Raw genomic sequence first — 72,089 nt, forward strand, 5'->3', positions numbered from 1 at the left:
ACCTCACCCTCCCAACACTTTCTCACTCCATTACCACCTTCCTCCATTTTCTCTCTCCTCCCCTCTCATTTTCTCTCTCCTCCGAGCGACGACTTTTTCATCGGAGATGGCCAAGGAAGCGGAGACTACTGGCGGCGAGATCATGCTTTTCGGTGTTCGTGTTGTTGTTGATTCCTTGAGGAAGAGTGTTTCGTTGAATAATCTCTCTCAATATGAACATCGCCTTGATTCTTCTTCCTCAAACGATGTCGTTATTCCTCCTGCTACTGCTGCTGGTTATGCTTCTGCTGATGATGCAGCCGTTGTGAATAACGCTTCTGCTGTTGGTGGTGGTGTTAGCCGTGAACGGAAACGAGGTATGAGAGAGAAAATTGAAGAATGAATTGAAGTTGTTTTTGTTTTTGTTTGATTGATTTTTTTAGGTTGTTGTTGATTGAAGAATCGATTGATTTTGATTGATTAGGTGTACCATGGACGGAAGATGAACACAAGCTGTTTTTGCTTGGATTGAATAAGGTAGGTAAAGGTGATTGGCGAGGAATTTCTAGAAACTTCGTCAAAACTCGAACTCCTACGCAAGTTGCCAGTCATGCTCAGAAATACTTTCTCCGACGGAATAATCTCAATCGCCGCCGTCGTAGATCTAGCCTCTTCGATATCACCACCGATTCGGTATTATTTTTTGATTCCTTCAAAAAAAAATCATCAAAATCACTGTTGATTGTTTCGATTGAGATTTCTGATTTTGATTTTGAAATTTCTGGATTAAACTAGGTCACTGTAAATCAATCAAACGATAAACAAATCAAGGAAAACAACAACAATGGCGGTTCACCATCTCCACTACCATCACCACAACAGCAACAATCATCGACTTCAGAGATCTCGACTGTGAGATTTTCATCTCCAGGAGCTCCGATCTATCCATTAACGACGTCGTTTAGTCATCTACCACCTCCTCCTCCTCCTACTCAAGTAATTGATCATGAAATGAAGGTTGTTATGTCAACGAACAGCAGCACTACAAGCAGCAAATCAATGGTGGATTTCGATCTGAACCAGAACGATTCATCATCATTATCACTGTCACTTTCTCTCTCCATGACTTCATCGGATCTCGCGAATTCGAGGTACCCTGCGTTTCAAGTTATGCAAGGGTTCAAAAATGGCGATAGTAGTATCAGGGTGGCTTAAATGGGGATTATTGGATTTGATTATCATTAATTAATCAATGTAATAATCTGAAAAATATTTTCAGTTTCAAAAAAATTGATGAAAAAAAAAAGGTATTATTAGGATTTTGGATGGATAAGTTTTATATTGTTATTATCATAATGATGATGAGTAATTAATTATGATTAAGCTAATTAAGGGGATGTAGTTCTAATTCTGATATTGAAACTCACTTTATATTTTTAATTTTTATATTTGTATTTATATTTTTGTTTCGTTATTTTTTTGTTATTTTGTTGTCTTTGGTGGTTAATGTACAGACTGTAAGGATGTGATGTGCCTTGGTTTTTTGACAAATCTTTTTTGTTTTGTTTGCTGGCAAATGGATGGATGGATTTTTTTTTTTTTTTTTTCAAGGATAAATACACTAACTATTTGGAACTATTCTTATATTGCTATAATGTTATCTATCATCTCGTATTATTATTAATTATCTGATTCATTTTCAAAATAATATTGACAAAATTATTTATGGAGTATTATTATTAGGAATCTTGAAAGAGATCCAATTCCATTGCAAATGGAATCTAATACTTTAACATTGAATATAAACTCATAAATATTAAAAGTAATCATGTGGAATTTGATTTATCTTGGTTTTAAATTTCTTTATGATATTATAATATAAAAGTATATGTGTTTGCGATGTACAAGATTTCAATTATCATGATACTTTTGGATATCTTGTGATCAATCATTTCAAAGAATTTCTTGAAGTAATTATTTCTTCTAATTTAAGACACACCTTAAGATCGAGGAGTATAATGCAGGGTGAATTATGATACTGAACTAAACTAAAATTAAGCTGAATTGAATAGGCTTTAACTATAATTACAAATATATGAAGTACATTATGTTGATAAGCTATCAATATATAAACTTTTACAACTTGTCTTAAGACTTATTTGCGTTCATTAGATGATAAATTCATACAAAGTTTTATTTGAATTAGAGTATGTTCTCTTACGTTGAAATTCAGTTCAGTTCAGCTCAATTCAGTTCAGTTCAGTTCAGCTGAGTTCAGTCAATGAAAACAGACCCTTAGTTATGATAATTAATTATTGATGAGGTTTATATGAAGTACCGTTTAACCATAAAATTTATTTTCCTATATTCTACAAATTTTATTCTTGTCATTTTTAATTGTGAGTATAATATTTATAATGAAAAATATGAGTTTTATAGTCAATAATTACCTACAAATTGTACTTATCACAAATTTACCGAAAATATAGAGCAATTGAATTCTGACATAGAGATAGTATTAGAGTATGAAACCAACAAATAAAGTAGGTCCACATGTTATCCAATGCATCTTGGTTGGGGCCTATCCAAAGCATTGATTGGATATGAAAATAATGTTGGCCTATTTCTATTGCAACTACATTTATAGGTCAATGCCTGTGAATATAGTGGAGTTTTTTCTAGCCTTGAACCACTCACTAATAACTTCAGCTGCTCCATGGTTGAATTTTTTAAATAAATTTATTTTATGTACTTATGTTAGAATAAAGTTTGTCATTTTAAAGTGATTTTCCAAAGTATTACCATAATCTAGCTTAATATTGCTCCTTGGTTGAATATAAGATGCACATATGAACGTATGTAGAATTGTCGAGTAGTTGTTAGTTAATTTAATTCCTATTAAATTTTACTTAATAATCATGTAATAATACCGAGCACAATATCTGCTTTGTTATATTTGATAGTTTAATTTGTTATTATCAAACTTCACAAATTAACCTACGAATACTCGATAATTAATAGACGGATGACACCCTTGTTGATTATATGAAGGCATGAAGCCATCTTGCCAATCTAGCTATATACCATTCTAAACTCTTATTTCTCATTTTATTGTATGAACACGTACATTATTGACACTTGGGAAAAAGCACATTATTGTTCCACTATAATCTGATCTTGTGTATGAAGTTGATTGCTCAAGTCTTAGACTCCATAAATCAATCGCTTCTCCACTAAGTAATATCATGATAGCTCGCCCACCACATTTTATTTCTATATACATATAATAATGTAATTAAAAAGGCTCTTTCCAATCTTTAATTTGCTAGAAGACTTTTTCTGTCTTTAATAATTTATTTTCATTGGTGGAAATATCAAATGTATATACATAGTTCAATCTCATTGGCATTCTCCTACTGAATATAATGATAAATGATGTTAGCATCTTTTCTGCATCAAAATAATTATTGTGTGTATATATATATTGTCCATTCAAATGTGGTAGCTTAAAGGATTTATTTAATATTTTTATTAAAATAGTTTATCTTATAATGTGTGTCAATTATTTTGTTTCGAGAAAAGGAATGAAAGAAGCACCAAAGTTAAGAGTAGTTTTTTCTCAAACAAAACAAGAAACTTTTCGATCTATTTAGTAAAAAGATCGAGTTTGCTTTTGGTACATTTGAGCGTAATGGGCTACAGCTACAACATAGCATGTTACACGATATTTTACAGTGTAATACATATATATGTATTTTTACACGATATTTTATAGTATAATACACATACATGTATTTTTTATACTGACATTATACAAGTTTGAATAAATCATATTTTGCCATACTTTGTGCCTAAAAAAGAAAAGAAAAACGGAAAAATTGCCAAACTGAGCGTTTTTGGAAAACAATTTCCCAAACAAGACGCATGGCAAAACTATTTACCAAACTAAGCTTTCAGGGTAAAACGCCAACCAGGGTGGCGTTTTACCCTGGGCAATTTTTTTTTTTTAATTTTTAGTCAAAGGTATAACGCCATCAAGGGTGGCGTTTTACTGTTGGGCAAATTTTTTTAAAAAAAACATTTACACAAAAACGCTAACGCCGTTGGCGTTTTACTTTTAACACAAAAGCGCTAACGTCGTTGGCGTTTTAGAGTCGGGTATTTCTAACAGCATATATCGCTGTTCTTCATTAATCAACCAAACCCCCAAATTGCAAACCCTAACCCCGCGCATACCAACTTCCAATTCTCCATATTTGAAGCAATTTCATCACATTCCGTAGCTTAGTTTTGCATCATAGTCAATAAAAATTAATCCTCCTTCTTTGTTCAACACTGTTACGCCCTACTTTCATCGAAATTGAGGTATGTCTTGAATTTAACTATTTTACTTGTGTATGATGTTTTTTTTGGGAATTTATGTTTGTAATTTACAATGTATGTACTATAGTGTTGTTCAAGTATGCGAAATATGTATAACTACATAATACATTGTTGTTTAATTATTGAAATTAAGTATAGTTATATGTATGTTGTATAATTTCGTATAATTTATATGAAGCATTTAGTTGTTGAACTACATATATGAAGCATTTAGGGAATTACGAACTACATTGTTGAGTTAAGTACATTTAAATGTATCTTACATTGTTAGAGTAAGTTAGTATGTTGTTGAACACTGCGTTGTATGTACGCTTTGCTTGGGGATTTATTGGAATCATTGTGGTTTTAGTTGTGCATATGTGTCACCTAATATGTGGTCTGATGTTATGTAGAACATGGCTTCACAATTGATTGTTCTGTTATGCCGTTGGGGGGGTGAAATTTTGTGTGTCGGACCCAATGTCGAGTATAGAGGAGGAAAAATGGAACCGCTAGCATTGAAACCTTGTATGACTTACAATGATTTGTTGAAGAAAGTTTATACTATAATTGGTTCAAAGCCAACAAGTGTTGAAGTGAACATCAAAATGAGGTTTGAAAGTGTTAGCGGGATTCAAATCTTACCTGTTTTGAATGACGACCATTTGGAGGTTTTGAGGGGTGTCGTTGCAATGAGGTCTCTTCCTACTGATTTATATGTGGAAACGGTGCCTGTATGTACTCAACAACCAACATTTCTTCCATCATACAATGCAAGCTCTCTACAAATGCCCGCATATAACATTCCATCATCTGAATATGGAATGGGTTCTTTCAGTAGAATGTTACACGACGATCAATTTGACATTCCATTCAGTTCACAATTTACGGCGTCGGGGTCAATGCAGCAACCTGGTCCATCTACCTCAAACAATGACATTTCATCATCGATGCAGTTGCAAAGTTACTCTCCCACGCAAGAACATATTGAAACACCACCGTTTCAGACTTTGGTGAATGCTGAACTTGTTGTAAACAACGAGTTGTCTGTTCTTGATATGTATAATGACACAAACGACGAGGGTGAAGACGGAGATGAAGAAGATGTTATAAACAGCGATTTGTCTGTGGATGTTGTTGTTGCTAGAACTCCATTACCTTGGTTCAGTCAAATAAACGAGAACTATGAGGTGGACATACATTGGGGTGATTCGGGGAGCCAGTGTTCGTTTCGTGTCGGGGGAGAATTTGAGAAGGGCATGATTTTCGACAATAAGAAAGCGCTACAGGAAATGGTGAAATTGTATTCCATAGAGCGAAATCATTTCTACTCCACAGTGACGTCGAATGAGAATGTCCTTCATTTAAAGTGCAAGAGGGGGTGTGGTTGGTCGCTACGTGGTACAAAAACAAATCTAACCACACGTGCCTTTAAGATCGTATCTTACAAGGGCCCACATCACGACAATTGTGTTAATGAAGTTCCGCCCAGAGATCATCGACACTTGGACTCCTCTGTTATCTGCGACTATGTGAAGTCGTTTGTGCAGAAAGATCCATGTTTGAGAGTTGAGTTCATACAACATATCATCTCCAACAAATTTCAATTCGATGTTCCATATCGAAGAGCGTGGTATGCCAAACAGAAAGCGATTGCGGAAATTTTTGGGGATTGGGAGAGTTCATACAACAGACTTCCTTCATTCATGCAAGCCCTCCAGGAGTTGAACCCAGTCACTGTAGTTCTGTGGAAATACAAAGCTATTGCTGAAGGCGTTTATTACAGCAACATGGAGGTATTTGAACGAGTGTTTTGGGCCTTTAAGCCTTCCATCGATGGGTTCAAACACTGCATGCCTCTGTAATCTATTGATGGGACACACTTGTATGGGAAATATAAAGGCACACTTTTGGTTGCTACAAGTGTTGATGCTAATTTTCAGGTATTTCCTTTAGCATTTGCAATAGTTGAAGGGGAAAACACCTCGAGTTGGTCCTGGTTTCTAAGCTGCATTCGGGTTCATGTTACTGATCGAGAGGGCCTATGTGTTATATCTGACCGACATGCGGGGATTATTGCTGCGATGACTAACCCGGATGTTGGATTTCATGAGCCACGGGCCTTTCACAGGTTTTGCGTTCGACACATGGCCTCTAACTTGAGGACCCATGTGAAAAATAACGACATGAGAGACAGGTTCAAGGCTGCTGCATACCAACGCCAAGAAAAAAAATTGGTTGAAGATATGCGTTCTATCGGCGAAGCTTGTGTTAAGTCCCTAGAGTACATCACGGATGTGCCGTTTCACAGATGGTCCTTGTTTCATGACGCTGGTCGGAGGCATGGTATATGTACTACAAATTTCTCAGAAACTTTTAACAATGTGTTGAAGGGAGCTCGTTTTCTGCCAATCATGTCCCTTGTCGAGTTAACTTTCCACAGAGTTAACAAGTACTTTAACAGAAGCAGAGATAGTTCACTTGCTAGGCGTGCTCACGGATATGCATACTCACCTAAGGTCACCGCCATTTTGGAGAAGAATAATAGAAAGGCAAAATACCATACAGTGGATGTTTATAGCCGTCAGCTTGGTATATACCAAGTAAAAACACACCGAGGAGAAAGGATAGGGAGAAAAGGGGGTCATAAGAATACCGTTAACTTTAATTTAAGAACATGTACATGCAACAAACCGATGATATTTCACCTACCATGTTCTCATGTTCTAGCCGTGTGTCTTAAGTATTCAGTTTCTGAGGAACCGTGGGTGGACAGTTTCCTACGATCAGAGGCGTATGTAAATACTTATGCCCCACAATTCTGGCCTATTCCTTGTGAGGCGACGTGGAGGTCATACAGAGGGCCTAAAATCATTCCTGATGAGATCATGGTCCGAGGACACGGTCGCCCACCGTCGAAGCGTATACGAAATGAAATGGATGAGACAAACCGTCCACCAAGCAAATGTAGTCGTTGCCGTCAGGAAGGACACAATAAGAGATCTTGCCCTTTTCGAACGGACGGTGACCGGTAGTGGTGTTAGTTTTTGTATTATTTTTATACCATGTTGTGTGTATGTGTTCAAGTAGGATGTTGCTGACTTTTTGTTTTACATTGTACGCTGAACAGAGATCATGGAGGGACAGGATCAGGGGCAGACACGACATGACCCTGGACCAGCTGACCCTTCAGTGCTGACACTTCAGGATACCCATCGGAGCCGTGACATATGGGAGCAGATAGTAAGTTTTCATCTACCAAATATTTATTGTGTTTGGCATTTATTTGGTTCACTGATCAAACAATTTATTTTTTGTTCTTGTACAGGGTGATCCAGCACGTTGCTTGGTTTGCAGGCACCACGTTGCCACCACGGTGGTAGATTGGGTGGTCGACCCCCGTGTGCTACAGTACATCGATTTTGTGGGTTTCGGCGGATTTCATAGGATGGCCTTCACACCGATCGATCGAGCGCTTATTACTGCGCTCGTTGAGAGATGGAGACAGGAGACTCACTCCTTCCATTTACTAGTTGGGGAGGCCACCGTCACGCTCCGAGATGTGGCGATACTTACACGGCTCCTAGTGCATGGTAGGGCAGTTACAGGACCGATTATACAGGACCCTCGTGGCCTTGTTGAGAGGGTGTTAGGGGTGAGGCCTGAGGCGACCGATGTTAGAGGCACAGGGTTAAGACACATATGGTTACGAGAGACATTTGGGGTGTTGCCTTCTGATGCTGATGATGGGGTCGTCCAAAGATACGCTCGAGCGTACCTGTTCATGTTGATAGGATCATTATTCAGTAACAAGAGTGGTAGTCACATATAGTTGATCTACCTACAGCTGTTAGAGAACAACTGGGAGGGTATACGTGACTACATCTGGGGTAGTGCGTGTCTGGCAACCTTATATCGACATCTTTGCAGAGCATCCCAGCGTAGTAGATGGGAGATCAGCGGTCCCTTGATTATGCTTCAGGTAGTCTTGTACTTTCATACCATTTTCTACCTATTACGTACTAAACATTGGCTAGACTAAACTTTTGTTTTTTTTTATTACAGTTATGGGCTTGGGAGCACATCCACGTTGGTAGGCCAGCTATGCCTGCTAGGCGTCGACGCGAGGAGGAGGAGGAAGACGATCAGGAGCATGCATATGAGGCGCCGCCACACCCACCACCGGACTTAGCATACGGTTGCCGGTATGTATGACTTATTGTTAAGTTATCCACATATGGTTTTAATTTTCTATTAATTTTGTCATGAACACTGTTATTATACATGTAATCAGGTGGCTAGGGCGGAGACTTACTCGTGTGCATGCAGCAAGGGGTCTGCCGTATTATAGAGATGCATTCGACAGACTGAGCGAGTCTCAGGTTATAGTTCACTTTAAAAACTAATTTAACACCGTGTTCATTATTTAATAAGTTAATTATGATGTTAACGACTGCTTGTTAATGCAGATGACGTGGGATCCGTACGTCCCTCACTTAGTCGATGCCATGCCCCAATATCTTCTTAATCACCAGATGGAGTGGCGTGCCATGACAGTGCTCATCTGTTTTGAGTTGGTGGAGGCTCACCTCCTCGACAGAGTCATGCGACGGTTCGGCCTTTGTCAAGCCATCCCCGCCCCGTGTGACACGAGTGTCCAGTTGCACAGGACAGACCGACGAGGAAAGGGGGAGGTTAACTAGGCAGTTCAGCATGCCCCTTACATTGACATGTGGGACCAGCGGCTGCAGCACGTCGCGGATGGTGCGCCTGTCCAAGGCCTGATGGAGTATCACGATCCATACATGGTATGGTACAGGAGCATTACCCGACGCTTCATCAACCCTAACTACACCCACCCTCAACGCATTACCACCCAGCTTTTGGAGACATCAGTGGATATGTGAGTTTTTTGTCATTTTTTCTTTTCCTCCAATTTATAGTTTCTTTAATTATTAAAATGGCTGATTGTTGACTAATGCAGGCGTCTGATATGCTTGCTATACATGATGCACTAGAAGTCTTGAGCATATCATATCCCACCATACCGCAGTTGGATGACATTCACGCAATGACTGTGAGTAGCTTACAGAGACATGGTCATGGCCATCTTATCCCCCAGGGCCGGGACCAATCACACCGCCGTTCACACCGTGAGGTAGGCAGCAGTAGTAGGGGACAGACTCACACGTCCCCTACAGGGTCCCCCCTGTTTTTTGATGATCAGGAAGATATCGCCATCCACATGTCTGCGCCATACTCATCTCAGGAAGGACCATCTTCCAGCCAACAGACTCCTCCCCAGACCTCTGCCCCAGATCCTTTCACAACGGTATCTCAGTACTACCGTCGTAGAAGACCGCGATTGGATAGACAACACTTACATACAATAGATGAATCGGGATCTTAGAACTTCTTTTGTTAGTTGTAATCAGATTCTATAGTACATTGTATCCAAATAAATATTATCAATTTTACTAACCTTTTTAGTTCATTTTCTGTACATTATAAACTTCACCATACGCATTCATTCTTTTCATTGTATTGGTTGCTGGTGTTGTTGTTGTTGTTGTTGCTGGTGTTGTTAATGTTGCTGATGTTGTTGCAGTTATTGTTGTGGTTCCTGTTGTTAAGGTTGTAGTAGTTGTTGTGATTGTTGTTGATGCTCTTGTTGGGGTTGTCGCTGTTGCTGTTGTTGTAGTTGTTGTGGTTGTTGCTGCTGTTGTTGTTGCAGCTCCTATGGTTGTTGCTGTTGTTGTTGCAGCTCCTGTGGTTGTTGCTGCTGTTGCTGTGTAGCTGTGTTTGTGTGCAGAGATAAAACGCCAACCATGGTGGCGCTTTAGGGGGGTAAATTATTTTCAAAAAAATCACTCAGGGTAAAACGCCAACGGCGTTAGCGTTTTTGTGTAAATGTGTTTTTTTAAATAAATTTGCCCAGCAGTAAAACGCCACCCTTGATGGCGTTTTATCCTTGACTAAAAATTAAAAAAAAAAAATGCCCAGGGTAAAACGCCATCCTGGTTGGCGTTTTACTCTGGAAGCTTAGTTTGGTAAATAGTTTTGCCACGCGTCTTGTTTGGAAAATTGTTTCCCAAAAACGCTTAGTTTGACAATTTTTCCTCAAAGAAAAACATATCATCATCTTTTATGCTCACTTTAACGAAACATTTTTTATTAATAAAAAGTGATCCTCCATTCCTATTCCTATCTAAACACAACCATTGTTGGAACAAAGCATCCGCATTATATTGTTGGGATACATGTGGTAGTATGGTACTATACTACTATACTTGCATCGACAATGCCCAATCACTGTTCCAACTTTTGATGTACAATATTATTTACAACAAAACATTACTATCCCAACTAGAAATAACACCTTTTAATTCTCCTCTTATAAATTATCTTCCTTATTCTGTGACGACTAACATTATTTTTTGGCCAGAGGCTATATATTATATGAGAGAGTATTGTGTGAGTTCGGATTTATAATATGACGGATTTTAGTTATTGTATATTTTATACAAAGTATAAGTTTTTAAACATCTTAAATTTTGAGATTTTATAATTCATCTGTACACTTTTTTAGTTGACATGTTTTGACACTATTATTAATCATTGAAATAGCTACGTTGGCAAACATCGAAAATGAAATATGTTAGCCACAAAAATTGAGGAAGTACAAATTTTTAAACATATTAGTTTTTGAATTTTTAGTATTAAGTCGTGGATGGACCTACGGTGAAATAGACTCATCTAATACCCTTTTAAAATTATATTTAACTTGATGTTGGTAAGCCGTTAAGTAATTTCTTAAGAACAGGAGTTTTTGAATAGAGAGTCATCTTGGAAGACTAATGAATTGGTTTTGTTCCATCCAAATACTCTGTATATACGAGGAAATGAAGTTTAGAAAAATTACCTTAACGTTTATTTATGCATGCATACCTTAAAAATAGTTGACTTAATAGGAGTCCATATTTCCGTGCACATGAATTGAATTTCCAAAAAAAATGCCAAAAAAAGATTACAATTAATTCGAAGTAGTCAATACTCAATAGAACCAATCAAGAAATTCCATGTAAATAACGAAGAAACTTGAATAGTCTTACTACGAGTCAAAATATTCTCTCTTACTTGCTATAAGTGTAAACTTTGAAGAATTAGTAGAACATTTATGCACCATTTTGAACTATCAATGTTAAAAGTCTAAAAGAACGTATTGTATTATAAAAATCTCTCTAACTATAAGCACAAATATTTCTCTAATTTTAATCAATTAAACCGGTTAGCTTTTATGGTGTTAAGCCTTGTTTGGTTCACCTTATTTTTGCTTATCTGATCTGGTCTGGTTTGGTCTTATCTGATTTGGTCTGGCAATCTGATTTGACTAAACTTTGACGTTAAGTGTACGATAATCTATAAGGAAAAAATATATCACACGACATCTTGTTAGATTTGTAATAATGTGTTTTATTATGGAGTATTATGTAATTTTCATAAATTTTTTTATTACGGAATTTAAATTAATTAGCAATAAAATACTGCACATAAAATAATATTTGATCTGAACTTTTTATTTTATTTTATTTTATTTTTTTATTATTGTTTTTATTTGAATATATTTTTTTGAATTAAATAAAAATAAAGTGAACTATACATTACTCCTATATGAAGCAAGACTAACAATATAATAACTTGAATGTAGACCACAAGAAGTCAATAAGATAAGCGCAGAAAAACTTGGAAGCAATTAGTGAAACGTGTCAAATAGAAGCCGTAAAGTCCATATCCCTAAGTAAAAAAGTCACGTGTCAAATGACAAACAGAATACCTTAAAAACTCATCTCCCAATTAAACTTGCACTAGACAATAAGCCTCAACTTTAGCTTTTCACAATCTTCCACAACTTCTAGGAGGATTAATTTTGTAATACTACTCCGTATTTTGTTATACAAGGGTATTTCTTATTCAATTTTTTGGGGTTTTGTGATTAAATTAATGTATTTTCTTATACTAATGTAAATCCTAATCATATTTTTGGACCTTAGTGATCTAGCCAACATTTTATATAATTTTGGAGTAACGGGTATAATCGTCCTTGTTTGTTTGAATATACAAATTAATAAAACATAAAAAATGATTTTTAATTATAATTACTTATTAAAAATAAATCAAAAAACAAATAATCTCAGCTATTTATTTTTAAAAATTATGGTATAGATTGTCCTTGTTTGTTTGAATATACAAATTAATATAATATATAAAGTGATTTTTAATTAAAATTACTATTAAAAATAAATTTAAAAACAAATAATCTCAGCTATTTATTTTAAATATTATGGTAGTCAAAAGTCATAAGACTACGTTAAACGTTTCAAGTTAAATTATTATAGAAGCATATGCACGTACGTTACATATTGGCAACAACGTTCATTAAACATTTATCTAACAAATGGCGACCCTTAAGCTTTTGTAGAAAACATGCTTAAACTAATACTACAGAGTTACAAAGCTGTGTTATTATATAATTGGACCCAAAAAAAAAAAAAAGATTTGTAAGCGATCTTACAAGACTTGGATTGAATTTAAATTGAGATATTCTATAAGCATCCAGAATTTTGTCAAGAAAATAAGTTATAAAATTGTATTATCACTAAAATTAAGTAATAAAAATGTGATAGTGATATTAGAAAAGGGTCTAAGACATGTGCTTATTAAAGCTTTCGGTGAGAGGTCTTTTTAGAGTCCGACATAATTGATAAAGTAAATAGCGATAGTTATTATTAATAGATTTTGGTACAATCCCACCCTCTAATATCTTCAACTAATATCCAGGTTCTTGTATGGTTGAGATACTTCAGTTTATATCTTCCTCAAATTTATGATATGTTGTTTATTTTGGGACAAATTTTATAGTATGCCCACGTTACGTATACTATTCCATTGATCTTGACGTAATGATGACCACCTTCTTGAGCCCTTTGGCCCGATGTATGTCAATCACAAATTTGTGGGGGTGTAAGGGTGTAACGCGTAAGCACCTACCTATTTCGGGTTGTTAGAGACCTAGGGTTAGTGGTGTATTGCCTTGATGACATATACGATGACGAGCTTCAATCTTTGTAACACTAGAACGTGAGATGGCATGCTAAACCACTCGACGAGTGTCACTTCTTGTTTGTATACTATCTCCGTTTCTTATTATGTGCAACAAAGGAATATTTTATGTCTCACAAATAATATTCCTTTGTAGCACATAATAAGAAATGGAGGTAGTATTTCGATTACATACCTCATACCTGGTATGTGTCCTGGTCTTTGTGTTGATAAATTTAACACAAAAGAAAAATCCGGAAGCCTGCTGCATTTTATGAGTATACTGAGTTGCTGTCACCTAAAGTCCTAAACAACTTGGCAAACCTATAACTCTTGCCTTGATGCTTCTCTGACAATTATTGTTGTTATCTTATATGAATGTTCTAAGCTAGCCCTATTTAATGTGATTGGCCCTAACATTTTGCAAGATATGTGTCAAATTCAGCTAGAAAATCAGAGAGAAAATTTGGGAAAAAGTTGATCAGAAGTTTTTTTATTTCTTGTGGAAAAAGATATCTAAAATTACAATCACGTATCAATACAGTATTTATAGATATATATTACAAGAAGTATGTACAAGTATAACCAACTCTAAATTATAACAAACTCTCAGCAAGTTATTGTAACAAACTTGCTGACTTGGACAATCTGTTATGCACCTTTGCTCATGACTTCGGGTCATCAGCATCAGCATCACAATCTTCAACACCCCCCCTCAAGTTGGGAGGTGAATGAACCTTAGGATCAAACAACCCCAACTTGGACAATAGGTCTTGAAATTGAGCAGAAGGCATCACTTTAGTGAGAACATCAGCCAACTGAGACTTTGTGGGCAAATAAGTCAGTTGTAACAGCCCCTCCATGACTTTGTCTCTGGTAAAATGACAGTCAATTTCTATATGCTTCGTCCTGTCATGAAAAACAGGATTCTTTGCTATGTAAAGAGCTGAGTGATCATCACAGTGCAAAGTGACTGGTTTCAGACCAGTGACTCTCATTTCTTCCAATAATCTGACAGCCCAAACTACCTCAGTTGCTGCAGAGGCCATGGCACGATATTCAGCCTCACTAGATGATTTAGAAACAGTTCCCTGCTTCTTTGACTTCCAACTTACAGGAGAACCACCAAGCTGTAGGATATAACCTGTAATAGACCTCCTGGAATCAGGACAAGATGCCCAATCGGAGTCAGAAAAAGCTTGTAGGGTAAGATTATCATCAGCCTTCAATAGAATCCCTTGTCCCTGAGTATGTGAGAGGTATTTCAGTGCATGAACAAGAGCAAAGAGATGCGAAATGCAGGGAGTCTTTAAGAATTGACTCAACGTTTGAACTGTATAAGCCAAATCAGGTCTTGTATTAGTTAGGTAATTCAGTTTACCAACTAAAGACCTGTATAACTCAGGGTCAGAAAATGGTGGACTGTCATCTGCTTGTAGCTTCATATTCACAGGCAGAGGAGTTACAGCCTTTCCATCTATATCAAGTGCTCTAGAAGCCTGAAGAAGTAACTCTTTGGTGAATTTCATTTGGCTTAGAACAATTCCCTCAGAAACATAGGAAACCTCAATACCCAAGAAGTAATTCAGCAAACCCAAATCCTTGATGCTGAATTTCTGATGCAAGTGAGACTTGAGATCATTAATAGCCTGTATATCTGTGCCTGTGACTATTATATCATCCACATAAACAACAGCAATGGTGATGTGATCATCTATTCTTTTAATGAACAAGCTGTAATCATTTTTAAACTGAGTGAAACCCTGGAACTTCAGTTCAGCCACCAACTTAGCAAACCATTGTCTGGAAGCCTGCTTTAGCCCATATAAAGCCTTCTTGAGTCTGCAAACTTGATTCTTGGGGTTGGGAAAACCCTCAGGTACTTTCATGTATACCTCTTCAGATAAATCCCCATGTAGAAAAGCATTATTAACATCCAATTGATAGATATTCCAATGCTTGCTTGCTGTCAGAGCTATCAAACACCTTACGGTTGCCATTTTAACTACAGGAGAGAAGGTTTCATCATAATCAATACCATATTTTTGTGTGAAACCTTTTGCTACAAGCCTTGCCTTATACCTCTCTACTGTTCCATCCTTCTTCAATTTGAGTTTAAATACCCATTTATTACCTATAGGCTTCTTTCCCTTAGGTAAATCAACCAGGTCCCATGTCCCATTGTCAACCAAAGCATTTATCTCCTTGTTCATAGCCTCCATCCAATTAGGATCACCAACAGCCTGTGAATAATTGGATGGTTCCCTGATATCAGAAACTTGGCATAAAAGGACTTTGTGCTCTGCAGGAAGATCAGTGAATTTAACAAGGTTGCACCAGTGAGCTGTCAAAGAAGGAGTTTGGGAGAAAGAATTGCAAATGTATGCATCCAAGTAAGCAGGTCTTGTCTTTGGTCTGGTTGACTGTCTGAGTAAGACTACAGGAGGTTCAGCAAGCAAACTATCAGAGGAACTGGATTCAGTTGGGGTACTATAAGAAGCAGAAAGGTTTGGAGTGGATACATTTGAAGTAGAGTATGAAGAAGACTGGCTATGTGAATTATTAGAAGGTGAAAGAGGTGTGTTTGGTTCAGAATCAGTAATGGTATAAGGATAGATTGGATAATCATCAGAAAAATGATTATGTGTTACACTAGGTAAGAAAACTTGTTTAGGATATGAAATGGATGGCTCAGCTTGCTCGTTTATTGTGTGGAAAGGAAAGTGTCTTTCCTAAAAAGTGAAATCTCTAGATACAATAATTTTATTTGTATCTAAGACCAGTACTTTGTATCCTTTCTGGTTTACAGAATACCCAAGAAACACTCCAACCACTGCCCTAGGCTGTAGTTTACTTCTGTGATTTTTAGATGTGTTGACAAAACATAGAAAACCAAAAAATTTCAAGTGATCCAGGTTAGGAGGCTTGTGAAATAATCTTTCATAAGGAATGTCATTATGGATAGCCTGTAAAGGCATTCTATTAATGAGATAAGCTGCACACAACAAGCATTCTCCCCAGAATTTTTCAGGAAGATGTGACTGAAATAATAAAGCTCTGCTTGTCTCAAGCAAATGTTTATGCTTCCTCTCAACAACTCCATTCTGTTGAGGAGTATCTGAACAGCTAGTGTAATGAAAAATTCCTTTCTTCTCAATCAGACTTTTCATTTCTCCTTCTATCAGTTCTCTTGCATTATCTGATCTTACAGACTTCACTTTCAAATTGAATTGTGTCTCAACATAATTGCAAAAAGACTCAAAAATGCTCACAGAATCAGTCTTGTATTTCATTAAATGGATCCAAGTAAAACGACTGTAATCATCAACAATAGACAAGAACTGATTACAAACAGTATGAGTTTTTATTTTGTATGGTCCCCAAACATCAATATGCACTAGTTCTAAAGGAGAAGTAGTTTTGATAGAACTAGTTGGAAAAGACTTCCTATGCTGTTTAGCTGCAGGACATATTTGACAAAAACAATCTGCGAGACACTTATTAACATCACATGATGGCTTAACTAATTTCATCTGCTTAAAAGACATGTGACCAAGCCTAAGATGCCAAAGCTTTGCTTCATCTACTGCAGCAAAACACTTCTTCTCATCTACTCGAGCATGCTGAATACTCTTCTCATCAACATTATACAAACCCGACTCCAATCTACCAAGAAGCATTGAAGGTTCTGTCTGAGAATGTTCTTGAATGAAGCACTTATTATGAGTGAAATAGACTCTACAATTCATATCCTTACACAACTGATGTACAGATATGAGATTGAACTTGAATTCAGGAACATGTAACACATTATGCAGTGTGATCTTGTTATTCAGCCTAACTGATCCAATGTGTTTCACCAAGACTCTAGTGCCATCAGGTATAGTAATAGTGTTATTAGCCATTCTAGCCTCTTGAAAACTCTCAAACCAGTTCAAGTTAGAACACACATGATCAGTTGCACCACTATCAAGCAACCATTTCTTATCAAGACATGAAATAAGACAGTAATTACCTGTCATGAGAGCTTTAGAATCTGAAATTTCAGTACCCTCCTCCTGAGTCTGTTGTTTGCCAATCATCTGCATCAGCACCTGAGTCACAGTGGCTTTCAGATCAGTACCAGGAATGCTCTCTTCTTCTTTGCTGATTGCTGCAGCCTTTCTATCTTTGAAATTCTTGAAACCAGGTGGATATCCATGAATTTCAAAGCATCTATCCACAGAATGGCCTGGAATCTGACAGTGTGTGCAATAGAACCTACTTCATGGCTTATCTGATTTGTCAATTCTTTTGTTTCCAGTCAGATTGGACTGCCTATAACCTCCAGTATTGTAATACGAACCACCTTGCTTCTCTCCTTGCCTGAAATTCCTTCCTCCAGCATTATTCTGATACTTCTTTTTGTCTGCAACAAATGCCAAAGACTCATTATGTGAAGCATCTTTAGTAACCTCTTTATGCCTCTCTTCTTGAGCAAAAATTCTGTATGCCTCAGAGACTTTGGGAAGAGGATTCATCATGAGAACATTTCCTCTGATTGTTGCAAATTGTTCAGTTAGCTTCATCATAAACTCCAAGAGTTGCTTCTCCTGTTCTCTTTTGAGAATCTTCTGTGTCAAATTGCAAGTACAATTGTTGCAAGTGCAATAAGGTATAGGATGAGCATCTGCTATCCTATCCCATAGTGTTCAGATCTCTGTATAAAATTCTGATACAGATTGATTACTCTGAGTAATTGCTGCAAGCTTCTGCTCCAATGAATAAATCTGTACCAAGGAAGCAAAACCAAAACGTTCTTCAAGATCTCTCCATACATCTGCTGCTGATTTGAGATACAAAACACTTTTGGCAATAGTGTTTTCAAGATTAACCAGAATCCAAGACAGAACAAGATCATTGCATCTTTCCCATGCATTACATTCTATAGGATCCTCTGGTTTTGGTATAGAACCAGTAACAAAACCGAGTTTATTCTTGGCTGAGAAATTGATCATCATAGATCTCTTCCAATCATGAAAACCTTCTCCATAAAACTTGAATGAAACAATCTGTGCTGTATTAGTATCAGAAGGATGAATGTAGTACATACTTGATGGATCTTGATTCAAAGGCAAATTGATTCTGCTAGAATTCTCCATAATCGAACAATTTCAGCGATACTTGATCAAAATCAGAGAAGAAATTCAACGAGAAACTTGAATTCGTGGATCAAAAAACACAAATCAGATCAGCTTAATCGATTGAAAAAGGAACAAATCAAATCAGAAAGAACTTCTGAAAAAAAACTGATTGAACCAGAAAAATCAGAAAGAAAATCAGAATAGCTCTGATACCATGTCAAATTCAGCTAGAAAATCAGAGAGAAAATTTGGGAAAAAGTTGATCAGAAGTTTTTTTATTTCTTGTGGAAAAAGATATCTAAAATTACAATCACGTATCAATACAGTATTTATAGATATATATTACAAGAAGTATGTACAAGTATAACCAACTCTAAATTATAACAAACTCTCAGCAAGTTGTTGTAACAAACTTGCTGACTTGGACAATCTGTTATGCACCTTTGCTCATGACTTCGGGTCATCAGCATCAGCATCACAATCTTCAACAATATGCTACAAGATCAACACTCCCTGAGCATCAAAAACGAGTTCTCTCCTTGGGCGATAATACATTATTCGAATAGTTTCTAATTCATTACACTGCGATCATCTGCTGCAGTACAATAGATAATTAAGACACTCATGTAGTTAAGCAGTTCATTACCAGACCATAGACAGTATTGTGTGAAGATCAGAAATGTACCTAGTTTAAAGAAAGCAAATTAATGAGCTCAGATGAAAAACATTGCTAAAAGCCTAAAGCCAAGAGTAATGTGTAATACAACAGAGTATAAGAATTCTTTCTATTCTTGCAAGACCATTAGATTTCTGAAGATAGTGTGTGAAGCAACTGTGTTTTTACTTTGGCCGAAAGCTGCTTTAAAAAGAAATGTAAAAGAAGAAACGATTGTTGATTCTTTGATTAGAACTTTTATTAAATGAGTTACTGTTGTTCATACTCTAGACTCCGACTTCTCATTCGTGGAAAGGGCAGACTCGTGGAGCTGGAGATACAACATGTCAAGAGTACTATGCGAAATGACTGAAATCTAATACTAGTATAAAAAGGCTCAAGGCGCACCATGGCCATAGAGATTTCCCTATACCTTATGTCCGGACTTGTTGAAGAGAGGTGCATTGATAACTAGTGAAAAAGAATTCTGTAAAAATTAGTTGGGCTTATTGAAGTGAAGTGCACTTGATAAGTATAAAGTTAAGGAAAATATTTCTGGGCCTTTAAAGCTATGTAGAAATCATAAATGAGAGTTGTTTGTTTGGAGGCCTAATCAACAATGCTATTGTTATGAAATCCAACCTTAGGAAAGGCAGAATCCAAATCAGGTTGGATTTTACTTCTAGGAATTGCAAGGCTCACAAGTGTTGTGTGGAGGTTGAGTCATCTAGGGAATAGTTCAATTGCCATTACAATCACTCCCCTGCAGGAATGGGTTATTGATACCCTGAATAAAATTTTCCGAAATCGAATGAGGACCAATTGAGAGGAAAGTATTTCAAGGCAACCTCTTAATACTGTGGGGCATTTTATTCCAAATGAAATTTTCTTCAGGCAAGATACGGTGTGCACAACTGGCACAGTCAAGACCTACCGAAGAGTGAAATTCAGTCTATGGGTAAGGCACGGTTATGTTGCAACAAAGGCGAGGGATTCTAATCAGTCTTTTTCGAGTAGGTTGAAGGACGTCGATCCACTCTTTGTGGCTGGCATCAGAAGATGCATCAATGAAACAGAGTAAGGTAGAATCTCATTCTAGAGTGGAATCCCAGTTTGTGGCAACTTTGCCTTAGACAGGAACTGAATTAGCAGATACAGATGGGTTAGCAGTAAGGCCAGCAACTTATCAGATTGCAAAGGAGTGGCCCAAGCAACAAACTAAGATTATTTCCAACTTGAATACTGAGAATTTATCATAGCATATCTTAGTGGTAACGCTAGGAAATAATGGCAATTTAATTCGCGACTGACAAAAAAAAGTCTGACAGTATACTTGGTATTCAGTAACCATTTCATAAGAGAAAGAGTTTCAGGAAGCTAAGCAACCTCCTGAAGAACCAAATCTGATATAGCATTACTAAAAAAAATAAGCAGCTTAACAACAGCAGTACATAAAACTTTGATGCAAATGCTCTGGCATACCAAATTCGTCATTACAATTTTCTCACGAATTCAATCCAAATTAGCTAATATTACTATTAATGCAGAAGGAGCTGAACTAATTTAATCGATTCAAGAAATCCAGTATTCCGTCCATTCCCATTCGGCCATTCCAACCACAGTTTACACAACCAGCAAGATAATCAACAAGTCCAAAGACTCCAATCGCACTCAGAAACATCATCAATTAATCCAAAGACTCCGAATGCATTCGCATCCCAAACTTTTCCAGCACACAGCCACACAAATCGAGAAATAGTCTCTAATCCCCATTCACAAGAGGGACTATATACTTGTATATAAACATAAAGCTGAATCAAATTCAGCAATACTACATTTCTCTTTTTCCGAATTCTTTCTTCTCCTCTAAAAACCAATGTAATCAAAATCGAAAGAGTCCCATCTTACCTTAAACATAATAATAATCAAAACAAACCCCAAATTTACACTTACTGCAATATACTATCAAACAAACCAACAAATTTAAACATCAATATAAGATTAAGCAAAATCAATCCAATTGATCAGTAAATCAAGCTCCAATTAACATTTATAGATTAATAATACTGTATTATATGCACTAATGACAAAACAGTGCAAAATCTTCCATGATCAAATTCAACAACAATAACAACAAAATTTTCGAACAATATATCAAAAATTAGTGTAAATAAAAAGTAAAAATTAACTCAAGCGACGCTGATTGGCTGCGATTTAGGAGGCTGAAAATTGGAGTTATTCTTATTAGCAGCAAAATCTTCGAGATTATAAATAACAGTGATGTAAAGAGAACAACTTGGGCAACGAGCAATTTCTTCACCAAGACGAAGATCATCCTTTGTGATTTGGAAAAGATCGCCGCATGGACATGGGTAAGTGTACGACTGAAGTTCTTCGTTCCATTCCATGTCTTCAATCTCTATATCATCGTACGACATCTTTTTTGATTTTTTTTTTCCCTAATATGTTTTTCTCTCTTCCTAGATGAATTGAAGTTGTATTAGATTGAGGGTTTTAAGTGATTTGTTTGATTTTTGAATTTCCCCAATTTGATTGAGTTTGCGTGAAGTTGCAGAATTAGGGTTCTTGGGAGGAAGGTTTTGGGATTTTATTTGGAGGGTGATGAGGAAGTTGGTGGCTGGAGTCGGTTTATATATTCCTTTTTTTTTGGTAGGGAGGTACTAAATGCAGGACAACTTAATATTATTCAAAATTTATTTTTCCAAGATTATCCTTCTTTTAAACCTATACCCTATTATATTTAATTACCCTTGGTTTAAAAAAAAGGAAAAAAAAAACACTTAACATTTAATATCAAATACTTTACATGAACCAAGATTGAAAAATACAACACTTAAATCCGGTTATTTCTCAAATTTTCAATACCAAAGTTATATTATCACTAAAATATTATGATACCCAAATTCATCCCCATTCATGAAAATTTCTAGGGCCTTCATCTTATGACCGGCTATGATTTCCGAGCCTCCTCGCTGCCTACCGGAACGAAATTCCGGGATACTTTGCTACCTACCGGAATTTTCAGCCACCAACTTAGCAAACCATTGTCTGGAAGCCTGCTTTAGCCCATATAAAGCCTTCTTGAGTCTGCAAACTTGATTCTTGGGGTTGGGAAAACCCTCAGGTACTTTCATGTATACCTCTTCAGATAAATCCCCATGTAGAAAAGCATTATTAACATCCAATTGATAGATATTCCAATGCTTGCTTGCTGTCAGAGCTATCAAACACCTTACGGTTGCCATTTTAACTACAGGAGAGAAGGTTTCATCATAATCAATACCATATTTTTGTGTGAAACCTTTTGCTACAAGCCTTGCCTTATACCTCTCTACTGTTCCATCCTTCTTCAATTTGAGTTTAAATACCCATTTATTACCTATAGGCTTCTTTCCCTTAGGTAAATCAACCAGGTCCCATGTCCCATTGTCAACCAAAGCATTTATCTCCTTGTTCATAGCCTCCATCCAATTAGGATCACCAACAGCCTGTGAATAATTGGATGGTTCCCTGATATCAGAAACTTGGCATAAAAGGACTTTGTGCTCTGCAGGAAGATCAGTGAATTTAACAAGGTTGCACCAGTGAGCTGTCAAAGAAGGAGTTTGGGAGAAAGAATTGCAAATGTATGCATCCAAGTAAGCAGGTCTTGTCTTTGGTCTGGTTGACTGTCTGAGTAAGACTACAGGAGGTTCAGCAAGCAAACTATCAGAGGAACTGGATTCAGTTGGGGTACTATAAGAAGCAGAAAGGTTTGGAGTGGATACATTTGAAGTAGAGTATGAAGAAGACTGGCTATGTGAATTATTAGAAGGTGAAAGAGGTGTGTTTGGTTCAGAATCAGTAATGGTATAAGGATAGATTGGATAATCATCAGAAAAATGTTTATGTGTTACACTAGGTAAGAAAACTTGTTTAGGATATGAAATGGATGGCTCAGCTTGCTCGTTTATTGTGTGGAAAGGAAAGTGTCTTTCCTAAAAAGTGAAATCTCTAGATACAATAATTTTATTTGTATCTAAGACCAGTACTTTGTATCCTTTCTGGTTTACAGAATACCCAAGAAACACTCCAACCACTGCCCTAGGCTGTAGTTTACTTCTGTGATTTTTAGATGTGTTGACAAAACATAGAAAACCAAAAAATTTCAAGTGATCCAGGTTAGGAGGCTTGTGAAATAATCTTTCATAAGGAATGTCATTATGGATAGCCTGTAAAGGCATTCTATTAATGAGATAAGCTGCACACAACAAGCATTCTCCCCAGAATTTTTCAGGAAGATGTGACTGAAATAATAAAGCTCTGCTTGTCTCAAGCAAATGTTTATGCTTCCTCTCAACAACTCCATTCTGTTGAGGAGTATCTGAACAGCTAGTGTAATGAAAAATTCCTTTCTTCTCAATCAGACTTTTCATTTCTCCTTCTATCAGTTCTCTTGCATTATCTGATCTTACAGACTTCACTTTCAAATTGAATTGTGTCTCAACATAATTGCAAAAAGACTCAAAAATGCTCACAGAATCAGTCTTGTATTTCATTAAATGGATCCAAGTAAAACGACTGTAATCATCAACAATAGACAAGAACTGATTACAAACAGTATGAGTTTTTATTTTGTATGGTCCCCAAACATCAATATGCACTAGTTCTAAAGGAGAAGTAGTTTTGATAGAACTAGTTGGAAAAGACTTCCTATGCTGTTTAGCTGCAGGACATATTTGACAAAAACAATCTGCGAGACACTTATTAACATCACATGATGGCTTAACTAATTTCATCTGCTTAAAAGACATGTGACCAAGCCTAAGATGCCAAAGCTTTGCTTCATCTACTGCAGCAAAACACTTCTTCTCATCTACTCGAGCATGCTGAATACTCTTCTCATCAACATTATACAAACCCGACTCCAATCTACCAAGAAGCATTGAAGGTTCTGTCTGAGAATGTTCCTGAATGAAGCACTTATTATGAGTGAAATAGACTCTACAATTCATATCCTTACACAACTGATGTACAGATATGAGATTGAACTTGAATTCAGGAACATGTAACACATTATGCAGTGTGATCTTGTTATTCAGCCTAACTGATCCAATGTGTTTCACCAAGACTCTAGTGCCATCAGGTATAGTAATAGTGTTATTAGCCATTCTAGCCTCTTGAAAACTCTCAAACCAGTTCAAGTTAGAACACACATGATCAGTTGCACCACTATCAAGCAACCATTTCTTATCAAGACATGAAATAAGACAGTAATTACCTGTCATGAGAGCTTTAGAATCTGAAATTTCAGTACCCTCCTCCTGAGTCTGTTGTTTGCCAATCATCTGCATCAGCACCTGAGTCACAGTGGCTTTCAGATCAGTACCAGGAATGCTCTCTTCTTCTTTGCTGACTGCTGCAGCCTTTCTATCTTTGAAATTCTTGAAACCAGGTGGATATCCATGAATTTCAAAGCATCTATCCACAGAATGGCCTGGAATCTGACAGTGTGTGCAATAGAACCTACTTCATGGCTTATCTGATTTGTCAATTCTTTTGTTTCCAGTCAGATTGGACTGCCTATAACCTCCAGTATTGTAATACGAACCACCTTGCTTCTCTCCTTGCCTGAAATTCCTTCCTCCAGCATTATTCTGATACTTCTTTTTGTCTGCAACAAATGCCAAAGACTCATTATGTGAAGCATCTTTAGTAACCTCTTTATGCCTCTCTTCTTGAGCAAAAATTCTGTATGCCTCAGAGACTTTGGGAAGAGGATTCATCATGAGAACATTTCCTCTGATTGTTGCAAATTGTTCAGTTAGCTTCATCATAAACTGCAAGAGTTGCTTCTCCTGTTCTCTTTTGAGAATCTTCTGTGTCAAATTGCAAGTACAATTGTTGCAAGTGCAATAAGGTATAGGATGAGCATCTGCTATCCTATCCCATAGTGTTCAGATCTCTGTATAAAATTCTGATACAGATTGATTACTCTGAGTAATTGCTGCAAGCTTCTGCTCCAATGAATAAATCTGTACCAAGGAAGCAAAACCAAAACGTTCTTCAAGATCTCTCCATACATCTGCTGCTGATTTGAGATACAAAACACTTTTGGCAATAGTGTTTTCAAGATTAACCAGAATCCAAGACAGAACAAGATCATTGCATCTTTCCCATGCATTACATTCTATAGGATCCTCTGGTTTTGGTATAGAACCAGTAACAAAACCGAGTTTATTCTTGGCTGAGAAATTGATCATCATAGATCTCTTCCAATCATGAAAACCTTCTCCATAAAACTTGAATGAAACAATCTGTGCTGTATTAGTATCAGAAGGATGAATGTAGTACATACTTGATGGATCTTGATTCAAAGGCAAATTGATTCTGCTAGAATTCTCCATAATCGAACAATTTCAGCGATACTTGATCAAAATCAGAGAAGAAATTCAACGAGAAACTTGAATTCGTGGATCAAAAAACACAAATCAGATCAGCTTAATCGATTGAAAAAGGAACAAATCAAATCAGAAAGAACTTCTGAAAAAAAAAACTGATTGAACCAGAAAAATCAGAAAGAAAATCAGAATAGCTCTGATACCATGTCAAATTCAGCTAGAAAATCAGAGAGAAAATTTGGGAAAAAGTTGATCAGAAGTTTTTTTATTTCTTGTGGAAAAAGATATCTAAAATTACAATCACGTATCAATACAGTATTTATAGATATATATTACAAGAAGTATGTACAAGTATAACCAACTCTAAATTATAACAAACTCTCAGCAAGTTGTTGTAACAAACTTGCTGACTTGGACAATCTGTTATGCACCTTTGCTCATGACTTCGGGTCATCAGCATCAGCATCACAATCTTCAACAATATGCTACAAGATCAACACTCCCTGAGCATCAAAAACGAGTTCTCTCCTTGGGCGATAATACATTATTCGAATAGTTTCTAATTCATTACACTGCGATCATCTGCTGCAGTACAATAGATAATTAAGACACTCATGTAGTTAAGCAGTTCATTACCAGACCATAGACAGTATTGTGTGAAGATCAGAAATGTACCTAGTTTAAAGAAAGCAAATTAATGAGCTCAGATGAAAAACATTGCTAAAAGCCTAAAGCCAAGAGTAATGTGTAATACAACAGAGTATAAGAATTCTTTCTATTCTTGCAAGACCATTAGATTTCTGAAGATAGTGTGTGAAGCAACTGTGTTTTTACTTTGGCCGAAAGCTGCTTTAAAAAGAAATGTAAAAGCAGAAACGATTGTTGATTCTTTGATTAGAACTTTTATTAAATGAGTTACTGTTGTTCATACTCTAGACTCCGACTTCTCATTCGTGGAAAGGGCAGACTCGTGGAGCTGGAGATACAACATGTCAAGAGTACTATGCGAAATGACTGAAATCTAATACTAGTATAAAAAGGCTCAAGGCGCACCATGGCCATAGAGATTTCCCTATACCTTATGCCCGGACTTGTTGAAGAGAGGTGCATTGATAACTAGTGAAAAAGAATTCTGTAAAAATTAGTTGGGCTTATTGAAGTGAAGTGCACTTGATAAGTATAAAGTTAAGGAAAATATTTCTGGGCCTTTAAAGCTATGTAGAAATCATAAATGAGAGTTGTTTGTTTGGAGGCCTAATCAACAATGCTATTGTTATGAAATCCAACCTTAGGAAAGGCAGAATCCAAATCAGGTTGGATTTTACTTCTAGGAATTGCAAGGCTCACAAGTGTTGTGTGGAGGTTGCGTCATCTAGGGAATAGTTCAATTGCCATTACAATCACTCCCCTGCAGGAATGGGTTATTGATACCCTGAATAAAATTTTCCGAAATCGAATGAGGACCAATTGAGAGGAAAGTATTTCAAGGCAACCTCTTAATACTGTGGGGCATTTTATTCCAAATGAAATTTTCTTCAGGCAAGATACGGTGTGCACAACTGGCACAGTCAAGACCTACCGAAGAGTGAAATTCAGTCTATGGGTAAGGCACGGTTATGTTGCAACAAAGGCGAGGGATTCTAATCAGTCTTTTTCGAGTAGGTTGAAGGACGTCGATCCACTCTTTGTGGCTGGCATCAGAAGATGCATCAATGAAACAGAGTAAGGTAGAATCTCATTCTAGAGTGGAATCCCAGTTTGTGGCAACTTTGCCTTAGACAGGAACTGAATTAGCAGATACAGATGGGTTAGCAGTAAGGCCAGCAACTTATCAGATTGCAAAGGAGTGGCCCAAGCAACAAACTAAGATTATTTCCAACTTGAATACTGAGAATTTATCATAGCATATCTTAGTGGTAACGCTAGGAAATAATGGCAATTTAATTCGCGACTGACAAAAAAAAGTCTGACAGTATACTTGGTATTCAGTAACCATTTCATAAGAGAAAGAGTTTCAGGAAGCTAAGCAACCTCCTGAAGAACCAAATCTGATATAGCATTACTAAAAAAAATAAGCAGCTTAACAACAGCAGTACATAAAACTTTGATGCAAATGCTCTGGCATACCAAATTCGTCATTACAATTTTCTCACGAATTCAATCCAAATTAGCTAATATTACTATTAATGCAGAAGGAGCTGAACTAATTTAATCGATTCAAGAAATCCAGTATTCCGTCCATTCCCATTCGGCCATTCCAACCACAGTTTACACAACCAGCAAGATAATCAACAAGTCCAAAGACTCCAATCGCACTCAGAAACATCATCAATTAATCCAAAGACTCCGAATGCATTCGCATCCCAAACTTTTCCAGCACACAGCCACACAAATCGAGAAATAGTCTCTAATCCCCATTCACAAGAGGGACTATATACTTGTATATAAACATAAAGCTGAATCAAATTCAGCAATACTACATTTCTCTTTTTCCAAATTCTTTCTTCTCCTCTAAAAACCAATGTAATCAAAATCGAAAGAGTCCCATCTTACCTTAAACATAATAATAATCAAAACAAACCCCAAATTTACACTTACTGCAATATACTATCAAACAAACCAACAAATTTAAACATCAATATAAGATTAAGCAAAATCAATCCAATTGATCAGTAAATCAAGCTCCAATTAACATTTATAGATTAATAATACTGTATTATATGCACTAATGACAAAACAGTGCAAAATCTTCCATGATCAAATTCAACAACAATAACAACAAAATTTTCGAACAATATATCAAAAATTAGTGTAAATAAAAAGTAAAAATTAACTCAAGCGACGCTGATTGGCTGCGATTTAGGAGGCTGAAAATTGGAGTTATTCTTATTAGCAGCAAAATCTTCGAGATTATAAATAACAGTGATGTAAAGAGAACAACTTGGGCAACGAGCAATTTCTTCACCAAGACGAAGATCATCCTTTGTGATTTGGAAAAGATCGCCGCATGGACATGGGTAAGTGTACGACTGAAGTTCTTCGTTCCATTCCATGTCTTCAATCTCTATATCATCGTACGACATCTTTTTTGATTTTTTTTTTCCCTAATATGTTTTTCTCTCTTCCTAGATGAATTGAAGTTGTATTAGATTGAGGGTTTTAAGTGATTTGTTTGATTTTTGAATTTCCCCAATTTGATTGAGTTTGCGTGAAGTTGCAGAATTAGGGTTCTTGGGAGGAAGGTTTTGGGATTTTATTTGGAGGGTGATGAGGAAGTTGGTGGCTGGAGTCGGTTTATATATTCCTTTTTTTTTGGTAGGGAGGTACTAAATGCAGGACAACTTAATATTATTCAAAATTTATTTTTCCAAGATTATCCTTCTTTTAAACCTATACCCTATTATATTTAATTACCCTTGGTTTAAAAAAAAGGAAAAAAAAAAACACTTAACATTTAATATCAAATACTTTACATGAACCAAGATTGAAAAATACAACACTTAAATCCGGTTATTTCTCAAATTTTCAATACCAAAGTTATATTATCACTAAAATATTATGATACCCAAATTCATCCCCATTCATGAAAATTTCTAGGGCCTTCATCTTATGACCGGCTATGATTTCCGAGCCTCCTCGCTGCCTACCGGAACGAAATTCCGGGATACTTTGCTACCTACCGGAGTTAATTTCCGGGGCCCTATACCACCTACCGGCGTTCAATTCTGGGGCTCTTTACTTCCTATCACCGTTATATTCCGAAACCTTTATCTAGGGAGGCCTTTACCCAATAGCCTTCTTGGGTTGCCGGATTTGGGTACCGGTAGTCCAACCATACTACCAATTAGGCAACTACAGATGATAAACCAATATGTTTGATTTTTTTTTTTCAATCATTAAGAATCAACAAAATTAAATAGCAATTGCAACGGAAGCGAAAGGAAGAAGAATCATATTAAAGACCAAAAATTGTAGTTCCAAATTAAATAATGATGGAGAAGAAGCTGCTAGTTGGTTTGCTGTATTCATCATTTCTACTGTAGTTTGGGAATTGAAGAGGAAGAAGATGGGATGGTAGGGGTAGGAGCAGGAGCGTAGATTACTGTAAGGGTAGTTTGGTCTTTTGTATTTATACATGTCATTTATTTATCCTGCATTTAGGTTATTTTGTACTGCATTTAGTACTTGTGTTTTGGTATTAACTTAGAATTTGTTTTAGTTGTAAATTGAACTTAATTAACTTTTATACTCCGTAATGACTTGTAACCTTATTATACGAAGAGCGCGTTCGGCGTTAGTTTTTAAGTCAAACCACTATTCAACAAAAAAAATGTGAGTTTTTGGTAAAATAGGGATTCAAGTAGCTTTTAGTGATGGAGTTAGCTTTTATGAAAAGTTAAGATTATTACCTTTTGAAGTTAGAGGTAGCTATTGAAAATTTAATGTACAGTTTAAAAAAAAATATTAATTCTTATATGTAACAGTTAGTCAACCACTATTTTATCGAACACTCTTACCTAAATTATCTATATTCACAGCTAACAGCTTGTTGTCAGCTAACATCTACTTTACAGCTAACCGCTACATACACAACTAACAACTACTTACACAGTTAACCGTTACCTACACAACTATATTTTGCCGAACAAGCTTGAAGTTGTTGCAACTTGCTAATCAAGTTATTCATTATATTGATTTTACGCCCATCAACATTTCACGTAATAACATTTGTTTTGTACGAGATATATATACTAGAGAAAAAGTAAGTTAAAGTTAGGCCGGTTCATTTCACCCTAAAAAAATAATACTATTAGGTAAAAAGAATTCCAGTTCAATAAAAATAAGTTTTTTTTAGGGTATCACTAAAAATAAGTTCATTAGTAAAATTCAATTATTTTAAAAAAGAATTATAACAAAAAATCAGTAAAAATAATTTGAGTTCAGCAAAAATATTTTCACTTCAGTAAAATTAATATAAGTTGAGTAAAAATAATTTAAGTTCAGCAAATATAATTTTATTTCAGTAAAATAATTTCAATTCAACAAAAATAAAGTGAAGTGAACAAGACCTTAGAAGATATTTTAAACTTATCTCATCTGAACTAATTAAAAATAACTTAGCATATAAAAATCCATACTAGAACATTCCGTATTAAAATAATACTCATCTGTATAATTAGTTAATTACACAAATATAGCAATGATGAGAACTTTTTACCAAAAAAAAAAAAAAAAAAAAAAAAAAAAAAAAAAAAAAAAAGAAATTAAAAAAATTCTGTAAATCTCTTGAAAGCAGTCTTGTTTAATAATCAAATGGTTAGAGATGAAATATACATGCATATTAACACTCCTTACCCCTTCGCTAATGACAGGATACAAGCCTCCAAAATTTGTACCCAATAATGACAATTAACAATCTGTTTCACCTTCTTTAGTTCTTTGTCGACAGTTAGACCATAATCACCATCTAAATCATTTATAGTACATTTCACATACGAGTATTACAAAATCTGTATTTTGTCAAGTGTAAGATGTCACTTAGAACTACCAACTACGTGAAAATCTCTTCTTTGCTCTGATGTGAGAGGCCTATATGTTTGTCTCGCAATTTCCCACCTAAGGTATCATGTTCATTCACATTCAGAGCTGCATCTTTCAGATGAAAGTCATGGGTTGGGAGCAACATACGTATAACCTGCAAAGTGTTCATTGCCAGTGGGTGTAGAGGCTGGTGAGTCATCTGCTGGCATTGTTGTCCAGCATTTGTCAAAGTTAGCAGTGCATTCCTTCCCATTCACATCTGGTTTGAACTTGGGCTTCAACTCCTTTGCCTCCAGTTTCTTCCAATTGATAGGACGAAACCATCTGTGGCTCTTAACTTCATCTGATCCTGCGGGCCCACTACCAAGCCTCTTGGAAGGATCCTTTTGCAACAACTGCATAAATTTATAGTTTTATACATTAAGGTGAAACTTGAGATAGTAGATAGGGAGAATCAGCAAAGAAAATGACACTTGAAAGTTACACTTACTCCTCTAAGCAAAGAATGTGCTTCAGTGGATACCATTGATGGAAGCTTCACTTTGTCATTGATGATTTTCTGTTGGAGCTTCTGTCTGTTGGCATGTGCGAATGGTGGCTGCAGATATTAAAGAAAAGGGGTAATTTAGACACCTTAATAGAATGAAGCTAATTACCTATCCAGGCTATGATGCATTTTTAAGTCATGCAATCTAAATTCTGATATCTAACAAAATTCACTGTAATCAGGAATAGCTGCAATTTGCAACTCTACTAGTCTACTACTGTTATACCTTTGATAAAAAAAACGATCACAGAGCTGAGGTGCTACACTCACAGCACACACCAAGATTTACATTAAGAAAATTACATTTTAGTCTAAAACACCATCACATTCTAATGTTATACCACTAAATATTACTGTCAATATGCATCCTATCCTGAGCCATATGTCAATCAACTACGAAGTATAATCTACATTAAGAAGATAAGAAACATGCTTTCCATCTTTAAAGGAGCATGTGTGAAAAGAAACACAAGGATGTCAACTCCATTAATTCAGATCTAGTAAACGGCAAACATTGCATGATTTACAATCTCTTGTTGTCATCTACAATCTCTTGCCAACATCTTTAATATTTAGGCTATTAATTAATACCACCAGTCAAACCAAAATAAATTAAAGGAAATTAAAATAAATAAAAAAGAAATTCATGAATATATAAGTTCGTCTCTTGTGATGATGATTTCATATGTCTAGAGTTCTTGAAATAATAAAACTAGAAACTTTAACTCTACCTTTCCACTTAGCATTTCATATAACAGGATTCCAATACTCCACCAATCAGCATTCTTGTTATGACCTTTAGCTTGTATGATTTCTGGAGCCATATATTCCATGGTTCCACACATTGAATTCGTTCTGCTTGTTTCATCAATTTCTTTTGCAAGTCCAAAATCAGTTAGAACAATCTGCACACAAATTACATTTAGCAAGAAGGCACCTATGACCAATCAAAAACAAAAAAGAAAAGGGAAAAGTACCAAAAAGAAATGCATGCAATATTTTACGAAGCATCCTACTTACATGCCCATCAGCGTCCATGAGAATATTTTCAGGTTTGAGATCTCGATGCACAATCCCATTCTTGTGAAGATGCGATACAGCAGATACAATTTCAGCAGTGTAAAGTCTTGCCTGGTCCTCACTACTCGAAAACATATTTCAAAGCTAGAATTAAATCAGTTGAACATGCAGTTTGGTTTATTTAAGCTCCAAAAATAGCATACCTGAAAATCCCCTGTCTGTAGAGATGAAAGAACAGATGTCCTCCATTCAAAAAATCCAAAATCAGATAAAGCTTTGACTTCGTCTGCAAAAGCATATGAGAGCATAAATGAATTAAAGCATACTAAAACAGATAAATCAAGTGGCTAATAGGAACATCCTGTTAGCAGAACAATCTCAGTTCTATCAATACTAAGCTCATCATATTATTTGAAAGTTTAAACCCTAAATCTCTAACACAGACAGTCACCTATGACATCCTAAATCACATATAGAATTATTTATCCCAGGCATCTTGAAATTGCAGTAATCACTCCTGCCACAAAAAATCGACTAGCCACTTTCCCGGCAGCACCTCCACACCAACTGGCCAAAACAACACTTACAAGTTACAAATTCAAGCAACATAATATAAGATCATAAAGTCTCAAAGACATAATGAAGGACTAAACTTTTAAGATGAATGCCTAATGCCATAACTCCCAGCTTAAATTGTATTAAAATTAGCATGATTAAGTATCCACCACCAATAGGTCAGTTCAAGAAGACATATCAATAGTGGCACAAACAAATTAGATCTAAATTCAATACAATGTTGCAAAACACTAATTGAAGTAGCAATTCCAAAATAACAATAGCAGGTAACTACATGCACACAATTTATAAAGAAATACAACAACCAACTACTATCTTCGAGTCACGGATTGGAGTTAAATTGTCGCATAACTAGTTCAAATTACAATATCGAGTAACAATCACAATTCTAGTTCCCTATCATCATGCCCAAAAAACATGAATTTAAAAGAGGGAAGAAAAGAAGGTACCTGAAAAGAGTACCTAAGCTGAACAATAAAAGGGTGAACAACTTTGGTAAGAATATCCCTCTCAGCAATCATATAATCAACATGATTCTTCTTTATAATGTTATCTTTTCTCATAACTTTCATAGCCATAATTCCATCACCACCATCATCACAATCCCCTTTCTTCCTAACCTGAAAAACCTTCCCAAAAGCCCCTTTCCCAACAAGTCTCAAAATCTCAAAATCTTCAGGACCCACCTTAGGAACCATCCCATTTTCTCTCTCCTCCTCAATGCACACCAACTGTTCGATAAAAGTCCCATCTTTCTCATCCCTCTTCACCTCGATTTCATCGTCATCATCTGTGATCTGGGATATGATTTCTTCAGGAGTTTTCTGAAATGGGTGGAAATTAGGGGGAGTATATCGAGGTGAGGGACCCAGAAAAGAGTGAGTACGGTAATGAATCACTGGTGGGTCCCTCGGATATGTAGGTTGGGAAGAAGAAGAAGATGAAGATTGAGATGGGGTTGGCCCAAAAACATCGGAGAAATCGAAATCTTCAGTGGGAGGTGAAGAAGAAGAAGATGGGATTGAAAGTGTCAATTTTGACGCAAGGATTTTGTGCAGAGATTTGGTGTGTTGTGAGTTAGAAACCATTTTATTGAGCAATTAAATTGGGGGAATTCGATGAAATTGTGGGTTTAGACAAGAAATTGAATTCTGGGTAAAGTGAGTGATCCCAGGTAACATGTTACAGAGAGAGGAGAAGTGGAAGAACCGAAGAAGAAGAAGAAGAAGACAAGCCGCAAAAGATACAGTGACAAATCTAAGAATATAGTACAATTCCTACCGATTATTGTGAGTCAGGGTATTGTTTGGTGATAGAGAGTGAAAGAGGGAAGTGAGTGTGCCAAACCAAAAGTATTTCAGATGGTATATTCCAAATTAGAGCCTAATCTAATTGCGAGGCCGTTTCATATAAGAATTTGCGTATTTAAATTATATGAGTACTCATGTTTCCTTTGATTTATTCTAAAAGTACTTTTTTAGAGTTGTATTAAAAAATATTGAATAATTTGTTTAATTAAGCTCACCCATATGGAGTTTTGAGTCTTGTAGAAAAAAAGTCCCTATTGTTGTACAAACAATAAAAGGTTTTTATTTTTTAATTAATTAAGTTTTGTTAAAGGATTTATACTAGAATGTTGAAAACAATTCCCCTAAAAAATGGTTAATTCATGTGATCGCATTAGTTACAAAATATGGCAAGTATACCTTTTGAATTGAATTTGGGTCGAATTAAATCAATTAAAATATATTCGGATAAAGAATTTTCAGATTACTTAAGGTTCAGGTTAATTCTTGGCATGTTAGGCCATATCCAATCATGTTGCCCCAAGGTTTAATGTTTTATCATAGTAAGTTAATCAAATACTGCTTATCTTAAAAATCCAGTTTAGTTTGAGAAAAGTTGAATCAAGTCAAGTGATTTTGGGTAGAGCTCATATTTTAAGTCAACTAATTGAGCACAAATCAACTTTTCCCACTCTACAAATATCAACGAAATAATATATAAAATCTAGAAAGGACAAGGCAGATTAGTAAAACAAACAAGATTTACTCCGTATATGATACGAGTAAATTGCACTATCAAGAGAGAAATTTCTCTTTTGGTAATTTGTATATGCAAATTGCGAACCACAAAATGCTGACAACAGATAAACCACACTGAGGTATTTCATTGGCACTTTTCATAGTAAAGTAATAGATACAAAAAAGAAAAAACAAAACCTTCATCTCACCTCTTTCCCCCAAACCACAAGCTCTAAACATTGTGGGCTACTTTGTATATATAACATGAATCAATAAAAATGAACAATAGATACAAAATGGAGCATATAAACCTGCTCTACATGGGCCTCCTGAAAACAGCCCCTCAATTTGTGTAACTCTATCAGCAATAAGCTGTGCAAATCTTAATATTGGAACATTTTACTGTACTCTCTGAATCATATTTAATTCTAAGGGTTTCAAAGCATCTTGAACAATATCTTGGACTGTCCGATTGCGCCGGCAAACATCTGAGAGTTCCTCAATTGGAGCCATGATAGCATTAGTATTAGCCCCAGACGCTGCATCAGACAATGCTTGCAGGAATCTTGAGCTCTCAACTTCTGTCACTGCTGTTTTTGGAATCAATGAAACACTTTCCTTGACCCATTCCAAAGCTTTTACTTGATAAACACGAACAAGTGCCAGAAGTGTATAGGTTACCTGAAATATATAAGGGTGAATTGTTTATTGAATTCACAATTTACTAATTCTTAGGTCCAATCCCAACGTTCTACTCCCAAATAGGGAATTATCGATTTGATGTGCTAAGGAATAATTATTGTACTTTTTGTCTCGTTTAGATGCAACTTACTGTATCAAAGCGGTTATTTGGGAGAGCTCCTGTCAAGGATGCTATCAAAATTCTGGCTATAGTTGCTCCTCTGGGAATGATCACACTATCCCTTATGGGCTGATATTGCAAACCCTCCCGTGAATTAGTGAGATCAAAGACATCAGATAAGAATGACAATATGGAATTTGAGGCCTCCCTGCAAGGGCACACAGATACAACATAATTCGTAAGTATCAAAAGATCACAGGAAAAATGTTTTCCATTGAGAACATTATTATACCAACAAAAGTAATTCTTATACCAGTAAAAAACATGATAAATCCTTCCTTTCTTACCATGGTGTTGTAGGGGGTGGGATTTAACAACTAAACAGTCTAAACCTTCCTTTCTTACCTCTAATTTTCACGACGTACCAGAGTTGGTATTGATTTTCCACCTGTCAACCATAGTTTAGAAGAAACTTTCCCCAACCAATTTGCACTTTGATACGTTATAACCATTTTACATTCTGTTATCTAGGCCAGGCAAAACCAGAACTGACCATAACAAACCATTCTGACCCGAAAGCTGGTTACACCAACAATTGTTTCAAACCCAATAAAACCTTATCTAAATGTAACTAACCCAAAGCCAAAAGTCCAAGTATATTTAACTTAAATTGGCCTGAAGTTTAGATCACTCAAAATGTTATATTAATATATCAAACAAAAAATAAAAATTCTATTACAAACATATATTTGTCTTAAATCTTAACTTAGTTTTCTCTTGCCTTCCGTTCATCCAAAAGCTATATTCAGACCACCATATTTGCTCAAACAACAAATAAAAATGAAAAAAAATAATAATAATAAAAAATATCCTTGAATCTTTAGGTTTTTCCATCTCGCATGCACCAACAATATTCCAATATAAGTTTGTCAATATTACCTGAGTTATCCAACCAGATATGGGCAGAAATTCTAACTAGCCTAACTTAGCTTACCTGATACCCAATGAAACCAAATTTAATTCAACCATAGAGTCTTCAGTCAAGACAACTAAGTAGCTAATGTGCCTTGCAACAGACCAAATTATGATAATTTTTGATAGAGCTCTTTCTTATTCTCTACTGGTCATGGAACTTAAGCTCATGATATTGGTAAGACAAAATAAGTGTTTATGAAGTGGAACTAGAAATTTATGCCCGTATGACCAATAACATCACACATATTCCAGAATAGACAAGAGGTGACATTAAGCCTTTGAAAGGTGAGCAGTCTCGTAGAATCTCATCTTTCCCTTATTTAGACTAGAAACTTTCAGCTCAAAGTCTTGATCTGACAGGTTAATTTAGTGAGTAAATAGAAACAATATTTTATTTGAGAATAGATCATTAAACATAAAAGGCATATATTACCTGTGTTGGACTGTAATCCCAATCATAGCACAGTCTATTAGTGAGGGAAACACCGGTGACGGGATGAATATTTGAGGACAATATCGGATGCACCTTGACGCCAATAGAAAACAATCATCTGCTATATCTGGTCTGGTGGTGAAATCCTGATAATAAAAGCTCAATATGATTAACTGCCAACACGCTCATCACATAAATACAGAAGATCCAGGCTGCAGAACATACTCTAATCGTGGCAAGAAGGCAGGCTGTTCTTCTAAAGAGGGCTTCAACTAAGTTTCTCAGATAGTCCGAACAAGATGGGTCCGACCCAAAGATCTGCCACATAGCATTTAGAAGGCAAGCTAAGATGGAGAATTCACAGCTGCTCCAAATTCAAGAAAGGGATAAGTTTACCTTTATGACTTCACTAGAAAGATATAGAAAGCACGGTTGGAGGTGGTGCTGATAGAGTCCCTGAATCTCCTCTAGCATGGCGCCAATTGTGAGGCCCATGTATCTTCCAGAAGTTCTTACCTTTCAAAATGGAAAAATGAAATTGAGTCAATAAAAAATGAAGCATTAAAGAGTATCTCCCTAAATACTTCGGAATAAGTACACAAGCATATCGTACTCCTCAATACCATACAATAATTCTCGAACAACATGAAGAAAGATTACATTCACATTAGACAGTGTAAAGGCTCCCTTCTGCTTAACTATTACTACCTCCATTTTTTTTGTTCGACTCACTTACGTAAATGCATAGTTTAAGAAAACTTTAAGAATGATGAGTGTGTGTAAGAAAAAGTAGGAGAGGAGGTGTAAGATAAAGTAGAAGAGAGAATGTAAAAAGGACGGTAAGTGTAAGATAAGTAAGACTGTAAAAAAGAAAATGTAAAGGAGTAAATTTTGTGGGGTACGAGGTATATGATGGTAAAGCTAATACACCAAAAAAGTGATAAAGTAACCTATACCAAGAAATGTAAAAAATAATTCATCACCACCACTGTGAGGAGTACAAGGCTAGTAGAATGTCAGACGTGGCTATAATAGGAACTTTGTGCATCTGAACCAAAAAAAAACCCGTTACACTACTTGTTTCATTTTATCACTTAACCACAGTCCAAAATCTAACCTTACGGCCTCATGACTTCTTGACAACAATTAAGAAAGAAATGAGAGGAAATTTTTTTTGAACATGATTAAGAAACAAAACATTAGGGAGATTTTCTGATCTCTACATTCTTTATTTTGTTAATATTAATTATGAAACAGTTATATTCAGAAGAACTTACAGCATATTTGCATGCCTTACAGAGAGCTTCCATGGTCCGCATGTCCCATGCACGTCTGGTCAAAACAAATATGAATTAGGGCACATTGTACTAAGGAAACCAAATACCAACACACCCTCTATTCAAAAAAAATAATAATAATACCAACACACCCAAAAATGCGTTTCCCATACTTACACATCAAATATGGCCTTAAAAATTGGCCAGAGCCTCTGAATTGCATCTGCTACAGCTTCAGGGTGACTAACATATCTAAAACAATTTATTCACAGTATAAGAACCAGATTTAGGGTCTAAAAATCTACATAGACAACTAGAAGCATATCCATTTTACCTAAAAATATATGCCAATCTATCTATATGAACAGTAAGTTCACGGGCACTTTTCTGTCCCAGGCTAACTGGACCTTGATTAATCATTTCCTGATTGTTAAGAATAAAAAATATGGCCTTATACATTAGATAGACGATGAGCAGCAAAAGATTTTATATGAAGTTACTAATATTGTAAAACCAAACCTGAAGAGGAGTAACAACAGGTAGGCATAATGCTTCCAGGGCTTTCTTTGCATGATCTGGAGGAAGTTCTGTAATTACCATGCTGCAATAATATAAAAACTGTCAGTCTCATACAGAATAACACTTCAACAACAGTTTCTAACAATAGAAATAATACCTTAATGCTTCAACCAAATGAAGAGAGTCTTCAGCAGACACTCTGAAGTTTCCACCTTCTGCATATACAGCACTTTGGTAGATATGGAAGAGGCCATCTAAAGATCCACAGAGCTTTTTCCGACAATCTACACACATAAATTTTTATCAAACAGAGAATCAGAATCCATGGAATACAAGTAAACATTAATGCAGATATCATCCGTTAAGCAGATCAAAAATTGCTACGCCAAAATAACTAACTCTCAATATTAAGAGGAGAAAGGTACATTGTTACCAACAAGCTTATTTCTGTTACTCCATTAGGTAAATCAGCAGCAAATAGGAAATTATGATCCAAATTTCCTAGGTAGGAGTCTTTACTGACAGCAAAATTATCTTTCATGCTACATTTTTAATTGATAGACGGAACATTAAATAAAATAAAATATAAAATTAAAAAAAGAGAGAGAGAGAGAAGGGGGGGGGGGGAGGGCTAAATCTACACAAGACACGGAGCATACCGTCACATATGTGTCTAAATGCCAATGCAGCTGCTGCTGCGGTATCTTCAGATGTGCTCATGCCCCTCATAAGAATTTCCACCAGCGAAGGAAGAATTGAAAGTCCATTTGATGAAGCATCAAGCCATTTAGAATATGCTCCGATTGTCAAGCACACTGAAAACAAGGCAATCACAATGATTACAGCTATTCACAAGCATATCATATTCCAGCATGTTTAGTTTGAACATATAAACTTCATCCTCATAACTCTTATCAGACTAGTGATTGATACAACTATCAATATCGACAAAGAGAGCAATATTAAAATTTTCACAAAAAATTGTCTCAAACAACTCCTACCACATCGGAACTAAACAAAAACTAAGCAGAGGAATGAATAGTTGGAGAATTACAACTTCATTTGGACCATGAAGCCACCAAGCCTAACATGGCAGCTACCAGAAAAAAATTATGTCACTCCCTCGGGCACTTTAAAACAAAAAAAAAGATAACCAAACACCATAAGAATGAAGTAATTGCATTGTACATATGTGTTATACAATACTGCAATAACAGAACAATAAAAGGTTAAATAAACAAACCATGCACAATACTAACTACTAAGCATATAAATGGGTTGCAAAGCTCTCCCAACTGACCTATTTATTCCTTAAATGGACAATCAACTCACCTAATCCCCCACTTCCAGGAAATAAATATATTAATTAAAAAAAAAACACCATGAAAAAGATACGGAATAATGACATTAATCAATTTCCAGGTAAAAGACGTGAGATGGGTAGTATCAATCATGTTAAAGTAGAATAATTTACCAGTCTGAAGTAGTTGAGGGTGTTGGGGAAGCTTTGGAAGCAAAGACATAACCTGCAAGTTTTTCATTTCTCTGTCAGCAGATAGCATTAAATAATTAAAAATTTAATAGCTTAAAAGTCTGGTTCATGAGCACCTCAAGAAGTTTTAAAAGACTCAGGATTGTATTAAACATAATTGTTTTCATGAATATGTTTAGTTCCTTATAGAATTAATATCAAATCCCCAAGCTTACCTCATCCTGCATTCCTACCTCCACATCAAGTTAGAAAATACCAAGTAAAGAATAAAGAAAGTAATGTTAAATTTCCTTAAAAAAAATAATCAAATGCAAAACAAGCAGTGCATATTATTGATCGTGATGTAGATGTTGATGATTTTTTGGAAGCAATTCAATGCGGGATTAATTTAAAGTGATCAATATGACAACAAGAACAATTAGTTTAGCATATTATTCAAGTGAAAAAAAATTTTGACATAAAATTTATCAAACTTGAAAAACCCAAACTGAAACATCAGATTCATGTCCAAATATAAAAGCTGGGGAAGTATTTGAACCTGAGGCATCACTTCTGCTTCCACACTTGGAACATAATCCGCTACAGCCCGTATGCAGTATAAAGCAGCCTCAGCTGGACGCCATTCGCTACTTTGATCATTTATACAGCTGGTTGCAGCCTGAGATATCGATATCACAAAAGGTAATGATTTTTCATCCATGAACATAATATGCTTCAATATGTGCCAATCCATTCAATGATTACACATCATGGATTCTAATTGAAACAAATTTAAATAGTATCACTGTCAGCAACAGGAAAGGATCCAATCATTGCAGGGTCCAGGAATGTGAACAACAATTGTGTCTCATTCAAAAACAAACCACAAAGATATCATTTCCCCCCAAAAAAAAAAACTAAAAATTGAGGGTACCTATTTAATATTAAAAATTAAAAACCCGTATAACAAGATTAAAAAGAAAATACAGCTTAGTTTGCAGTTTGTGGTGGTATGTATTTTATTTTTTTTTGCCCTGGGTGGTTTAACCTTTTATGGTTATGTTATAGACTATGATTGCTGCTATTAATTTTGTAAACTGATTGTAAAATTAATACGAAAGCTTGAGTCTTTTTGATTGAGACTAGTAAAAGGGTTACAAAGATAAATATAGCTTTAGGCTTTAACTCCCGGTGGTAACTTGAGGCTACTAAGGTCTCATTCAAAATGTCACTCAAATTTCTGGATACCTTACTACTGCTGCTACCTACCCTTATATACTTAAGCAACTTCAATACCCTAGCATTAATTAGAATTTGTCCTATTAAGGTTGTTACAAAAAGAGAATCAGTTTGCACTCCCTTTGCAGTCTTCAGTGAGCACCCCTCCATAATGGAGTATTAATTAATTTTGTCTGCTTCCTCCTAGTTGTCCTTGCTGTCCCTGCCACCTGTGATTGTTGCTGGTTGTTTCTGATCCCAGTCTATTACATATTATAGTAATAAAAATGTTGGTTGGCAGACACAAAATAAGTACGGAAGGCAAAGAATGATTGGGATTTGCATATGCAATAGTAGAGCTAGCAATTCCTGACCCAACCTGTCCAAAACTCGACCCCAACCTCAAGTTATTGGAGAAACCTGAACAACTAGAATTGACCTACTAACCACATTTTGTACTAATAGTCTAATACTAAGCTTTAAACTACTTTTGACAGTTTTTAAGCATAGCTATAAACCAACGCAAACCCATTGACCAAAGTTGCAGTGGAATATGACAGTGAACTAGCAAAGGCATTGTGGAAAATAATTAGGTCATGCAGTGGAATATGACAAACAACCATTCTACTAGCTCATTATATGAACAATCTCCATCAAAATTGGAGTCAAATGCTTCTGATCAAGATGCCACCATTTTTCCATGATCCACAATATTCCACATGAAAAATTAATAAAAGGGTATAACTAAACATGCTACAAGAACAATCAAGGTCATCTTGAACTTCCAAGACATACAAAGAATCACACAGTACTAGGAAAGCAATTATATAAATGCTGGCATGATATAACAGAACTAAGACATCAACAGAATAAGAAAACAGTAACAGAAAAGACAGTGATATCACACCTGAACAAGTTTCATGTAAAGAATTTTCAACACTGTATCACCACCCAGAACCAAAGCTGCATCAACGAGAACATCTGCAACAGCTGGCAGCATCAAGAAAAGAGGTCAATTCCAGTAGAAGTACAACCAGGCAGTAAATGGGACGGAATGCAGGAATTGGTGGTGAATCAAGTTTGTTCCATTCTTTATAACTATCAGGCTGGCGAGACACAAGCCACAACCACCAAAAATCTTGCCTTGCCTTAGAAAAAGAAGTTTAATATTAAATCTAATAGCAAGACCATTATAAGTAATACTCTAAGTCATAACGATCAAAGTCATCAAACTACATATGAGGATAAGAGAAAAATTACATAATGTTGCATCAACAAAGTTTGTGACAGATTGGCATTATGCTGAGGATATTTAAGCAGAACACCGACATTAAGTTTCTATTTAAATAAAATACAGCAAGAAAAATATTAGTTTTTGGTATTACCATATCTTGTTTGCTTAAAATCCTTCAGGTCCTCCCTTGAAAGCTCCATATAGTCATCAGGGTATTGAACCCGAGAACTAACCTGACAGCAGAACCATAAATTGATATAAACCATTGCCAAAAAGTGGACAAGCAAAGAACGAAAACATTATTGCTTCATCTAAAGCCCAACAATCTTCAACCAAACACACATGGATGCACAAATCTAACAAACATGTGGCTACAGCACATGACACGTTTACATAACAATCAATATCAAAATCACCTTGCTCAACAAAATTAGCTAGCCAGGTGAAGTAAAGTATTTTGAAAATCAATCAAAACATCACTTGTTAGTTTAAGGTATGGATATAACAAACTTGTTAGTTTAAGGTATGGATGTAACAAAGCAATCCAAGACATTCATATAAGTGCTCACAACACTTTCACAAATCTTATGCATCACACCAAAACTCACCAAGGACACCAGAGAATCATATGATGCACGAAAAATTAGCAATCTCCTGTTTCTCTCTGCCTCAATGGATGCTTCATTACCCAAAGACAGATATAGGTCCCTGGCATATACAGAAATATATAAAGATGAGCTCCTCTCAAATACAAATCTAAAGAAAAAGAACACTAATAAAGTATATAAATAACACAAGAGATCCACCTTTCAATCAAGTAAACCTGTAGATTGTGCCAGAAATTAAATGTCATTGAAGCAATATCAAACTCTGAGTGTGAAGCAACTTCAAGCAATGCTTGCACTATCATCATAGACTCATCCGAACCTAAAAAGGTAATTCAGCGATAGTTAGGTTTTAGAAAATAAAACAGAACACCTGCACAGAATAATGAATTGGTGTCACAAAGATGGTTTGTACTTCCAAAACATTAATCGGCACACAAGATTTGCACCTTAGCCCCTAATATGGCCTCTATTCCATCTAATCAAGCAAAGCAATAATTAAAGTCTCCACCTCACTTCACCCACCCACACCAAAAAAATAGAAAAAAAATTCAGGAATAAATAAGATAATGGAAAAACCGAAAAAGCAATGTTGGTAAAAAGAAAAAGAGAAACATGGTATCAAAATATTCTTTTTGAAGACAGACAATAGCTTAGTATACAATAGACTAAATGTGAACAAGAGCTGAATGCCTACCAGTTGCGATCAGTTGAACATAAGCATCACCCATGTCAGCAAATAAACGGCCAATGGCTTTTGCATCTTCTTCATCCTGTATACAAATAATGTTTGCAATAGTATGAGCAACAATCAATCATTATACGAAAATCAAACAGACTTCCGCCGACAGTATATAACCTATGTTACTTGGACTCTTTCATTTACCTCACGTGTCCATGTCGACGCGACTCGTGTCGGACACCGACACTGACACTTGGACACTTCATTTTTAACTAAAAACAAAACCTTTTTTCAAGAAAATGGGCGAGTCCGATACTTGGGACACCCGTGTCTAATTTGACACTTCATCCGAGTCCAAGTAACATAGTATATAACCAAATGGGGGAAAATCCTACGTTCCTGCATTAAGTTGAGCATCATTTGACATAAAGGTGGAAATTAAGTGTCCAATCTATACAAACAGAAAATCAGAAAACAGACAGCCATGAAGAACCAAAAGGTACAGCAATACACAGTTCTAAAAATATGGTCAACAATTCAGACCTTAGAAACTTTGACACAATCCTTATTTAATGACGACAACCTACACTTATTTACATCCAACTAAAGTATTCAAGTCAGATTTTAGACAATCAAAATGAGTATGATACTAAGACACTTCAAATTAGCCAAAGCCAGGAAAAAGCTTAAAACCGCATACTTTCATATTTCACGCACACGAGTGTGCACACACACACACACACATAACAAATGCAAGAATCTGTTTTGCTTTGCGGGTCATAATGTCAGACTCTTAGATCCACACCACGGTGTGACCTTACGAACATCATAGTGTGATGACCATATTTACAATGACCAATAACATGATAAACATTCCTTCTACAAAAATGATTCCATGACCTTTACCCAGAAATCCAGAAAGATTATAAACAAGAAATTTCTTCATAAAAGAAGGGAAATGAACTCCTCTTCCCTTTGTGAAGACATTTGACAACTACAGCTGATACCACTATATTAGTATCTGACTACAATCTTAAGTACCTAGTAAAGAACCTGGCTTAACAAGGTTTGGGGAAGTTCATATATTCACAGCCTAGTCTCAGGCCACCAATGCCGAAGAGGCAGAGAGTCACAATACAACTACTGAGGATAAGAATAGACTTTAAGAAGACCATTTCCTCAAACTGAAAAGGCTGGATTATCATTATGATATGGAGATGCACTAAGAGTTACCATGTTATTTATGCAATGAATGAGATCTTAATACTTTAATAGTACCAAACAAGAAAAAATATATATATTGTCCAATGTGTGAGAGATTAGTATCTCTAGGTGCATCAGCTTTTACAACAAACATCAAGGTTCAATGTTAACCGCTTGCTGTGACAAGATTGGAAATGGCACCTCATGTAACAGTGTCAAACAACAGCAACTTGACATTTCTTCAGGTTTTGCGTATGTTTGTAACCATGCTCTTCTGATCAACAAAGCACACAAGTTCTATGAGGTGCCATATTCAGTTTCTCACAGCAACTTGTGGCATCAGAGAATCAAGGGAATTCACCAAGTATAGATGTACCCTGTCAAAAATGCAAAATGTATTCACACTAATTTGGCTATTTTTAGCATGTATGACGTAAACCAGTACTTTATAAACATTATGTTGCTTGGCTTTCTTATAGAGGTAGATTGTTACCTCTTCTAAAGTGAAGGAGTACAAGGACAAAATAATAAAAACATGGAGTTAGAATGTAAAACCAGGGTACATGGTAAAAAATCCCACGAAAGAAAATAATTAAACACAAATGTTATGATAAATCAACGAGCAAGAGAGAGAGAGAGAGAGAGAGAGAGAGAGAGAGAGAGAGAGAGAGAGAGAGAGAGAGAGAGAGAGAGAGAGAGAGAGAGAGAGAAGGCTATGTACCTTTGATGGATCATTAAGCTGAGGCCTGAGACTCATAACTCGAGGAACAATAACTTGAATTAGTGGCATCTGGCAAGAAACATCGGAAGAATTTCCCACCGCTGAGCAATGTATTAACTCGGAAACAACTGTTGAATGACAGAAGATTATAAATAATATATAAGACAAGAAAGAGTTCAACCATGAATCAAAACAGAAATGTTCTTCAACAAGAAAATTGACAACCATGTCCAACTGCAATTAATCTTAGGAAAATATAATTCTAAGGCACATAAAATGTCCTTGCAGATCATACATTATGCACCATGATTTCTAGAATCTAGACATCACAAGCATAATTTCATTATATTCTAGCACGCCTTTGATGAAATTACCATTAACGGCTGCCTCGGATAGTATGTCAGAACACAAGCTAGACAGAGCTGTAAGAACCAAAGGATGATTTGCAAGCACAGATGGAGATATCCTGTAAGGGAAAGTAGATATGATAAGTCATAACCACCTCCCAAATAAGGAAGCAACTACACATATAGAATTAATCATGAGATGATTAGATTTGTAGACCAGAATCACACACCCACGTCTCAAGCGAAGCCATGAAGCAAATGCCTCAAGAACCTGGAATCAATTAAGACAACCAACCATATCAACAGGAGAAATCAGTGCAAAAGGGACCTAAATTAACTTGCAATATATCTCAATAGCTTTATCTACGTGTCTCAAAGTGACTTGTGTATTGAAGGGGTTCAAGAATCAGTTTTTTTCACTAGTGCTAAAATCAAGTATTATTCTTTTAAGGCCACAAAGATAGATGAAAAATCTCCCACCTAGCCACACAGATAAGTAATGCTTCCTCTTTTATTAACTTGCAACACTTCTCATTTCACACTTACCAACGCATTATTTCAATTACAAATATCTTTAATTACCAATGTGTAAAAATACGTATATTATGAAAGTATATATTGAGGCAAATCTTACAAGATCCCACACGAGTAAACTCTTAGTTAACTAAAAACCATTAACGGTAGTCAAGTAGAGTATATGAATAATGAATAATTCAGTGTTATAAAAAAAAAATTAATAACAGAGGAAGTACAATTCATGCTAAATACTATTGTCAGAAAGATTAGACAAATTTGAGCAGCTTTGAAGTTACTTTTTCATAAAAATGACACATACACATTGTTTTACTGACGAAACAACAAAACCATATTTTTTTAGAGAAGATAACGGATATGACAGCCAAGAAGAAATCTTTCTGTAAAACAGTGGTGCTGCATTTCGCATTTATTTAAATGCATATAATGAGCTAAGAACATTCAATGAACCACTATTTGGAGGATGCTCAGATGTTGAATGTGAACCAGCCAAAAGTCCCCAGGAGAAAAATATGAAATAGAGCATAATAGATGCCAGATTGAGAATTCTACCTGCTCTTTAAGTTCACTGGCATTTAGGCAAGCAGTTAATAGACTAAGGGCAACCTCCATTGCAGAAGTGAGTTCCTTCTCAAATTGGCGCCGCCTTTCAGGCCGAGCTGATATTCTGTAATTAAACACCTCCTATATCACAGAGAAAAGATATTTTCTAATCAATAATTGATGGTTTAGGAAACAACTGGTAATAAACCAATATTTGATTCAACAGTAAACCCTCTGGGTTTTTTCAAGTGCATTAAATTGGCCATTTTTTTATAAGTGCATCACTTCCCTTTATGGACATCCTCTCTTAATCACTCTCCTCACATGGTCCCACTCCTACTTTTTTTTTAAAAAAAAAAAAGTTCTCTCCTCTCACAACCCTTATTCTGTAATAAACTATTACCCCACTATTCTTTTCAATACTTTTTAATCCACAACAAACACTACTTACACAATATTTTACTCTATTCAGATCACTTTCCTAAAACTACATGTCAGTCAAATTGATGCAATTAAAAAAAACAAAAGGAGTACATATCATTATATCTCCTCCGTTCTTTTTTACTTGACCCGCTTTGACTTTTACACAATTCACCAACCTTCTTTTAATCATCTTTTGTGAATTATATGTAAGGAAAAACATATTCATGTGAGATCCTGTTAGAATCGTCTCAACAAGTATTATCATAATATATAACTTTTATAATTTTTACTTATGGAGAATTATTGTTATTAATGGTTAAATTTTTGCATTGGCAGGCATGATAAATGAAACAGGTCAAGTAAAAAAGAACGGAGGAAGTATAATTTAATAGGAAAAAAGAAAAAAATTACTTCCCAAAATCAACCAAATGGTAAATTTCTACCCCCTTTGTGTTTCAACAAATATATATATATATATATATGCAAGCGAATTGCAGGGAAAATGTCAGTAGAATATAGCACTATATGCAGTGACCAGCACATCTTACAACAAAATAAATAAAACAACCTATTTAGTTTTACTTCCTGATTTTATACTCAAATTGCAGGACCTAGCCAGTTGTACAGAGTACTCAAGAAAACCACAAATAAGCATTAGGAAACTATTCTTTTTGCAATAGGTTTAATGAAAAATAAGTCTTGATATAAACCACTAAAAATGAGTTTTGACAAGGGCCAAAAGGTCAAATGAGTTCTAATATATAAGGTAAATTGAGTGACAAGAACAAAGACAAAGTCAACAAGAAATATAATACTCTTAGCCAGAAGGAAACAATAACAGCAAGGATATGTATACCTCAGGCAGAACTTTCAGAAGCTCCAAAAAACTGGGTATGCATTCTGGGCGATTGTTCATCTCTACCTTGAGCCAATTCATAATGCCTCCATCTCCCCAATCTTCTACAGAAACATGAACAGCTAATGCAGCCACAGCAAGACTTATCTAGAATTTCAGGTAGCAGAAAATTAGTGTCACTGAATGTAGCATATACATAGGAAAAGATACCCTGTTAGGTCTGATTCCTAGAACAACTTTTCCACAATACCTGGGTTCTAACTTTTGGCGGGCCTTGCTGAAATCTATTTAACAAGCTCTGCAATATAAAATAAAAATTAAAAAAACCACCACAATATAAATCCAATTAGGCTGCATATGAAAGTATATATATATAGTCCATATTATGCAATTGATAAATTTAAGTCAGCTATTATACATAAGGTACAGTAACACAAAACAAGCTCTTGTAGCAAAGCAACAAAAAGGACAATCACAGAGTTGGACTAAACTATTAATCTCTAGGCTCTGTCAAAAGCTACAATAGAAAGACACAAGAGAAAAAGGCTAATAAATTCCGGCCAACTAGATCCTTGTTTGATATAGCACAGTTTCACAAGCTTGCGGCAGTAAAAGTTGGAAGAAAAATTTTCTAGAGTTGCATTTTTGGAAATACCTGAGGTAACCCCCAAAGGTTGCAAAATTTCCCAAAGTAATCAAACCAATTATGGAGGGCTAACATAGTTAATGTATTACTTTGTTCCACTATTATAGGCCACAGTTCCTTTTTGGGATGTCCCAAGTCCCAACCCTAAGGTTGCAAAATTTCCCAAAGTAATCAAACTAATTATGGAAGGCTAACATGTATAAGGTATTACTTACTTTGTTCCACTATTATAGGCCACGTTTCCATTTTGGGATGTCCCAAAATAATAGGCCACTTCTCATACCTACTAAATTTCATTATGAAAAATCTCATATTAGTATTTATTAAGATTTGATCTATAGTCTCATAACAAAATGTTTGTTCACAACAATTGTATAAAGTAGGAGATTAAAGCAAGCAGATGTGGCCAATTTAAGTGGGACAAAAGAAGTATATAGTTTTCGATTTTGAAAACAATTGAAAACCTCTATTGACAGTCGTCATTCTACTCTATTTTACAAATTTCAACAACATACTAGTAGAGTAAACTGCCAAGTAGCTAATTGATACTAAAATGAAATAAAATCCAAATTGTTTGCCTTGAAGTTGTCTTTTTCTCAACAATTGGTTAGAAGTTCAACTACTGTAATAGCTCATACACGTTCTAAAAAGCAACTGTCACATTAAGTTAACATCAGAGATCAACCAAAATAAACCACATCTTTCTGTGTGTGCCAAGCAAAATCATAGGCTCATACTGGTCTCATATAACCAAGGCTCCTAGAATGTGAACAAAAAAAGCATAAGTTACTTACATTTAAAGAATCCCGTAACGGGCGAAATGCTTCCAGTGGAAGCTCTTCAAAATCGCGTGTTACCTGAATTTTGAAATAAACATGATTTATTAAAGCTGGCATAAATGGTCGGTTTATGCAGTAATATATATATATATATATATATATATATATATATATATATATAGGGAGGGTAAACAAGATGCCAGATCTTAATTAACATACCTTGCTTCTTAAAGTTTGTGAACAAAATATTAGAGTTTCTAGGTTGCTACTTGTATCATGAAGCAGATTATCTGCAACCTATGAGAACAAAGCATGTCATAAGCTTCCGACATAAAAGATAGAATTATAAGAAAATCCTATCATTGAAAACAAAAAATACAGGAATCTTAGCACCCCTTTTACTTAAGTATTTAATTTTAAGAAATGATACATAGTTAGATAAATAAGAGGACGGTTGAAAACTTGAAACTAATAGTATAAGACATGTAACAAGAGATATAGATAAAAATTAGTCTTGTAATCCAGTGAAATCAAATTGCTAAGCTATATAGCTAGCAGTTAGACTAAAACACTTAAGTCAATTCGTGTTTTATGAACTTATTGAATTCATTCGCTAAAGTTTTCTCAAACCTTTATGTTTATTTCCTACACGTTTTAACCACTCCTTTAAAAACTTTTTAGAATTTTATTTTTGGTTCTCTTTTAAAACCCTCTTAATTTAACTTGGATGCTCTTCCTTTTAATCACTTTACACACCTTTTTTTAAACTCTTCCAGCTGAAAATCTTGTTATGTCCTTTGTTCTATACCAAACGATTCTTCATGGCGATTTATGTTAGCGTACCCCAAATCATTTTTAAGGCTTTGTTGTTGGGGGGGGGGGGGGAAGGGGGGTTTGGGGAGTCAGGGGGTAAAAATGACTAACCTCAACATCACATCTTATTATCTTAGAGATGTCACTTTTACCAAACTATTTAATACTTCTATATAAGCATAATAATGCATCATCATATAAATGTGGCCGTGTTTGGGGAAAAGCATAATAATGCATCATCATATAAATGTGGCCGTGTTTGGGGAAAAGCATAATAATGCATCATCATATAAATGTGGCCGTGTTTGGGGAAAAGCTGAGAGCTAATTGTGTTAGGTGATTTTAACTAGCTGATTGTGTTAACTGATTTGACTAACTTATTTTATTAGCTTATTGTAAATGACTTACCTCAACATCACATCTTATTATATCAGAGATGTCACTTTTACCAAACTATTTAATACTTCTATATAAGTATAATAATGCATCATCATATAAATTTGGTCGTGTTTGGGGAAAAACTAAAAGATGATTGTGTTAGCTGATTTTAACTAGCTCACTGTGTTAGTTGATTTTAACTAGCTCACTGTATTAGTTGATTTTAACTAGCTTATTGTGTTAGTTGATTTGACTAACTTATTTTATTAGCTTATTGTAGAAAAGTATTTGGTAAATAGCTGATTGTTTAAGCTGATTAATTATGTGAAATGACCAATAAACTAATTGTGGGTAGGTACTTCATATAGGATTTTTAATTAAATGGGGGTATAGTGTCATTGCACCATAAGAATTGAATAAGCTAATTGAAAAAGAGCTTATTTAGTGGAATAAGCTCTTTAAATAAGCCTTCCATCAAACACTTTGAATTAGCTTATTTAATAGTCAATAAGGTAATGATGGTCAAATAAGCTAATTTTGCTCAAATAATTATCAAACACAATAAAAAAAAACCTGCAAGTAGAGAACTGAAACTAAGGTGTTGTTTGGTTCACTTGGGAATTAGAACTTCCCATGAATTGTAAATTTATGGGAATTAAATTCCTACAATCAAATTCATGGGAATTTTATAAAATTGTTTGGTTAACAATGAGGGAAGTAACTTCCATGGGAATTTCCACTTACCTAGGGGGGGTTAGGTAAGTAAGTTCCTACATTTTGTGGGAACTCAAAATTCCTAGGAAGTTCCACTTCCCCATTTCACCAAATTATTGTCAACCAAACAACACACTAAAATTGCAATTCCTAGGAAGTCTCACTTCCCATATTTTTTTATGTCAAAACAAACAACCCCTAACAATAGTATCAAACAAGTAACATCATATATCGCTCAATAATATATTCTCCTAATCCCCCTGAAGTCCAGGCTATATATGAGCACTCAGACTAAATATTCAACCAAATTTCCTCTTTCTTTTATCTAAATTTTACCTTCAATTAGGGGGATTGCAGGTTACAAAATGACTAGCCTCCGCATCATATTCTAATTCCTCATACCCAAATTAACCAAATCCAAATATTATGAATTAGTATTAATATCAATAATTCCAGACATTTTCGTTTCAATTGTCGAAAAAAAGGTATGAATTTCTCTAACAACAATAACCCAAGCTAATGCAACGAAAAATCAAACTCTGGAGAGCGCACAAACTGGAATTGATGGTACATTTTACGATATACCCCGGTACGAATAGTCGAATACTCATTGTTCAATTATCTTATACAAGAACAGCCAAAAGCTAAAACCTTCAACAACAATTACCAAAAAAAAAAAAAAAACTACAACTTTTAACTACATTAACTCCATAATCCAAAAATTAGCAGCTCCATCATCACTAATTAGACCCCAACAACAGAAAAAATCAATAAATTAAACCTAATCGAACTAAACTCAATCGAAACTACAATACACAATAAAAAAAAAGCTCAAAATTTGAATTCAGAAATCAAATTAAAAAAACTGCAATAGATCGTAAAATAAACGAAAAGCAAAAAACCTGCCAAGCATCAAGAGTACGCTGAAATTCTTGAAGCCATCGATCAGCTTGCATACGAACGGCGTCGTCAGGGTGATGATAAAGAGCATTTAGGGCTTCCTTGACTGTATTCTGAAGCTCCATTCCTGCCATTTTCTCTCTCCTCAAATTCGAAGAAGAAATTGAAATTAAGGTTTTCGAATTTGGGGGTTGTAGAATTTGAAATCTGGCGATTCGATTTGGGGAATTTTTTAATTGATTTAATTTTATATTATCTATCTACTTGGAAAAATTAATTAAAGAATTGGGGGTCTTTTTGTTTTTTAGAGGAAAGAGAAAATAAAAAAAGGGGAGTTTGGGGGTGTTTGTTTTGGCGCGGCGAAGGTGTGAGAGGGTGGTCAGTGATGTGATCAAATCACTGGGAGGTGCTGGAGTGAGATGGCAATTGGCAAACAAGTTGTGCTTGTCATCTCAAAATTTGCTAAATCTTTTAGTTTGGTGTTAGAGGTGATCAAAGTTAGCTCGGTTCGATTTTGAGCGGGTGTTGGATAAAAAAAAATTAGGTCGGGTTTGGAAAATTCATTTTTATGCATATTTGATTGAGTTTTTAGGCCTGGTTCGAAAATAGCTCAAAAAGTCCGCACAGTCCAACCACTTTGGACAGGTTTGGGCACAAAAATTCCAGCCCGAAGCTTGCCTTGGCCCGTTAAGTGGATTTTTTTTAAAACTTCAGCTTAGCCCGACCCGCCCAATGATCACATCTATTTCATGTGTTTGGTTAACGATTTCCACAAAAAAAAAAAAAAAAAAAAAAAGCTTCCCGTTAGTTATTCAATGGTTTTTATGTTGATTCTAAGGTGTTCGGCATGTTAAAAGTTGAACAGTAATTGTTCAAATTGAAATTATATATGAGACTGGTTGGATTGGATATATTTTTTGAATTCATATAAATAAATGATTTATGTTTATTTGTTATAGAAGATAATCTTTTCAATCTCACTCACTCGCTAAGATTGATTATAATAACTTTATAAGTATGACAATCGATTGGTATGTGAAACAAAAACCCTTAAGAGGGAGGAGGGGGGACGTTTGATTTGCAAACTGGTATGGGGTTCAAAATTTGGAATCGGAAATGAAACCTCGGTTTTTTTTTAATTGTAACTTTGGGGTATTATTTGTAAGATATAAAATATGCCAAAGTTGAAAAAATTGAAGGTAGTATCATATATATGGTGTGATTATGGAATGTAGTGTTTTTTTTTTTAATTTATTTGATACCTAAAAGTATGAGAATTATTGCATTTGGAGTAGAGTATATATATCCTATTAGGCAATTACATTTAGATAACAAACATGCCCTTAATTTTTTTTGTGTTCTTTGTACGAGAGAAAATCCTAACAAATTACAAGCACGTAGAAGAAACCAAATAACCAAGAAAATCAATATATGATCGAAAGATTATAATGAGATATTAGATAATAACGGATTGGAGAATGTCATAAATTTGTTATTATGAAACTTACTCTAGCTAAAGACCTAAAGTAAAAAAGTAAAACAAAATGATATTTTTTCACTGAAAGATTCCTAACATCTATAGCAATTGGAAAAAAAAAATTATTGCAGACAAATTTCTAAATAATAAGAGTTAATGTTTGCATGGTCGTTTAATTAGAACCCTACAAACTTGTTTTTATTAATCACGGGACCTAAAAATTCGTTAAAAATTGTGAAACATGCACACATATCGGGCATCTATTACATACAAAAATTAAAATAGATACATAAAGAGCTGTCAAAAATATATTTAGGACTTATTCTCTTCAACTTATTTAAGATACTTATTACTTATTTCTTAATAAATTCAGATCACAAAGATTTAGATCAGATCAGAAAGATTCAGATTAGACCAGATCAGAACTTTTGATTATCATTTACTTATTGCTAAATATCGTTAATTGCGTATTAATTTTTTTTTTATAAAAATTACATATTTAAAAAGTTCATAATGAGACGAATCTAACAAGATCCATTTTGATGATATTTTTTCTTTATAGATTAGTATTAAAATGCGGTCAAAGTTTAGCCAAATTGTTAAATTAGATCAGATCAGACCTTAAAAAATTCAGACCAGATCTATTTGTTTCAGGTGAAGAGAACAACTCCATAGTCTTTAATCTCTATCAACCTCTTAATATAGAAGGAATGATGAGGAAACATGCAAAACGTGGATCAATTAGGTATTCATTTTCTCATCAATGAACTATGAAACTTAAAATTGAATTAATAAGTACTATTAAATTTTATTGTTTTATCAACAATCCAAAATCAAATACATCAAATTCTAATAACACCCTTCTCTTTTAAACTTAAAAAGAATATTATAGAGCCCTAAAATAAACACTTACATCCATATCATATAGAATTAGGAGAAATAAGACTCGGAACATAATTTACCACACGATTTTTAGGGACGGCTCTATTACCATATGGTTTAGAGTATCTACCGTCAACATGAACATACTTACCTTTACCTATACGTTCATCAAATACAAGCAAATTTCCCATTATTCCCTTACCTATGCATCTATTTTCAAAGATTATAACTTTACCATCTCCGGTAACTTTTAGCATATCATATTTCCATAGATTTACTTCTTCAATTCTATACTTGATATTCCAAAAATCGCGCTTATTATCATCATCCAACACCCGCATCTCAACAACATATTGGTGAAGGTAATTAGAAGCTTCATCATATAGCTGACAAACATACAACTTATTGTCTTGTGTAACCCCAATATGTGTTTGCTTCAAATACCTTTTATCTATTTCATCGCTCGAGTGGCCAATCGTTTTTAAATCAACAATCCTCTCAAACACTTCATTAATCATGTCGAATTTGAGGATATAATGATAATTATTATTATTGTTATTAACTTCATTATAACAATGATCGGATTTATGATGTACAACCCAATACATTGAATTATTCAATAAAACAACCTCTTTAATTCTAGCTTTACATCCATTATTATCCGAAGTGTATATATCTAGTACCTCCAAATAAGATGGCATCACTAATATCTTACATTTATTTTTCCGCAATGAATAAACCCAAACATATTTTACCGTTCCTAACCTAGTCCAGTCCTTCGGATAGTACTCGGCTACCAACACAATTTTGTAGTCGTCAATGGTAGAAGCATAGCCAAACCCGAATAAGAGAGGAATTATGTCATCGCGTGTAAAATAAAAATTATGTGATGAAATAACCCGATATTCATTAATGGTAGGATTCCAAAGACAAACATCTTTGGTGTTACGATCAAGAATGCATATTATTCCATTGCATCATCTTAGACAACAAAAGGAAGGGCAGCTAATTAACTTGTTTACAAAGTTTGCCTTGATTTCTCTAATTGTAGTCTCGTCGAGATTACTAAAATCGAGATCAAGTGAAAGCAAAGTACCGTCTGATTGAATAATGAGATGGGATGATGATCTTGTAGTTGAAATCTGACATTGTGAATTGGCAAAAGTAGGGTTTTTTATTAGAGAATAAAAATATTTGGAGACTAATTTGAATCGAAGAATTGATTTAACGGGCAATCGAAGGAGTATTTCGTAGAGTAAATCATGAGGTAGGTTAATCATTGTTGCGATTGTTATTATATTAATAAGTAATCGTACAATTTTATTTATAATAGAGGATTATTTTTATTTGGAAATATATAAACTAAAAAATAACAATGATTGAATTGAATGATGAAGCCACTTATATAGCTTTATAGGTCGGTTACTCGGTTTAATATCTTTTAGGCCAAGTTTAGGAAAGTTTTTATGATGACATTGCTCTATTAGGATAAGGAAAGTTTAGAGAGATTATACTTTGTGTTTTTCACTATACTTTATCCAAACACAGATTTATTTTTTTTGTTATAATTTACAAAAGAAGTTTGTGTGCATAAGAAAAAATTCCAATTTAAATTTATAACAACTTTATTTATATGTATACATCGGGTGTATAATAATTATAAAAGAATTCTGATCAATACTCGATGTTTTAGGAACAAATTTAAAAAATATATATACTCCAATCTTACTAGTTTGTTCACCTGATGGTAATAATGGCTGAAATCCACTCAAAAATCCCTCCTTACAACCTAAATATGATATAAAAAGAATAATTTTTATTATTTTTTTATACAAGGACTTTTTCACGCATAAAGTCGACCACTTAAAGGATTTTTTCAAAAAATTTACAAATAATACAAAGTTAATACTCTTATGATCCAAATAACCAAAGTCCTAGACACTTGTACACTTCTACGTACTGGTAGAGAAGTATAGGCAATTCTTTAAATTTGCTTCCTGATTTTAATCAAACTTGCTAAATTCAATATAATAATTATTTAATTAGGGAACATTATACAAAGATAGTTTTATTTAAACCATTGACTAAAACAAGGACGTAATAATTCAAGAAACTAGATACTAATTGAAAGAAAACCTCATCATATTTTATTAACTTTGGAGTAGAATAAGTAGTATAATACAAAGGGAGTTCTAATAAAAATACAAGTAGATAATCTTGAATTACATAATGACAATAAACCTCATCATATTTTACTACAATAACTCTTTTTGTTTGCAAAGTAGAATTAAGTGCATGTAGAACTTGTTAATTAATTTCGCCTGGCAAACTTGTTTAGCTTCTTGCAATCGTATGCCGGCTTCTGTTTTCCCCTATAATACTTGCGAATCATTGTAGTTTTGTTTGTCGTCGATCTTGTGTTTCCTCGTCTTGATTGGCATTCATACGAAAAATCATCATCATCATCATCATAATCATCATCATAATCCTCGGTTTCTTCCGCATAAACTTGAGATTCTTCATCACTTTGATCAACCATAATAATCTTCTGCTGTTCTTTCTCCTTGGTCAAGGACTCATCATCGGAGGCTTCATGTTGATGTGAGTCGTCATCATGAAGGAAAAGGACATTATGAAACGAAGTACCCAAACACGAACGGATGACATTGTGAGCATCGTTGTTGACGTACACGATCTGATCAGCACCCAAAGACGACATCGCCTTGTAGAGATCATGGAGATAAACAGGTTTAAAACCATTCATGACCTTTGGTTCAACACCATCAACGTAAACAGGAGGAAGAAATTCATCATTTACGTACGAAGGAGCCATTGTTGTTGTGTTTTAGGAATTTGGGTGAAAAATTGAAACAAGGAAAATATGCGACTAATATCTAGGTTGATAATACGGACTAAGAGAATCTAAGTTTATTTGTAACAATTATTTGAAAGGCCCCTAGCTAGGGTACTTATATAGTTTTATAGGTCGGTTCATATCTTTTAGCCATAAGTTAAGGTTATGACCAAAAGCTCTATTAGGATAAGGAAAGTTAAGGGGGAAAGATAACTTTTGTATACACTCGGTTTTCAGTAATTTACTGTACATCGGGCACACTTTTGTCAGATTTAGTGTCACTTTTGTCAAATTTAGTGTCACTTTTTTCAAATTTATCAATAAAGCATAAATAACTCTTATTAATGTCACGGTAACTTTTGTGCGTTTTAGTGTAACTTTTGCACATTTTATTGTCATTTTATAACGGATGTTCAGTAATTTACTGAGCATCCGTTTTATTTAAAAGTTTGTGATAATTATATACTTCATCTTATATTCTTCACTAGAACTTTATCCAAACATGGAATAAACGAGTGATTAAGGATATATATGATTCACTTTTAAACATACTTTCTCCATTTCATAATGATGTTCCTATTTCGCAAATCGATGCAAAATTTTACCTATCTTTGACCGCAAATATCTTTAATCTCACACTGGCAAAAATTATAAAAGTTAGATATTAATAATCTACTCACCAAGAGGAATTAAACTAGATCCCACATGACTAGAAGATTCTCTCTTTCTTAAAAAAAATCAAATATTCAAAATAGGAACATCATTGTGAAACGGAGGTAGTAATTTACTCTGTAATAGATATGTTATCATTACTTATTACTTAATGAAAGTTTAGGTGAGGCAATTGTTGACCAAGTCATTAACAAAATACGGATAAAATACGGAAATATAGTTAGGTGCCATTAGTTAGTTAATAACTAACTAACCTTTTTAAATTTCTGATATGCTTAAAAATTTTCGACAAGAAAGTTATTTTTTAGTTTGTTAATATACTAAACCTAGGATGAGAATATTCTATGGATATTCTCTATCATGTTATATCAATGCATTCAAAATACGGAGTTTGGAATTTGTAATTGCAATAAAAAAAATGGAAGGAAAATTTGGTCCGAAGGCAATTGCTAATTGAAATATAGAATGAAATCGAAAGGCTTACAAAAGCTAAAGCTGTACTGTGAGCATATGAGGCGCAGCCATAGATTTAGCCGTGTTGCGGCCACGGTGGTTTACAATGAGTATATCTCTATAGGCAACATATGCACATGAATGCTACTAAATGGCTCACTTTGACAGAATTTGTGATGTACTTGGGTAAGACAGGGAAGTGTAAAGGTGGAGAAGACAGAAAAAGGGTGGTTTCTGACATATTATTAAACTTATTGCAACATATTTGTCAAATTGCTATTATGTTAAGATCTTTAGTTTGCCCTGGCATATATCTAGCATGACTTAAATTAGTTTAGTGCAGTAATAAATCAAATGATCTTTGATGTTTGTTTCCCATGTTCATTAGAGTAGATATTTTTATAACAATTCGATTTGATTTTTTATGTCGTTTTTCTGTGTCAAAAATGAAAAATGTACAATTGACATGAAGAACTCAAAATTTTCACAATTGGCAAATTGGATCACATACAAAAATGTTCATAGACAACTTTGCTGATGGTAACACCACCTCAAAGATAATAATAGAGCAAGAAATAGCAGAGCGCGCTCCTAGAAAATTTTACTACGTAATTTGGAACAACAATGTTCTTTTCAACATGATGCATATACGGAGTACATCTTAAATTGCATATGAGAAAAAAAATATATATAAAGGGAGAATTAAACCTCAAAACAGAATCATGCATGTTCTCCCAAACCTGCTTTGGTAAAAGACTAAAATAAAATCATCTGTTAGTAATTAGTATTATGACTAAATTCTGCAGATTCATATTAAACAGGACATGTTTCTTAGCATCTTTACTTTCTAAGGCCTTCTATTTCTATGCAATCATTTTTCTTTCTCAAGTCTGAGACATATATAACAACTGATTCACTGAATACTGAATGAAACGTCAATAACAGGCTGCAACGGCGTCCACTGAGCTTCAGTATTGAGCCCTCATTTCATAAAACCCTATTTTTATATGCTGTTATCCCTAAATGATGTGTGTAGCCTAGTAACCCTTAGAACCAAGCAAAAAAAGAAAACATCGCATTTATTTCCTTTTTTTGGTCTAGAAGGGGTAATGGGAGAAAAATCAAGTTTTCTATGCTTTCTTCATTACAAGGTACATCAACCTCATTATCAGTTAAACTATGGAGCACGAGCACCCGACCATAATTGCATAAGGCTAGGAAAGGCCTACTTAAGTTTCTTATATAGACATTATTTTTAAAATTCAATACGGTGTAAGTAATGGTATAATCCGATTAAACTTAATTAAGGTTAAAAAAAATCTACAAAATATATCTGGATTGTGTGTAGAATTGAGTGTTTGTCGCTATAGAGTTATAGATTAAGAGACTTGTCTCACAAATTTGCCGATTTTAAGAGCCAATAAAGTTTTATACTTTTGCGACTATATATTAATGGATCGGAGTCCCATCAAGAACGATGCAAAAATGCCTAAAATTATTGAGCATTTTAGAAATGGTGTTATTGGTTTAACAGAGTTTATTACTTGTATTGAGAATTTTTATCTCATAAAATCATTACAAGTTTTATTTTAAGCGCTTATTATTGAATTAAATCTCTCTCCTTATAAGAAAAAAACAATTTTTAATAAGTTTGAGCATTATAAAATAAAATCAAAAATTGGCCAATGACTACACTATAGAAACATACTAGTCATAGTCAATCATTTAAGAATGACTACATCCTTATGATAAATTTTACTTTACACCCATAAATATATATTAGATTATTATTTACTCAATATAATTGTTATAAATATAATCCCTTTATTCTTATTTTTTTTGGTCCCATTTAAATTTTCCGTGTCTTCAAAATGATCCGATTTTTAAAATGTATATACTTCCATTTCTAAATACGTAAAAATTAAAACAGCGAGACGGATCCAACAATACCACACATGACTATATTATCTCTTGTTGATTAATAAGATATTAGATCAGATTTTAAGGTATGACCCATTTATATACAATGAAAAAAAAAAAATAGCAACATAAGGAATATATTGGAGTTTAAAAATTCAAGAAGTTTTTCTGAAATTTAAACTTTTTAGTATTAAAAAATAATAATAATAATAATAATAAAATAAAATAAAATAGCAGTCGATTATTCCATGTTTGGATAAAGTTTTAGTGAAGAACACAAGATGAAGCATAAGCTGCTACTTAGTCCACGGTTTGATCATATGTTGGATTTCTCTTTAATTGGTGTGGGTAACTGTATGATTGTAAAAATTTACAAGGCATCCTCCGTTTGATTATTCCATCATCAAACGGGACGGACAGTTCAAAACCACGATCACTGAATTAGACGGTGGTAGTCTGATCAACTAACACTCTCAATTCAAGTGAGACTGCTAGTTCAAAGTGTGTTTCTGGTGGAATCGCGTCATGCTCTGATCTAGACAGAGCAATGACGGCCTGATAGCCGAGAGAAAAGGTTTCTGAGTGAATTCATACAATACAAATTCATCAGAAAGCCTGGATAAGCAAATTAAATTGAAGGTACAATTGATACGACAAAATACTAGCTACACATCTTGTGTTCGATAAAAAGAAGAAAACTAATGGAAATGAAAAATGATAATATGTGCATTGGTTACACAGATCCGCACCCTTTGTGAGGAGGAGGGTACAGTATACAGGTTGCCTTCATTTAGAAGGTAGGATTTGTACTATAAACTACTAGTTTTTTGTCTGAATGATTTATTGATTGTATTACTCGTAGAGCTCAAATGTAACATTATCCAACTAAAGTTATTTTATTAAGGGTTTTTCTATATTATAACCCTCCAACTTTCCTTTTTCTACGATGTGTCCCCTCTTTTTGAGAAATCTACACTGTAACCTTAAAATACATTTAGCTTCTATACGGTAACCTTGCCGTTAACAAATTCCGTTAGTTATATTTTTTTATCGATTTGCGTGTTAAAAATGGTTCCGTTAAAGGTTTTGGGGAATATTTGGCCCTAAAGGTTCCAAATTGAGCTCAGATCTCACAAAAAAATGACACAAATGTCTTGTATTGCATGTTAAATACTTAAACACGTAAATCGAGATATTTTTTAATATGCAAAACGAGGCATTTGTGTTATTATTTTGCTAAACCTGAGCTCAATTTGGTACCTTTAGGACCAAAATACCCCCAAAACCTTCTACGGAACTATTTTCAACACGCAAATTGATAAAATAAAATATTATAAAATGGTGCATAGGCCCCACTAACGGAATTTGTAACGGCAAGGTTACCGTATAGAAACTAAATGTATTTTAAGGTTACAATGTAGATTTCTCAAAAAGGGAGGGCATATCGTAGAAAACGGAAAATTGGAGGGTTATAATGTAGAAAAACCCTTTTATTAATCTAGAAAGTTGAGACTTAAAATAGTTAGGGTGACCATAATTAATTTTAGATTTTATAATAAGGATATATCATGAGTTTTAATTAAGGATACAATTATATAATTCTAGTCTATATTGTATTCTTCATGATTATACAATATATCCGATATGCTCATGACTTCCCTTTTAAGTACATTAATATCAATTGGCAAATATCTTAATGTACCAACTTGTCAAGGTTTACTACTACTACACGCCTCCTATGCATTTCATACTCTTATTAATTGGAAAATATATGCCTAAAAGGGAATCAATGTAAATAAATCGGTTTATTGTCAATAAAGTGAAGGCATCTATCTCCTAGCTTTGCCTCCTTCAAATATCTAGCTCCTAGCTTTGCCTCCTTTGATAAACAAGTTGCACCTCCCAAGTCCCACTATAGCATTATCTATATGTCAGGAAACTTGCCCAACTAGCATTGGCATAACGTTACCACACGTAATCATATACTTCGTATTATGTTGCTCCTATCACAACTTTATGATTATAAAAATAATTCTATGATAAATATAATATAACATTATTGCACTATACGGAGTATTTAGTAATTTATAGGTGAGCGTAATTGTTCTTTAGTATTCTTTTAAATAAAATGAATTACTGAACATCCGTTATAAAGTGATAATAAAATGTGCACAAGTTACACTAAAACGCACAAAAGTTACCGTGACATATATAAGAGTTATTTATGCTTTATTGATAAATTTGACAAAAGTGATACTAAATTTGACAAAAGTGACACTAAATCTGGCAAAAGTGTACCCGATGTACAGTAAATTACTGAAAACCGGGTGTATACAAAAATTTTCCTCTCTTGTTCTTTTTATTTGAATTTGTGAACTATACTATTTTGGGGTGCTTTAAATGTATGCAAATTAATTAAAGCATTATCTTAACATTATTACATATACTGATATATGTATATGTCGATAAGTTATTTAATAAGTTTATTCATTTTGTGTGAACTATACACTGTTGTTAACACTTGGCTGTGTAGATGCTTATCATACTACTCTTAAGCTGACCATAAGATCGACTAGAGAGTAGGGGGGAAATGACTATAAATATATATATATATATACACACTTCATAAAATTATATAGTTAAACTTCATAAAAATATGTTTGAATCTGACTGAATAAATGGAGGCAAATTAAGTACAAAAGACGGAAAGAGCGTGACATTATCCTAATATAAACTCTTACTAGAACCAATGCCTTTTAATCTTTTTTAGTATATATATTAAAATGTTCTGCACTCGTGTATTTTACAAGCTTAAATGCCAAGATTGCTTATAAGTCGAAATCTACATGTCTTAAAAGAAAATTACGTACGGTCAATAATGTGGTGAGCTTAATTATATTAAGAATCCATGTCACACAATCATTTTGCTTCATGTATGTAAAAGATCATAAATATATTTACTTCTTGTTCATACAAAAGTATCGGCCACCTTATACATATATATAAATATATAAAACAATAAGTAAAATAGGAAAGTATGATAACTGCTTATCACGAATTCACGATATCACATTACCCTAAGAAAAGGGGTAAAACATACATGCTAATCGCGGCATTGTTTTCGACCTTAAAAATTCTCCTATCTAACTGAGCATATCAGCTTCATTGATATACTCACTTGGGGGACTAGTCGAAGACTTCAAGCTGGTCAACTTCAAAAATTCTCCTATTTAACTGAGCATATCAGCTTCGTTGATATACTCACTTGGGGGACTAGTCAAAGACTTCAAGCCGACCAATTTAAGCGAGCACGTTAACTTTGTATATGAGCTCACTTTGATGACAAATCCAAAATTTTCTTGATAATACATTGAGATTTATTAAAAGCGGATACGTACACTAAGTGCACGTACCCACTTTTAGGGGCTAGTTGTACGGGATATATAATGACCTAACTCATTACTTTATATAAATAGCCTTCAATATACCAAATAAAAGCACACTATCCCAAGCCTATAACCTAAAAAAGTAAAAACATTACAAAGCATTATAAATACCAAGTCACATGGTATGACTCTCTCTCTCTCACTTTCTCTATTTCTTTTTTTTTTCTTTTTTTTTTAAAAACTCACTTTCTCTATTTCAGTTACTCTCTTATGCTCTGATTAACTCAGATGATTAGGGTTGGCCCATAATCATCATTTCGGTTCCACCCCGGAACATTATCAATTTTTGTGTTTCTATATTTTTTAAAATTAATCATAGTTATTGATTAATGTATCTACGATTAGAACTTGGTGTATCTAATATATCAGTTTGATGTATTTGTAATGTATTTTAAATGTATATATATGATAACTGTATATGATAACACTCCGTATGTTTTAAAATTTAGCATATATATAAAAAGTTTATCTTAAAATTCGATAAACAACACTGACAAGTGGTATATAAAAGGTGTTGTAAATCTTTCATTGAGTAGGATATTTATTTAGTAAAATTAGAATAATAACAAGATTTTTTTTTTATTTTAAGGAAACTATAGGATATATTTCATGGAAATTTATATTTTAGAATTAATATATATATATATATATATATGTATGTATGTATGTATGTATGTATGTATGATAACACTCCGTATGTTTTAAAATTTAAAAAGTTTATCTTAAAATTCGATAAACAACCCTGTCAAATGTTTTTATTTTTTTTTGGTTTATTGAAAGAATATCAAACTTGATACTGTTGGGCTATGGGTCCCTTCCTATGTGGAGAAAGCCCATTTGATGTTGTGTTAGTTTTAGGGCAAGTAGTGTAGTTAAGGTCCATATGTGAAATCTTCTAAGAGAAACTTCCTTTCTTGACTTTGTGGGTATGGTAGAAGCCTTTGGGACAACAAAGTCTTTGGGGACTTAATCACTTGCTGCCAGCATAGGAGTAAATGAGGGAAGCAAATTAGTTGAGAGTGTGAGAAAAAGACAGAGAGTTCACAAGAGTAGCCTAGCTCACGGTTTTCACTGCGCAGCCTCAGAAATCATCCCCGATCAAAGCTCATCCGTGGTCCAATTTAGCTCAAATTTTGACAGCTTGTCCGGGACATCTAGGGCTTCATTTTCAACGGTTGGATTGTCATTTTCTGCTCTGGTTCGTGAGATACGACCTCAGGACAGAAGCTCCGTTTTCTGGTTTATCTCTCAATTTCTTCCGCAATTGTTTTGTTCTTATGATTGTTGTTGTTGGGTAATTGAGTACCCATCTTTTAGACTTGGAATTGTGTTTGTGTAAAATTCCTTTGATCATAATAAGAACAATTTGGGTGGATTCCTAAAGTCCCGTGGTTTTTACTCTTCACATCGAAGAGGTTTTCCACGTAAAAATCGTGTGTCCTTGCTTGGTTGATTATACTCGTTATTTGCCATATATTTCTGCCTTTGGTGTGTTAATATTGCTGGTTGTGTGTTGATCTTGGAGATATATCATATAGCTTGGTTTAAGTGTGACCTTTGAACAAACTAGTAGCTTGTGTGTGCTTGTGGTTTGTTTGTTTGGTCGTTTGATTATTCCGCAAGAGGTGTGTTTATCCTCAACAATCTGGTATCAGAGCCACGGCTTTATAATTGAGTTTTTGAGATGGAATCCGGTAATATTAACACTAGTAGAATGGTTAGTTTGAATGGAACTAACTATCATCTTTGGAAAAGAAAGATGAGAGATTTGTTGTATGTCAAGAGTTGGCATTTACCTGTGTTTAATACTGAAAAACCAGAAGGTAAAAGTGATGAGCAATGGCAATTTGAACATGAGCAAGTTTGTGGATTCATTCGCCAATGGGTTGATGATAATGTCTTAAATCACATAAATGATGATGTGCATGCAAAGTCCCTTTGGGAGAAGCTTGAATCCTTGTATGCTAGCAAGTCTGGCAATAATAAATTGTACTTGATTAAGCAATTGACGGGCTTGAAGTACAGAGAAAGCAAGACACTTTCAGATCACTTGAATGATTTTCATGGCATTCTCCAACAGTTGTCAGCCATGGGAATCAAGTTTGATGATGAGATTTAGGGACTTATATTGCTTGGTACTATTCCTGATTCATGGGACACTTTCAGAATGACACTTTGTAACTCTGCACCACAAGGCAAAATCACGTTGGATCTTGCTAAGGTTGGTATCTTGAATGAGGAGATGAGAAAGAAATCTCATGGTGTGTCATCTTCGTCCGAGGAAGAATATGTTGCTGATAACAGGGGAAGAAGCAAGAGCAAGGCTCCGAGTGGCAGAGATAAAAGCAGGAGCAAGTCCCGCGGGAGATACAAAAACATGAAATGCAACTATTGTGATAAAACGGGTCACATTCAGAAATACCACTACAAGTGGAAGAAAGATAACAATAGGGGTGGTAATGGCAAGCAAGAAAAGAAGCATGATCAGAAAGATCAAGATGGTGATGATCGAGCTGCAACAGCAACAGATGATGATCTTATCATTGTTCATGATGAGATCTCGATGAATCTTGCTAGATATGAGACAAGTTGGGTTATTGACAGTGGAGCCTCACTACATGTGACATCAAGGAAGGAATTCTTCACATCTTATACACCTGGTGACTTCGGGGTATTGAAGATGGGTAATGATGGCTTGGCTCAAGTTGTTGGTGTTGGTGATGTTTGCTTGGTAACTGACATTGGAGCAAAGTTAGTGCTCAAGAATGTTAGACATGTTCCAGACATCTGTTTAAACTTGATCTCGACAGGAAAGCTCGATGATGAAGGCTATTGTAACACCTTTCATAGTGGCCAGTGGAAGCTTACTAAGGGAAATTTGGTGTTAGCTCGTGAGAAGAAGCACACAAGCCTGTATTTGCTGCAAGCCTCAATTTCCACAGATAGTGTAAATATAGCAGATGATGATCCAGCAAAGTTGTGGCATAGAAGACTTGGCCATATGAGTGAAAAAGGGCTAAGTTGTTTGATGAGAAAGAATGCACTTCCAGATTTGAAGAGTGCAAAGTTGGACAAATGTCCACATTGTTTCGCAGGCAAGCAAAACAGAGTCTCTTTTAAGAGACACCCTCCTTCAAGAAAGTCAGGTTTGCTTGGCCTTGTTCATTCTGATGTTTGTGGTCCTTTCAAGGTGAAAAGTTTTAGTGGTGCACTTTACTTTGTTACCTGATTGTTCAAGAAAGCTGTGGGTTTATGCTTTGAAAACCAAAGATCAGGTGCTTGATACTTTTAAGCAATTTCAAGCTTTGGTTGAAAGGCAAACAGGTAGAAAGTTGAAGTGCCTCCGTAATGACAATGGTGGTGAATACACTGGACCACTTGATGACTATTGCAAGTCACAGGGTATACGGCATCAGTTCACGCCAAAGAAGACTCCACAACTGAATGGCGTAGCAGAGAGAATGAACAAAACTTTGTTAGAGAGGATACGGTGCATGCTTTCAGAGGCAAAGTTACCGAGACACTTTTGGGGTGAAGCTTTGTTTACAGCTACACATGTGATTCATCTGTCTCCTTGTGTTCCTTTAGATGGTGATGTTCCCGATAAGGTTTGGCTAGGCAAGGAGGTTTCTTATAATCATTTGCGTGTCTTCGGGTGTAAGGCATTTGTGCATGTTCCGAATGATGAAAGATCGAAACTGGATTGAAAGACTCGCCAGTGCATCTTTGTGGGCTATGGTTTGGACCAGTTTGGTTACAGGTTTTATGATCATGTAGAGAATAAATTGATTCGAAGCAGGGATGTAATGTTTGTCGAGGATCAGACAATTGAAGACATCCAAAAGGCTGAAGAATCTACATCTCACAATTGCGTGTCTTAATTAATTAATTCCGCCTGGCAAACTTGTTTAGCTTCTTGCAATCGTATGCCGGCTTCTGTTTTCCCCTATAATACTTGCGAATCATTGTAGTTTTGTTTGTCGTCGATCTTGTGTTTCCTCGTCTTGATTGGCATTCATACGGAAAATCATCATCATCATCAACATCATAATCATCATCATAATCCTCGGTTTCTTCCGGATAATCATTATTATCAACACCCAAAACTTGAGATTCTTCATCACTTTGATCAACCGTAATAATCTTCTGCTGTTCTTTCTTCTTGGTCAAGGACTCATCGGAGGCTTCAACATGTTGATACGAGTCATCATGTTGATGTGAGTCGTCATCATGAAGGAAAAGGACTTTATGAAACGAAGTACCCAAACACGAACGGATGGCATTGTGAGCATCGTTGTTGACGTACACGATCTGATCAGCACCCAAAGACGACATCGCCTTGTAGAGATCATGGAGATAAACAGGTTTAAAACCATTCATGACCTTTGGTTGAACATCATCAACGTAAACCGGAGGAAGAAATTCATCATCTACGTACGAAGGAGCCATTGTTGTTTTTTTGGAATTTGGGTGAAGAATTGAAACAAGGAAAATATGTGACTAATATCTAGGTTGATAATACGGACTAAGAGAATCTAAGTTTATTTGTAACAATTATTTGAAAGGCCCCTAGCTAGGGTACTTATATAGTTTTATACTCCTTAGGTCGGTTTCATATCTTTTCGCCCAAGTTTAGGGAAGTTTTATTTTTTAACCAAAAGCTAAGTTTATGACCAAAAGCTCTATTAGGATAAGGAAAGTTTAGGGAGGTTAATTATATACTCCATCTTGTGTTCTTCACTAAAACTTTATCCAAACATAGAATAAACGAGTGCTATTTTATTTTATTTTATTGTTATTATTTTTTAATACTAAAAAGTTTAAATTTCAGAAAAACTTCTTGAATTTTTGAACTCCAATATATTCCTTATGTTGCTATTTTTTTTTCATTGTAAATAAATGGGTCATACCTTAAAATTTGATCTAATATCTTATTAATCAACAAGAGATAATATAGTCATGTATGGTATTGTTGGATTCGTCTCGTTGTTTTAATTTTTACGTATTTAGAAATGGAAGTATATACATTTTAAAAATCGGATCGTTTTGAAGACACGGAAAATTCAAATGGGACAAAAAAAAATAAGAATAAAGGGATTATATTTATAACAATTATATTGAGTAAATAATAATCTAATATATATTTATGGGTGCAAAGTAAAATTTATCATAAGGATGTAGTCATTCTTAAATGATTGACTATCACTAGTATGTTTCTATAGTGTAGTCATTGTCCGATTTTTGATTTATTTTATAATGGTCAAACTTATTAAAAATTGATTTTTCTTATAAGGAGAGTGATTTAATTCAATAATAAGCGTTTAAAATAAAACTTGTAATGATTTTATGAGATAAAAATTCTCAATACAAGTAATAAACTCTGTTAAACCAATAACACCATTTCTACAATGCTCAATAATTTTAGGCATTTTTGCATCGTTCTTGATGGGACTCCTATCCATTAATATATAGTCGCAAAAGTATGAAACTTTATTGGCTCTTAAAATCGGCAAATTTGTGAGACAAGTCTCTTAATCTATAACTCTATAGCGAGAAATTAAACACTCAATTCTACACACAATCCAGATATATTCTGTAGATTTTTTTAACCTTAATTAAGTTTAATCGGATTAAACCATTACTTACACCGTATTGAATTTTAAAAATAATGTCTATATACGCACGGGCCGAAGAAACTTAAGTAGGCCTTTCCTAGACTTATGCAATTATGGTCGGGTGCTCGTACTCCATAGTTAGAATGTGTACACCATATTGAATTTGGAAAATAATAATTATATATGCCTAAATCCAAGACTAGGCAGCTATACCCACACCCCCTTCTAAACGGTGCGTTTATACCCTAGCTACCTCCATTATCTACAGACTACACCCACCAAAATCACAAGATTTCATAAAACCAACGAGATTGCTCTGATCCCAGAATGATTTCTCCCAAAACTATTCCAACTACTTTGCCTTTGGACCTGATTGACATTGGGATACATGTTTCTCTCCTCCGACGTCGGGGTACTTTGAAGCCGCTATCGCCGGCAGTGACGGAGATGAATGATGTCTGCTGAACTTAAAAGTGTGTAATTTGATTTTCTAGCTACCAGGCATTTCCATAAGAACTTCAATCAACGTCAAACCTCGTTGATATTTCCCATGAACCTTTGTCCCTCTACAACTTTCAATCTTTAAATACTCTCTCTTTCTAATTAAATGTTATCATAAGCATAACTACTTTATTTTTTCTTTCCCATTATCAAGAAAGAGGATATTCATAGCGATTCTCAAATGAAAATAATTAAGTAATGAAGTATATTTTTTTAATTCTATTGTTAATGTTCATTTTAGATGAACTCTATGTTCATTTGTAAAAGGATTAATATTTATCTTATAGTAACTAAAATTAAAGATAAATTATCGATTTGATTCATACAGTTAAAGCATCAATTATCAATAAATACTACTTAATTTTTCAATTACTAATGTTACTCGGTGAGTTTTGGATAATATATTTAATCTATCATAAATATTCAATATAAATAAAAATCATTATGATCATTTATAAAAAAATAAATAATAATATTCGAATTATCATTAATAAAATTAAAGACAAGTTGTCAATTTGTTTATGGAATTGATTATATCAATTGATATTACATATTTCGTTAATTAGTATAGTTATTCAATAAAATTTGGCTAGTAAAGTTTATATATTGTAAATGTTCATTTTAGATAAGATTCATGTTCATTTCTAGAAGGAATAACAATAAAATCATGATAACTAAAATTAAAGGCAATTTATCAATTTGATTTATTGAACTGAAGCATAAATTATCAATTATTACTACTTATTTTGCAAATTAAAAGTTAACATTTGTTATTCGGTAGATTTTGGGATAGTAATTTAATCGATCCTAAATGATCATTTTAAATGATGTTCATTTATGTTCATCTATTAAGAAAATGTTCAATCAAA

At 34.6% G+C, this 72,089-nt stretch overlaps 4 protein-coding genes across 4 annotated transcripts in view; 2 read left to right on the forward strand and 2 right to left on the reverse strand.

The window, feature by feature from the left end:
* The window catches only part of LOC110700484 (transcription factor MYB1R1-like), a 1,496-nt gene extending 77 nt beyond the window's left edge, over positions 1-1,419 (forward strand). The window contains exons 1-3 of the mRNA XM_021878031.1: positions 1-356; positions 464-672; positions 775-1,419. The exon at positions 1-356 is cut by the window's left edge and continues 77 nt beyond it. Coding sequence (XP_021733723.1) covers positions 107-356; positions 464-672; positions 775-1,194 — 879 coding nt within the window. The 5' untranslated portion in view covers positions 1-106 and the 3' untranslated portion in view covers positions 1,195-1,419. The remainder of the gene's footprint in view (positions 357-463; positions 673-774) is intronic.
* Positions 1,420-9,201: 7,782 nt separating this feature from the next.
* Positions 9,202-9,835, forward strand: LOC110700786. Its single transcript, XM_021878383.1, has 2 exons — positions 9,202-9,244; positions 9,326-9,835. The coding sequence occupies exon 2, from the start codon at positions 9,335-9,337 to the stop codon at positions 9,749-9,751; it is 417 nt and encodes a 138-aa protein (XP_021734075.1). The 5' UTR covers positions 9,202-9,244; positions 9,326-9,334; the 3' UTR covers positions 9,752-9,835.
* A 21,048-nt stretch (positions 9,836-30,883) lies between these two features.
* Positions 30,884-34,714, reverse strand: LOC110700485 (serine/threonine-protein kinase AtPK1/AtPK6-like). Its single transcript, XM_021878032.1, has 6 exons — positions 33,753-34,714; positions 32,931-33,013; positions 32,728-32,848; positions 32,439-32,612; positions 31,651-31,758; positions 30,884-31,555 (listed from the first exon to the last, which is right to left on the reverse strand). Exons 1-6 carry the CDS (start codon positions 34,389-34,391, stop codon positions 31,286-31,288), a joined length of 1,395 nt encoding a protein of 464 aa, XP_021733724.1. The 5' UTR covers positions 34,392-34,714; the 3' UTR covers positions 30,884-31,285.
* Positions 34,715-35,440: 726 nt separating this feature from the next.
* On the reverse strand, positions 35,441-53,847 carry LOC110700486 (transportin MOS14-like). Its single transcript, XM_021878033.1, has 27 exons — positions 53,403-53,847; positions 50,815-50,892; positions 50,611-50,673; positions 49,421-49,468; positions 49,171-49,317; positions 47,901-48,032; positions 47,045-47,085; positions 46,842-46,933; positions 46,468-46,595; positions 44,559-44,634; positions 44,063-44,183; positions 43,865-43,964; positions 43,408-43,489; positions 42,930-43,012; positions 41,364-41,483; positions 40,808-40,859; positions 39,993-40,148; positions 39,491-39,617; positions 39,334-39,415; positions 39,149-39,237; positions 38,992-39,066; positions 38,815-38,869; positions 37,934-38,053; positions 37,763-37,855; positions 37,538-37,683; positions 36,160-36,337; positions 35,441-36,008 (listed from the first exon to the last, which is right to left on the reverse strand). The coding sequence occupies exons 1-27, from the start codon at positions 53,532-53,534 to the stop codon at positions 35,727-35,729; spliced, it is 2,898 nt and encodes a 965-aa protein (XP_021733725.1). The 5' UTR covers positions 53,535-53,847; the 3' UTR covers positions 35,441-35,726.
* Between the last annotated feature and the right edge of the window lie 18,242 nt (positions 53,848-72,089).

This window comes from Chenopodium quinoa, unplaced genomic scaffold (genome assembly GCF_001683475.1).
Source record: "Chenopodium quinoa cultivar QQ74 unplaced genomic scaffold, ASM168347v1, whole genome shotgun sequence".
NCBI lineage: Eukaryota > Viridiplantae > Streptophyta > Magnoliopsida > Caryophyllales > Amaranthaceae > Chenopodium > Chenopodium quinoa.

Coding starts and splice junctions, on each gene's coding strand:
- LOC110700786 (XM_021878383.1), top strand. CDS start 9,335: ATGCTTGCTATACATGATGCACTAGAAGTCTTGAGCATATCATATCCC.
- LOC110700485 (XM_021878032.1), bottom strand. CDS start 34,391: ATGGTTTCTAACTCACAACACACCAAATCTCTGCACAAAATCCTTGCG. Junction 32,849..32,930: donor TACAGACAGGGGATTTTCAG/GTATGCTATTTT, acceptor GTTTTCGAGTAG/TGAGGACCAGGCAAGACTTT. Junction 32,613..32,727: donor TCATGGACGCTGATGGGCAT/GTAAGTAGGATG, acceptor ATTTGTGTGCAG/ATTGTTCTAACTGATTTTGG.
- LOC110700486 (XM_021878033.1), bottom strand. CDS start 53,534: ATGGCAGGAATGGAGCTTCAGAATACAGTCAAGGAAGCCCTAAATGCT. Junction 39,618..39,992: donor ATTTAGACACATATGTGACG/GTATGCTCCGTG, acceptor TTATGTGTGTAG/ATTGTCGGAAAAAGCTCTGT. Junction 36,009..36,159: donor CAAATAACCGCTTTGATACA/GTAAGTTGCATC, acceptor TATATATTTCAG/GTAACCTATACACTTCTGGC.